Raw genomic sequence first — 69755 nt, 5'->3', positions numbered from 1 at the left:
TTGTTGGAGGAAAGAAAATCAGAGCTGCTCACCAGGGGCAATCCCAGTTTGAGGAGCAGGTCAGCTTCATCCAGTCTCCTGTTGCTTTTCCTTGAAGCTGCAGACACTCACAAGTTAGTTGGCTGTAGAGCTAGAGGCCACTCTCCTAATCCCCACAGGATACAAAAACAGTGCAAATTTCCACTTGGCTGTCCTGGTACGAGTACAACGGGACCTAGCATTCAGGTTTCAGCCATCCAAATCCTTCCCGAGACATGCTGTTTGCTATCTCTGTGTTGTCAGCTCTAGTGTGAGCCACAGCTGTTGAGGAACCCAAATCCACTGACTGGATTCAAGAATGGTGCATGATTTCATGGTGTATGCCAACAAAACGGGACTGTAGTTATTTAAATGACAGAGTTCTGCACCCTGGCAGTAGAGACTGTGTAGAAATCTGAGGTTTTGTTGACTACATTTCTCCCAGGGGGGCAGCTAAAAGCATAAAGAAGCTGATGACATGTGAGTTATAAGACCACCTGCAGGGGTTGATTGTGTTTGCCATTTGGGTTGACATCTGGCTCAGTGGGACACCTGTAGCAGTGAGAAAAATTAGGAACCCAGGCCAGCAGAGAGGCCAATGCAAATCAGGGACCTCTCAGCAAGCAGGAGAGGCTAGGAAATGGCACTTCATTGCATTTGAGTGTGTTATTGAAGTCCTATATTTTCAATTTAATACAGCCATGGAGAAGCATATTAACAGGGTTCTTTCGTCATTATAATGTTCAAGAGACTACTGGAAAACAATATTTTTGTGAAAACAAAAATCTGCCATTCCATGTTTTAGAGCTTCCATACATTGGCTTAAATATACAGTACATATTAACAAAAGTACATTTTGTTTAGGTCACTTCTCCAATCAACACCAACAGTCAAAACCATTGATATCTGTATCTGGCTGGAGGAAAATATCAGAAGTGGTGCACATTATTTCACAATTTCCACATTATACTGTCATCACTGAGTCCAGAAATGTGATCATGGCAGAGCATTTTGTCTGTGCGGCCCTTGGACAGTCTGCTGAGCTGGAACTTTTCCTTTTCTATCCTCCCTTCAAAACTATACTATCACACTAGTCTGGCTATCACCAGACCAAGCCAAACTCAATAGATTCGAGATTGAGCATTGGTCTCGGGGGTCTTCTCTGTATTTTCTCTAAACAAGAGGCTTGACCAATGGGCATAGTTCAAATGACTCTGTATGCAATTGGCAATCTGTATGAAATCCCCCCCAACAGCAGCTCTGGTGCTCCACCTTGCTCAGTAAAAACATGTCTTCTTGGTCCTCTCTGCCTTCTGATGATGTCTAATCATCCCTGGTCTTATCTGACCTTGGACCTTACAGCTACTTTACCCACTATAAAAACAATTAATAATACTTAGTAAGATTAATTATTTATTTTCTAAAAAGGGTAAGTTTCTTAAGAAAATTAGCTGATATAGCCTAACTAATACAGATAGGGAATGTTTTGCTTACAACTTGCTGTGTGCTGGCCAGCTAAGTTTAACCCGTTAGGCACTACTTTAACTCTTCTTGTGTCCCTTAACCAGTTTCACACGTTACCATTTCCTCTTGTCCTTCACTTGGAATGTTTAGTACAAACGTACTGTATATCCGAGGCCAAGCAAATGTTATTCTCTAACAATAATTGTCTCTTCCGTTTCAACCGTCCCGAAACTTGATTTCAAGGACACTCACTGGATTTTTCAGGATTTACTGATAAGCTGGGCGTTTGTCATTGTCCGGTTGTTGCACTCAGCAGTCCTCCAGTGTGAGCGCTCAAACAAGCAAAACTGTCACTCAGGCCTAAATTCAGGGCATAAATTTGCTGTGTAATGTGAGCATACAGTCAGTGTAGCGCCTAACAGACACCTCAAAGCCAAGTATTTTCTGTGGCCGTGGTAGTAAATGGTTTAAAGCACAACTATTCTTTCCCTGAATAAAACGTACAGTGAAAAATAAACTGTAATGCCACATTCATTTTCTTGTGGTTTACAGTCAGTACATCTCTTCTGTCTTTCTAAATCTGTGCTGTCAGTTACTCTCACTTAACTCTTGCCTGTTATCTTCTCACTCTATCTTCCATGCTCGTAATGGCATTGGTGCCTAACAATACCCAGAATGCACTACCCCACAAAGGCTCCCTGCCCACGGCAATGGGCAGAGCCAGCTGAACTCTGGAGGCCTCATCTGTTTGTGTGTGTCAGGGAGAATAAGAGGTTGCACTTCTATCTTCTGCTAGTGTATTGCTTTTGTCGAGAGTTGTTCAACTGCACACACACACACACACACACACACACACACACACACACACACACACACACACACACACACACAGACAGACAAACAGGACACGCAGACAGCCATGCATGAAACATAGTTTGCATTAAATACTTGATGAGGTGTGTGAGGTTTGTGAGGCTGTCAGGCGCCATTCTGCAGCTCAGTGAGAATAGTTGTCACATCCAATGAACAATTTTGTCTTGTGTAAGGTCTCTTGAGCCTCGATGTGGGGATTCAGCCCTGAGAAACAAATTTCCAACAACCTGCTTATATACTGTGCTGTGCATGCACACATCACAGCCCACCACAGACTACATAAACAACATTCAGATGATTACAAAATGTTTCCTGCAGTTTAAAATATGAACACGCAGCGTACAAATGCTTAACGCTCTGTTTTTCCATTTTATTTCTTTCTTAGTGGCTTTAAATTGACTTAGTCCACTCCGCCTGACAGTACCACGCACTACTCTAATAAACTTATTCCTGCTGTTTACTGAAGCTGCTGTCCATATGTACACATTTTACCAACTTATAGATGTAGATAGTTTTTAACTTTAGAAACTTTGTGATCTCCAATAGTTTTAAAATAAAATTGCATGTGTTTTGAACAACGTCACAAGAGAAAACACTTTTTAACATGTTTGAAAAAGGTTTTGGTCAGTATTAAGGGTCAACATGTTAAATGACAAAATACAGTACATATTTTGCCCACGCCCTTGACAACAAAACGAAAGGCGCTTTCTTACGAGCTAAAGTTGGTGTGAATGCCGGATTACCGGTTTAAGAAAGCCTCACAAATGGTCGGACACAGACACCATGCTCCCACCCTCACCCCACATTCTGACATGGGAAAAGTTGGGGTTTCCAAAACTATTCACTAATTCACAAGCACTTCTGACACAGTATACTGGCACCTTTAGATTCGCAGTACTTACCCTGCTTACCTGACTATTCCAGCTTCCTTACCCTGTTGTTAGTCTCGCTTCAGTCAGTGATTCAGCTCCAAGTCCATTCATTAATACTGAAAAAAATAAGTCTTAAAATCCATCCATCCATCCATCTTCATCCGCTTATCCGGTATCGGGTCGCGGGGACAGCAGCTCCAGCAAGGGACCCCAAACTTTCCTTTCCCGAACCAAATCAACCAACTCTGACTGGGGGATCTCGAGGCGTTCCCAGGCCAGTTTGGAGATATAATCCCTCCACCTAGTCCTGGGTCTTCCCCAAAGCCTCCTTCCAGCTTGACGTACCTGGATCTCGTTCTTTCGGTCATGACCCAACCTTCAAGACCATAAGTAAGGGCAGGAAACAAAACTGACCGGTAGATCAAGAGTTTTGCCTTCTGCTTCAGCTGTCTTTTCGTCCCAACAGTTAGATAATGGAATGTAATATTGCACCCGCCATGCCGATTCTCCGACCAATCTCCTGCTTCATTGTCCCCTCACTCGCGAACAAGACCCCAAGATATTTAAACTCCCTCACTTGGGGTAAGGACTCATTCCCTACCTGAAGAAGGGACTCCTTCAGTTTCCTGCTGAGAACCATGGCCTCAGATTAGAGGTGCTGATCCTAATCCCAGCTGCTTCATACTCTGCTGCGAACCAATCCAGTGAGTGCTGAAGGTCACAGGCCGATGATGCCATCAGGACCACATCATCCGCAAAAAGCAGTGATGAGATCCCGAGCCCACCGAACCCTCACCTGAAACGAGTCTGACTTATTGCCGAGAACCCGGACACACCTCTCGCTTTGGTCGTACAGAGATTGCATGGCCCTGAGTAGGGACCCCTTCATCCTGTACTCCCGCAGCACCTCCCACAGTATCTCCTGGGGGGACCCGGTCACGCGCCTTCTCTAGATCCCCAAAACACATGTAGACCAGTTGGGCATACTCCCAGGCCCCCTTTAGGATCCTTGCCAAAGTGACGATCTGATCCGTTGATCATGACCAGGACAGAATCCGCATTGCTCCTCTTCAACCCGAGGTTCGACTATCGACCAAACCCTCCTTTCCAGTACCTTGGAGCAGGACTTCACCAGGGATGCTGAGAAGTGTGATACCCCTGTAATTGGCACACACCCAATATTGAAAATGATTTACAAATACATAGTTTCATTTTCTAAAACAACTGGGCGCTGTAGTGTATGGCAAACATCACCAACAGTAGAAAGCAGTGTGTGGTGACTATTTTCGCCATTGGATTAACACACATTTGTTGCACTTGTGAGTTCTAGTCAGGATGTACTGCAGCAGGATGGTATATGAGATCAAAATAAACTGCATGCTAAACTGCTCTTGTTCAGAAAATACACGTCATCCAGTACACCATTTAGGCTCATTTTAATCATTTTGATGTAGTCGTTTGGACAGAAATTGAGTTGTATGGCACAGAGGAATAGATTATACACTGGATTGCATTAAGGAATCAAGTCTTTGTAAGTTTTGGTCTTTTAGTGGGATTTGTTGACACTAAGAACAATAATGAATATGCCAGCTGTACCCTTTAAATAAGAAGTTACCGGTCCAATTGTGTGAGTAACATTTCCGGTTTTATTTCTTTAATTGAATATCATGAAATAGCGAGATAATAATAATAACTACACAACATACACAACTCTTTACATAAACACACATGTACACACCTTTAAAGTTTACAGACACACACATACACACACATTGCAAGTCTCTTGAGCTGCACCTTCAGGCCAGATTAGTTTGAGTGATTCAGAGGCAGCCCTCCTACTGTGTAATTGAACGCTACTACTGTACTCTTTTCTTCGCACACTTAAAAACACACACACACACACACACACACACACAAATTACACAGAGACACATATACATGCAAGGTGGTTGTGGCCTACTGTATTAAATCACACAGTATGAAGAAAAAGATAAGAAAGTTGGTGAAAGAGAAGTGAATACAGAATATTAAAGTGAGAATCAAATAGGGGAAAGGAGCAAACGAGAGCACAGAGAGATGTAAGACAGAGGGGTAAGAAAGAGAGAATAAAGCAGAGGAGCCTTGTCTTTCCTTAAATACTCCTGCTGAGATGCTGCTCCGCTGATCAAACGACAAGAGAAAAGAGGTGAGGGGGCGCGCGTAGGAGGAGAAGAGAGAAAGAAAGAGAGTTTGAGAGAGCAGAAGAAAGTGATAGAGAAGCTGCTGAACAGACAGAGAGAAAAAGCAGGTACAAATTAAGAGGGATAGTGAAATGTGGCAGACGTCAAATTAGAATTGTAAGAGGTGCGACAGCATGGACAAAGATTTGACTTCTAGTAGATATTAGTGCCCCCTCAGCACTCTAGCTGTCCACCTTCTTTTTTGTCTGTCAGGTTTCATTTCATCAAATAGAAGTCAGTCACATACCTGTAACCGCAGCAGAAACACTGTCCCCACCCCACTGGCACTCTGCTGACGTCAGTGACAGCCATCTTAGGGATCTACAGCAGGGAGACAGAGAGGGAGACACTGTTTAATAGTGTTCTATACCTGCATAAAGTGCACTCACACTGTGTGTAGTTGTGTGTTGTTTGTGTGCATATGACAGCTCTTAAAAAAGCCTAATAGAGTTTGTACCCCAGTGGACTCAGCATCCTATTTCCTCCATGCACACACACACACACACATTCATATACAGACTGGCCTGAAGTTCAGGCTTTCACTTAATCTGACAGTCAAAACACACTTGTCACACTCTGAAAGTAACATTAGGTGATATCACTGTGAAAACGCACACATTTTTAGCATCTTGTCATGAAAGCAGATTTTTGTCGAGAAAGAACACGGCGAAGGAGGGAAAACCTAGATGACTACATGAAACACTGTAGCACAGCTGCAACACAAGCAGCCATTTTTGGGAGCACTTTTAAAAGTAAATAACTTATCATCAGTGATAAATAATTAATAAATGCATGACAAAGCACGAATGACCAATTGGCCAATTGGTGTTCACTTTTCCTCTTTACCCATTTGGTACCACGGTCTGGTTTAAACTGTAAATCAGTTTTACTTTGACACAAAAAAGTTTTTGGTGACCAACTTTGTCTCATATTTCTTTATGCATTGGGATCATTTTGATGCGTTTTGTTGTTTCACTTTTGACATTTATTTGTCAACATTTCAGAACATGTGTGAGTCTCTCCATAACATAAATCTTACCAACAATGTTAAGGTTAAGGTATCCTTATTTAATTCATTTACACGTACATCACATACAGTGATTTTTTTTTTTTTTTTAAGTCACATGATTTTACCTATTAATTACCCCAGTGTTTTGTGTCCATTATTGTTGCTATTATTTACAGCTAAAACAGTTACAAATCACGTTTTACTTGTCAAGTCAAAATGCCAAATAATATTTTGTATCGGCCTGAATATTGAATATTGAGTATTGAATGTTTTTGGGGTTTAGTATCTGTTAGTGGGAAATGACACGCAATCTAAAAACTCCTGGGAACATTAGGCTTATGGACTTTTTTAATTATTGTCTTATATTTCAATTATTGTCTTACAGTACAGAGCCTAATCTATGTCTGTGTAAAAGGGACAGCCGGCGTGGCGTGACTACACGGACACACACACCCTAGATAGCAACACTATTGTGTTACATGTCATGCTACCATGCTCCAGTAATACACAATTGTGGCAGCATCACGCCGTCTTTGTTTGGTTTAGTGTAACAAAGCAACGCTAGTGTAATGAAGGGTCTTCTTAACAGCAGTATTGTGGGTTCACTGTAGAAAAGGGGCTTAAACCTTGAGCCAAACTCTAAAAAATAAGTGATTTATTCCTTACATGGGCTTGAGCTCATTTGACCCAACAGGCTAATGTAGGCTATCAGTTACATATGTTAATGATCTTAAGTTAGATTTTTTTGTGCTAAGTATGAAGTCAACTCATTATACGCCATAATTAGCATGGACCCTCATGAGTTCATGTGTCATGCATTTATTCATACATTAATTCATGCTGAGTCATGCATTTATTAATACATGAATTACAGATAAGTCACGTACACTTATATTAAAGTGTTACATTACTTTACGGATCGGTTTCAACAGAGCATGAAAGTCAAGTCAGTTCTTTTTCAATGAGGTCTGACTTTGAAGTCAGCTGTAAATAAGGAGGTCATCACTTTGTGATATTCACTTACGTGTTTGGAATTCATAATTCATTAACCAGCTCAGCACAAAAGTCTTTGTTTAACCATTAGAGACGGACCCCGCTGAGTAAATAAAGGTGGACTCCGACCAACAACACACTGAGAATGACGTCAGACATTGTCTTAACGCTGATCTGAAGGCTTTCCATGCAAGCATTTTATAAGTCTGACTTAGGTGAGGAGATGGCTGATAGATAATTAAAAAAACACCATTATGTGGCTGTAAAATAGATTTTCCATGCATCCCCCATCCACTTTATTCCGGTCAGGGCTGGCTACATGACTTCCTCCCAGCAACTTCCCCTGGAATCATCCAGCAACTTCTTCAGATGCCCCTGTTGGATTCCTGAGTTTAAGGTTGACTTAACGACAGGACAGTCAACACAGCTTTTTCTCTCTGAGGGTGAAAGGACTGGAGACTCATATCAGTGACCATGGCCCATCACACTCTCTGACAGGAAACCTCAGGGAAAACAGGGATAAGCTGTTTCTAAATCCACAAAACATATTTACACAGGATTATCATATTCCCTGGACTTCTCTGTTATCTGTGTGAGGAAAAAACTGTTGGCCCACTGCACTGCAGTCATAACCAATTTAATGGAGTTTCTCCTGAGTCTGAAGATCAACAGTCTTCTTTACAGACTTTCCCAGGGAGGCTCAAACCTACTGCAGAAAAGTGCTCGGGCAGTCTGAAAGAGGTGCAAAGCTCTTTTCAAATGTTCGGACAGGAGGGTCTGCATCACCCAATTTCTGTAACTTTCCAAAATGAACACAACAATCTTACCGCCACGGCTGCTTCTTGCTGTGATTATCCAGGTGTGCACCCAGGTGTGAAGATAGGCAGAGCTCGAAGTGTTTCCCAAACTCACACTTCCTGTCCATGTTCATGGCACCAATTTCCTCCAAAAAATACTTGTATTAGTAGTGATGGAAAGGAGGGATAGGTCTACTTCCAGAAAAAGATAATGTGTTATGGAATCTGCTCTATTTTACAGATGGACAGGCTTTTCCTACACATTCATTCACATTCAGTTCTTTGACTGCCTTTTCAATCAGTTGGTGGTTCTCATATTGCCCTGAGAAAGAGTTATCGAGAATAGCTGCTGACAAAAGAAAGTGTGTGCAACTTAACTTTTCCCATGTGGTGGGGGATTTGACTTGTTGTACACCGTTGTTATTTTTCTAATACACTGTATCAGCCCTCAGCAGTGTGAAACGGTGTGAAGTAGTTGGACTCCTCTACCCTTTTTGAAAATTAGGACCACCATCCATGTCTGCCAGACCAAAGGAAATGTTCCCAAATTCCTCTCAACATTGAGGAAACACGTTTGTTTCAGATTTTAAACACATGACCATATATATTGAAATAGTTATTGGTCACTGCTATCATCCATACTCACCATTGCAATCAAATGTGACTCTAATATGTTCAAAATGGGGGACAAAATCTCCAGTTCTTATTCTTTGTAAAAAATGCATTTTAAACTTGGATATCATCTAATCTTGGACATCATCTAAATTATGTTTAGTTCAAAATGACCACCACTCAATAACACCTCAGCAAGAAAGCCCTGTCTTTGAAAATGCACGATTGAAAGACTGTAACTTTAATAAATCCCCACCAACTCAAACTGCCAAAGCCTTGTTTCCAAATATAGGATGTAGATGTGCATCTCTTCTCTTACATTGGAGTCACGGTCGCTTCACAAGCCTCCGTGGAGAAGAGGAATGATTACAGTGACCAATAACTCAATATACATAAAGGCAAATTGTATTAAGATAAGCTAGAACAATTGCGATCTCATCCTTTAAGCACCACAGGATGTCAGGATAAATCTCATCCTCCCCCGCACCTTCCACTTACCACAGGTGTAATTTCATGAGGAGACTTGTCATCACTAATATTTCATATAAATCATGTATTACCCTCAATTAACTCTATAGAGTGTCCATGGCAATCATAACTCCCCTCAAACATATGAGAGAAAGAGAAACAGACAGAGACTGCCGGTGCAGCCTGTGGTTCATACATCATGGTTGTTGAAACAGCAGAGCAGTGAGATCATTAGAGAAAGTTTCACTTTGACATTTAGTTATCACAGTTAAGCAGTATCTGTAACTGAATACCTATCACAGTAGATACAATGTTCTAGCTGCAGCTACTTGCAGCTGATGTCTATGATGGGCCGTTTAAAAAAAAACAGGAGAGCGGACGGTTCTTACAAGTCTTGTAAATCTCTTTAAATGTTCTTGAATAGTTTATATTTCTGTATTTTCCTGTCTACATTTATTTATTTTACCCTTTTTATTTCCATTTATTATATTCAAATGAAGGGGGGCGTGGTAATCTCACCAATTCAGACGAATCAAGACGTGTTTCAAAGGCATATTTATTTATGTATTTAGTTATCTGATTAATATGAAATAAAATGACATTCTACAGAAGAGAAAAATAGAATTTTCTCTCTGGTAATCAATCCAATAAAGGCTAACCTTTTATCTTAAATGTGAATACAGCGCTTTCAGTCGATGACTTTACCTCCAGGACATTTTTATTTACTATCTCTCTGAACTTGGCCTAATTTTGGATCCAATTTCAACCTCTTTCTCCTGAAGCATTCTGAAGCTCACCCCTCATCAGGTTGATAGATTTATACATTTTGCCTCCCAAACTGCTCCGACTGTCATTATGTGTGTCCATTGCGAGTGAGTTGTTGTAATCGCTGGCTTGCCCACCATTAGCTGTGGTGTGTATTTGTCTTCAAACATCCATGGTACTAACGTAAGCTAATGTCATTTCTACTTTTCTGTCTTTGCCTTTTTTTTTTTTTGTCTGGTATGTTCAGACTCCGCTTCCTTCAGAAAGTTTCATTTTTAAATGCAGATACAATAAAATCGGGAGTTCATATGACTGCTTGAATTTGTTGATAAAAACCATGTGCAATATACAGTATAATAGTAATAAGGAGGGAACGCATTGTGATGCATCAGGATATCATGAGGATATCGAAATGGATCAAATCGTTGACAGGTAGTCGACTAGTGTAGCCAGAAAAGATATTCTAGATGTTCATCAGAAACGCTGGGTGGGTGTGCCACATTTATGGTCCCATTACAGCAATGTGCACTTACACAAATATATAGCACTACATATTGGAATAGGCCTTCATCTCAGCTGCCCGGTTGGCAAATGTAATTTAAAAGGCAAAACAGTTGGCCCGTCATTCCTGGCCCGACAAGACACAGTCCTAGGTTTGTTTGCATTTTGTGGACATATGATATATAGATATATGCATTCTTTTGAATTTGTATGCACCTATTTCTAACCTTTTCTGCATCAATTCACGTTAAAAATGTCTTTATTCACGTAAAGGAAAAGAAAGGTGACATTTAAAAATATAACACTATAATGGAATATAATTTGGTAAGGCTCTCAGGCAATTTGTATGTCTTTTCAAGTATTTATTCTCCTCTAGAACCTTTACCATTATCTCTGCTGAATGAGTCAGCGCACATTTGGGCATAATGTACTCTTTTCTTTTCTTTTGTGTTTTTTTTGTTGTAGAAGTAGCCTCTATAAATGTGCATGTGGCACTTATTCACCTTATGGATACAATAAACCCCTGGACTTTAACAGTTCAGATGTGTTTCACAATTTCTGTGCAGTCAAAATATAACTTATCCCAATTGTGTTTTCTGATATGCGGAAGAGTCTTGATTAGATGAGAAAAATAAAGTTTTATTACAAGAAACAAGTCACAATATTTCAGCAACGCATGCATCTGCCTGCCCTAATGTCTGCTGTGCATAGTTGATAGTAGCCTATCTCATTCAGAACCTCTGACAGGCAGACACAGAGCCCTATACGGGTTTCTGAATGAGACACACCCGTGGCTACGAGATTGGAATAATCGTAATCGAATCGTGAGACCAGTGAAGATTCACACCCCTATAATGCATAAGAGTCTGAAATGTGCCATTCTGAATCATGAGTACTGTAGGCTACTTTGACTTTTTGTACTTTAATATTTCGAATGCAGGGATATAACAGTATTTTACACTTTAGCATTGTCATGTTTCCTTAACTTAAAGATCTGAATACTGATTACCTGCAGTGGGTAACTATGAGTAAATCCAGCATAGAAGCTACACCTGGGTCTCAGTTAAAAAAAATGCTCAGGTCAGTAAATCACATTAAGTGCCAGATATGGATTGTGCAGTATTTTGCACATGAATAATATTCCATTAAGAGTATCACGCTCTTCTTGTTGAAGAATATAATTGCAGTGGCTTGTGCAGTTCCCAGTAGAGGTCTCTCTTAGAGCTGAAATGAAAATGATGTCCTTTTGACTAACAAGCTCTCTAACTGACCGCCACTGAGGAAATGGACCCAGACCTGTTTGATTCTTCGAGCATTACCTCCCAAATTAAACGTTCTAGCAGATTTAGAGTTCCTGAAAATGATCCTCCCCCCTTCTGGACAGTCCCATTGAACTTTTATGTCCACTAGCAGGTTAATAAATAAATAAATAAATAAATGACCACTTTGGGACAGCAGAACAAGCTAAAAAACACAACACTGACATATTTACACCTTATAAAGTTGTGGGGGAAGCAACGGTTGTCACGCATCGCCCTTCTCACAATTTAACCTACACTTTTAACTCGTAGTCATGTTTTTGGCCACATGATTATTGTGGATGTCCAGTATTCTATCTAGCGCTGTTTTGGTTTCCACCAACTCCTGAGGGAAATTTGGCTCTTTAGCTGCTAAATGCTCCACTGTGTTCACCAGCTAGTCCCTAATTCTGTTTGTCTCCCGGTTGGTGCTGAGCACATTAGGTTTTTAGAGCTTTTTTGCTGAAAAAATAGCTGCATGTTTCTGCTGCTGTGAATGAGGTTCATGAGAGCAGTGCAACTGGATAAAAACACTAAAGTTGTGAGCTGTGAAACCAGAGTTCTATAAAGCTCCGTGGAGCTTTGGGGAACTGCAGAGTTGGGTGAGGATTCTTTGCAGTTTTGCCACTACCAGTGACCCCTTTTAAATTGCACATATCAGCTTTAAAGATGTATACTTTGTAAATTGATAGATTTTTTATTTAATTGATTGATCATTTTATCTATAAAATGGAAAACAGAAAAATGGCCATCACTAGTTTTTAGAGCCCAGGGCGATGTCTTCAAACAGCTTGCCCTGTTAAACCAGCAGTAAAAACTGCAAAGATAATGAAATTACAATCATTTAACCATGATTTAGCCACAAGATGTACAGCTCCTATCATCTCTCTACTGTTGGCTATCCAATATAGGCCCTTGCCAACATAATTGAAATTCGACAATGGTGTAAAAAGAAGCAGCAAATCCCTAGCCTAGAAATCCAGATGCACACTAGCAGCAGCAAATGTAATTCGGTCTAGCAACTCTCGCTTGCGAGTTGGAAAAACCAAATTCTGGTTTGCCAATCACATTGTGTATAGAGTCAGTGGGTGGGCTTGACATGAGGACGGCAGAGTTGTGACAGGATTGTGTGATTTCCCTGCTACTTGAAAACAAAGAAGGCAGATGGCACACAAAGTCGCAACAGGTAAAGCCTGCTGAAAAATGTGAGATGTAACAAAATTAAATATATCACTTTGAACACAGAATATTGGAAAAACTTAGCTAGCTGAAGAGAGGGAAAGTGGGACTGTGTGTGTGTGTGTGTGTGTGTGTGTGTGTGTGTGTGTGTGTGTGTGTGTGTGTGTGTGTGTGTGCAAGTGTGTAGGTGTGTATGAATTGGTGAACATGTAGCAGAGCTGATCCTATCAGACTCTTGTCAGGCCCTGTTTGGGCTTTCTACATAAACCTCTGAGCAAAGAGACTTGTGTTGCACTTACACTTTCCTGTCTATATGTCTTTAACTCATATACACACACACACACTGCCAGTCTCTTCCTGTTTTCCTCTGTCTTTCTACATTTCCCCTTTTCTCACATCATTAGTCTCCCCATGTCTGTACTTGCTTTCTCCCTCGAGCTCAGTGAGGATTTAGGCCTCTTCTCCTCCTAGACTCACCTACATCCTTTCATCCTGTTCCCTCCTCTCACCCTCCTCTTTTTCTTCTCTCTCTCTCTCTCTCTCCCCCACCTCCTTGCTTAACCTGCTTCCTGAGCCCAAAAAATAAACCCACACACACAGACATGCACAAACTGACACATTACACACTGTGCACACCCGCATACAGAATCAAGCCCAAACTCATCTGCAGCAAGCAGCACAACATCTAATCCTTATGCTTGGGGAGGAGGGGGACCTTGCAATCATTCCTGCTCTTTTTTTGACCACCATTCATTCTCTTTTCTCTTCTCTTATTCAATCATTTATTCCACCCTTTAATGCGTGCCCAGCCTCCCACTGCTGTTGCTTTTGAGGGCGGGAATCGAACTGCTACCTCTTTTTGGACCTGGCTTGTCTAGTCTAGTGGTTGTCACGCGTGTACCTCGAAAATGCACGCAGACTGACTTGAAACCACAAAAGACAATTTCACTAATGGGCACACCTTCTCCTGAAAGAGGGAAATAAAGTGGTGTATCTGGTCGGGATAAAAACCTAATGCCTGTAAGCTGTGTGTGACACATGACTGAATGCCACTGGTCTTAAAGTGATGATAGCCGGTGATGCTGCTGTCCTGCTGCGCTGGACGCTGCTGCCGCCCTGTGGCCACCCACCTGAACCGCAACCTCTCTTCTATAATGACCATCAGATTATTATTTTTTTTGATGAATTGCATCACGACCCTCCCTTACACACCATCACCACCTCTACCTCCTCTTTCCATCCACCCCCACCACCACCACCACCATCACCACCATCACTACCACAACCCCTCCTCCCTGGATTGGATAAATATTGCTGGAAGATATATAACGTGTTGCTATGGTGATCAGCTCATGTTTTTTTTTTTTTCATGGCATTTGTGGAAGACAGGGACATGCTGGTGCGCAGGGAGTTCTGAAAATCTGAAAACGTGTGTGTGTGTGTGTGTGTGTGTGTGTGTGTGTGTGTGCACGCAAGCTTGTTTATGTTTGAGAGAAAAGGATAGAGGGTGAGAGAGAGGGGAGGGGATCTCCATTTGAAGAGGAGGAACATTCACAAAAACATAGCAGACCCAAAAATAGGAGACAATCTCTCAGACCTTGGGTTTTCATGCACACCACGCACCGCTCACCTACCGTAGCCTATGTGCACCAAACTAAGAGCCCTGACTAGCAGCCTTCTCTGGGGAAGGTTTAACCTCTCTTCCTCCTCCTCTTCTCTTTCCCTGTCTCCTCCATCACCTCTCCATTTCCCACCCCTGCTCTCCGGCTGCTCCATCTCTCTGGGGACAAATTCTCAGTCTGCCTGATTGGCTTCTGTTTATGTGCATGTGCTAATGTGTTTGTGTGTGTGTGTGTGAGTGTATAAGCATGCTGTCCTCTATCAATTAGCGCAAGCTGGTGCAGCAATTAACATTCCCCATTGTGTTTATGCTGTGTACGGCATCGCACATGCACACAAGGGATAACTAGTGCATCATTGATCGCCAGCTGTCTGCCATTGAAGACTCCCTAATGGTCAAGCCCACACAGACAATTGCTATGATGAAACGGACGTTTATGTATGTGTGTGTTAGTAATGGTTCACAAGACACACCACCAACTCTCTTTCAGAGCAGACGGCATCCTAGACACCTATCTGTGTGTGTGTTTATGAGGACATGTGTAAGCTGATACCAGTGCAGCCCAGATGGCCATCTTCGAGGGGTTTTCTGGAACATTCAGACACTTGTTGCTTCTCGTCATGTCTCTTTCTCTCCCTGTCTCTCTCTCTCTTTCTCTCTCTCTCACACACACAAACACACATGCACAGTGCTTCTTTTGAAGTGTGAAACAGCTTGCGGTCAGCTCTGCTTCTCTTCCATAGTTCCATCAAATAGCAGGCTTTAGAGCCTTCAGACACATGATGAAACAAAAACAACCGTGCAGTGTTAGCTGAGAAAAGTAAGAGCAGATATTCTCTCTGGATGTTGGGGATGGACAGCGCAGGTCTTTATCGTCCTCTGTGGTAATTGAGTGGTAGAGTCAGGGGATCAAATAGTGGCATACACTTGGGCAAGTCTAAAAAGTTGACTCAAAAGTGCTGTTGACCTGGTAGCTTTCCTCCAGCAAATCAAAGGCTGTGTCACATCATTTGTTACGGTCGTGGTGTTTCTTTGGCAGTGATTTAATGGAGATAGACAGCTGTGCTTAGTTTCCCAGAGCTTTTATGTGTGGGCTGGCACTGAGGTCAACCTGGCTGTCAGATCCAAGATAGACATGGAACTAAATACCTGCAAAGATTTTTGCTATGAAAGGGAAAACACAATTTTTGGCTTACTTAAGCAGTCCCTCGAGGATTTCACGGCCTTTCTTTAAGATTGTTGAGGCCCAAAATGCCAGATTTTAAGGCAGCTTTTGTAAAGAATTGCAACATAAGTTTCGATGTCTCTTGTTTTTTTGTTGCCGTTAAGTTGCAAGAGACAGTGAAAATTGCAACAACAAAAAAGTTGCGATATTTGTTGTTGTATTCTTCTTAAAAAAAAAAAGGAATCTTGTTTTGGGGAGAAAAAAATTACTCTGGGCTGAGATTTCCTAGTAACTTTACCCAAAAGGCTCAGGATGCTGAAAATGTTGGTATAATATAAAAAAGGCTGGCAGATTTACAACAAAAAATTATTTGTTGAACAATCCAATGTAAACGTATCTGTCAGTGGCTTGTTAATCTTTTCATTGTTAGTTAACTTCCTTTCTTGGCCTGGGACACGTTCACACGGTTTGATAAAGGACATTAGGACTTTAATTTAACATTGCACTTACATTAACAAGCAAAGCTGTCCTCAATTTAGGTCATCCTACATGTCTCATCTCTGGGTTTTCCTGCATCCACCGTGTGTGTTTGTGTGTGTGTGCGCATCAGTTGCGGGGGAACTGAGCAGCAGTCCCACCGGCTGCAGAGAGCAAACTGGATTGAGACAGCAGCAGCTGTCAGCAACTTTAGAATGAAAAATCCTTACAGGATACATTGATGAATTGTCAAAATGTATACAGGTTGGCATGAAGATCTGAAATGTTTTGCACGATTTTTGGTGTGCATTTTGTTGGTCATTGTGTGATGTTCGAGTCAGACACATCTTGTCTTTGCGTTATTATGGTCACACGTGATTTCTAGGCAAGTCTCACCCTATAAAGCAGCCTGATTGGTTGTGGTTAGGCATTGACCTCGAGTGGTTATGGTTAGGATAGATGATTGTTTAGGGGATAGGACCTGAAGAAATGGGGTTACATTACCTTTTGTAAGCATGGATGCCTGGTCAATAGTAGTGTGTGAATGCTACTGCCCTAGAAGTTGCAGGTTGCATAATAACAGGAACAAAAAAATAAATTTGGCGCACCAACCTGGTCTCTCTCCCGCTTGGTAATTGGCTCTCATCATCACATACTGATGCAAAGTCTGGCATGTGAGACTGCTGTGATTGGTTGAAGTTGCGGGGAACTCCAGTTATTGGTCAAATTTGTGGTAAAGTTGCAGTGATTGGTCGAAATTGCGAGTCGCACTGAATTCACGGTGATTGGTTGAATTGGGGTGAATTGGTGTGATCGTGACATCGCAATGTCCTTGATAAAGGAACCGCACGAAAGTTGACTGAGGGCAAGGAGGGGTCCGAAAAGGGACAGGTAGGCCTGTTATATTTTTTCTTTTGGCTGAAGGGGGGTATTCTGAATTTCTAGGGAGAGCAGGATAGGGTCTTATTATATTCTCACCTTAGACATGTGGCATGCTCAGTTCATTATCCCAAATTTCCAATCACACTTCTGCTGTTCATCAATGGCAAACTTTTTGTTCCATTAAGATACCGAGGCTAAAAGTTGAGTAACGTTATTTTCTTGTATTAAAGGGGCGCTATGCAGTTTGGGCCATTTCTTTGTTTTTTGCTCGCAAGAGATTATTACAGATTCTGAACAGATATTCGACAGCTCCTATGTTTATTTGTGTCTGACTCCTCACTTGATCAGTCTGCCGTTTTTGCCCGACAATGCTTTCTGCTTCTTTTTTGCGGGCTCAACCATGACTATAATGTGGAAAAACTCCATCACTACTTTGTTCCTGAATGGGCATGTGTGCAGTGCCGTGAAGTAATCTGTTACGTCGCGAGACCTGATGCTTCGGCAGGCGACTCGCAAGCCCAAAGTTGCAAGGTTTTTTTTCTTCTCACAGGCGCTAAGGGAGAGCAAGACGACCACCATTCAACCCAAAAAAAGTCATATAATCTTTTCAATGACTCCGAAGCTGTTCAGTTAAGGTAAATTAAGTTATAAAAACTGCATTGTTCCCCTTTAAATAGAGGGCTTTCTGAAGGCCTAAGAGAAAACAGGTTCAGCTCCCCTCCCCAATCCAATAATTTTCATACAGTCCCACATAAATCACAAAATTGCTTTCCATCAAGAACCATAAAACAAGAAAGCACTCCACCATGATTGCTTCAAATTTAATAATAGCTTAATTTGATATTTTTATTGTAAAAAAACATTTAATTTCTAATCAGCATTGGGAACCAGATCTACATGTAATGACAGACATGCTGGTGGCTTTTTGGAAAATTCCTAAATCAAAGGAGGAATTTGCTGAACTGTAGTGTCAGACTGTCAACTGCTAAGTAATGATTAGTGTAAACGGTCATGTTGCCATTGTGTATTGAGATTTAGCATTTGCTGTGAGATGAGGTGTGCGTGCATCGTCAACATTTTGACAAATAGAACTTGCAAACATTTTGGCAACACAGTTATAGGAAAACGGCTTTGGGTATCGACTTTTTATATATTGATTATGTAGGCTTTATTTTCCAAATCAGGTAAAGACTGAAGGAAATGTTATGAAAAAAAATTGTGTGAGAATATCTGTGTAACTGTTACACAAAAAGATAATTTTGCTTCAAGGCCTTGTGGTTGGGAGAGTTTTTTTGCTAACCTTAGCCACAGTTGGGAACTTTTTGACAGTGTATGTATGGTTCTATTTCATGTCACTGCTTCCAAATTTGATATAAAAGGTTTACAGCGAATTGTTTAGTTTTGAACACTACTGATCAAAATCTCGTTTTCATGTTCAATATTTTATTATCTATCTATAAACACGTAATTGTAGGGCCCCTGTCAATGTGTTTAGCAGCACAAGATTCCTTCTTCAAAGAAAGTAGTCTGCATCGCCCCCATGTGGATACAAGGTTGAACTACACACTAGACTCAGACAAGGCGTTTGTTGACAACCTGTTTACACAAAACACTAAGATATTTCAATCAGGGGAGACTTTGTTGCAGATATGCAAAGATTTAGTAGTACATGCATACATTTGGTACATGCATAATATGAAATGTACAGTCTTTGGAGATTAGACTCGTTACGAAATTATATTTCTTAAAGGGTTAGAATGCCAAAACATAATCCCCCGATGGAGTCTAGACCCTTATGGAGGTGTGAGGAGCCCAAGACCAAACTCTGAGCAGGCACAGGGATAGATAATAGCTAAAACTGAGGGTTTTCAACTAATTAGCACCTTTTTATCCTTTCATTTTTGAGACTGGCCTAGGGGTAATTCATAGAAATGTGGGAGTAACGATTATCCTGCACTGAAATAAGACCTTACCAAGCAGATGGTGTACAGTAAAACACCAAATACAACATGAAGTAAAATCAGACTACTTAGACAAAAGCTTGTTTGTTTTTTTAATGTCAGAATTGTTATTGTACATGGACATCCCAATGGACTTGCACTTCTTTTTACAATATGTACCACATATAACTGCACCTACATGTTATTTACACACATTAGACAAGATTGTATCACAAAGCAGTGTGCGAAATAAGCAAAACAAGTGCCCAAAGCCTTGCTGAACCTTCACACTGAATAGTCCATATGTTGGCTAAGCGAAGTAGAATACTACAGCTAACTGCCCCATGTAATTTAATAATTTTTTCAAATGAAATCACAAGTGTGAAAGTGTTGGAACTCTTAAATACCAGAGACAAAATGACAATACACCAGTTTGTTCTTATTGAAGGGCCAAATGTGAACAAAGTAGGTAAAACACAGGCTTTGTCAAATGTATTTTGATGCAGACAGGAAAACGGTGTATATTTGGATTATTTGTAAACATGACAATAGTTATGAGCAACAGTGTGAGTTGAAACTTGCAAATAATAATGCAGGATATGGGTACTTAAGCAACTCTTTCTTGGAAAGCATTTTACTTATCTCAATACTCAAATTGTCAGCTACGTCTGACAGGAATGGTAGTCACCATTATCGTGTTGTAGTGTGGTCAAGTAGACTGACCTGCTTTGTGATAAAACCTTGGTGTGGCTGCAAAGAGCAACTAAAAAGAAATAGGATGAAAGTTAAACAGGAACATCATTCGGTCATGTGGGTGCTGACACACACACACACACACACACACACACACACACACACACACACACACACACACACACACACACACACACACACACACACACACACACACACACACGGCAACGATAAGTACAACACAGTAAGTGGCAGTTCTGAAGTCATATACGCAAACACACCGAGCAGCAGCAGAATGAAATACACACGCTTGCAAGCATTTTGAGTTGGGCCACACGGCGAGGAGGTGGTTCAGCCTCACGGGGACCCAGGTTTCAATCCAGTCTGGTTTGGCCAGCACTCCACAGATGAGGAGAAAAAGTATGCACAAGCAATGAAGGGAACAGAACTGCAAACAGTAGGCAACAGCCCGGTTCATCTGATTATTGGATATGAACAACAAAAGGAGCCTGGCCAAATAAACTGTCTAACTCAACATCTGCCATTTAAGGATTCCAAATGTGATGTGTGCTTGCTTCTTTGTGTTGCTCTACTGGGGGCAATCAAACAGGAAAGAACATCTGAAAAAACAACATAGCTATAGAAAGGATGTGTGAGACAACAGGGGGGTTGAAAGAAAAATAAAAGTGAATAAATGTGTGGATTGGTAATTGTTAAGTTTATTTGTAGCATTGCAACTAAGGTGAAAAGGAGGAAGATTTCAATGGTTGGCCAAGGCATCAGTCCTCATCAGCTGTCCAGTCGGCCACCAAGGAGAGGACAACGGAGGGATAAGTGGTGTAGGAAAAGTTCAGAGCATCCTGTTACGTTTATGAGTAGGTGAGTCTGTGATGACATCACTACAGGGGGCAGGGCCTCGTTTACGATTGGCTGTTGAATCCAAATGGAGCGCCATCTCCTCGGCAATGAAGGTGTTGAGGTCCACATCATGAAGACCATTCCTACGACGACTAAGAGGTTGGGCAGGGTGAGTTGGTGAACCAGGAGGACCCGAACGCACAGAAATGCTTGCCATGGCACCACTAAGGCCTGGAATGAAAAGAACAAAAAATGAAACCATTGCAAACTGTATAAACTCTTGCGTCTGATTCTTATATTGCAACTGCTTTCTCCTGAACATGGCATCTTGACCTACCATGCAGTGCTATGGCCTCTCTGAAAGGCTGCAGGTCAGTCTCCACAGAGCTACCTGTCTCTGAGGGTGATGGTCGGCTTCCAGACACCATAGCAACCCTTGGAGGGGCGCGAGCTGTCCGTGGAGGGGGAACTTTGCCACACAGGAAGCTGATGAGGTCCTCGCGCCTGATAGTTCTCCTGCGTTTCGTAACCCATGCGATCACATCCTTATTCCTGCGCTGGTGGCCTAAGTGGATGCCCAGATCATAGCTCCGTTGGCGGGCTTCCGTACTCTCTGAAGACACAAGTGTTTTTTAGTAAACCTGGACACCACCACCAAATACCATCTACACATCTCATTTACGTGTTATTATGAATCCCATCACTCCTTTTGGCAAAATGCACCCTGCATAGCAGCTGAGGGGTTAGGCATTGACCTCAAGTGCTTAGGCTAGCCCATTGGTCCGGAGATAGGAACTGAACGTGTGAACTGCACAATACTAGCGCTTGAATGCTACCCAGGGCATCTTGCCAAGAAAAGTAGTGGGATTCATAATAATGCCTGGTAATAATGTAATGGTAATAATTTACATACAGTACTTCCTGGACCTTGTATAAAATGCAACTAAAACAGACAGTAAACCACAAGATGGTTAATAGTCAAAGTTACTTGCCTTTATACAGGTTAGTGACAGCTGTGGCTGCATTCTGGAAGGGCACCCAGAGAGAGAGGCCTTGCTGCTGACATACTCTATCTGTTAATTAAATTCAAAAAGTTAGTCAGATTGTCATAACTTTGTCATTGGTATTATATAAACCCCCACTCCACTTCAAGCTTAAATTTCTTCTTTAGAGAAGTTCAAGTCTAAACAGTCATAAATTGGCTGTTAAAATACAACTGCGCTTGTGTAAACTAACAGGGGATGGTATTTTTTAGAGGAGAGCATTTTCAAACTCAGACTTAATCGTATAACTTCCTTAACACATCCAAGGCCTCATTATACCTACCTATATCTAAAAATGAATTCCAATGGTGGTATGAAGAGTATTGATAAAGAACAGAGCTGTTAACAAAACACAGCTATACAAAGAACTGCTAAGTTTAGCTAAGAATTGGGTTTACCCAAACATACAGAGTAATTCTCCACTAATGATTATTTCATAATATTTACTGCATGTCCTTGCATCTAATCTGCAGGAGCTGTGTAATAATAAACTTTATTTTATTTCAGACCCAGGGGGATCCATATCAAAATAAGAACATATACAAACACAAAAATACAAAATACAAAAATACAAAAAAACAAAAAAAAACAAAACAAAGCCTTCCACAATGTTCAGTGTCTAGTATACAGACATGTCCGCCAATGGTTCCACAATCTGGAGGAGAATCTGATAGAACTACGTACAGGGTTAGCCAAGACAGTGATTATGTCATTTTCTGACTCAGATACCCTACACATAAATCTATACGTAAATCTATATGTGTATGGGGTTTCCTCTACAAATGACTAGCTGGTGTTCCATTTTCTGAAAATACAGCCATGTTACGGTGTGAACGTAGGCTTACATTAAGAGGAGCATGGAAGCAGAAGCATTTTGACAAGCAGGATTTACAAAGTATGTTTAACAATTGGGGAACAAAGCCATGTGAGTCATTCTACACCCAGAAAATATAACTTAAGCTAATGGTCAAATCTAAACAACCATGATGTCACCATTTTAAATATAGACTATTCAAATGGATGGCCACGTTTATTTCCGTTTCAGTATGAACTGATAGCAGAAGTTGACAGGAAACGAAGTTATTTCTAAACAACACAATGTCAGTGTTATGTATGTGTAACACTCAGCATGGCTGAACGAGTCTTGAACAAAAAAAGGTTTACTTTAACCCTATCGCCATTTTGTTCTGGATTGTAACAACAATGCAGTCATCTGCAAAAGTCCATAGGACAGTTTTGGAATCAAAATGTTTTCGTGTCGTTACTTATCAAAACCCACCACACCACTGCGACAATAAACTATCGCTGCGTTTTAGATCGTCAACAAACGAGTTGTTTTCAGTCCGCAAACTCCTCCCTGTGTATCGCCATTTTGACGAGATATGTAACTGTTAACGGGTGGACAAAAAAAACATATTAGTGCCATGTTAGGTCCAAACACGACGAATGTATGTGCAGTGATGAGGCACACCGGTGATTTAGCCGGTAGTTTGAGATTAATTTATTAATGCGTCTAGTTCAGGAAGACTTGACAGCTCAGGCCACTGTGAGCCAGATTCAGCCCCGTTGTCTCACACTCTGACACGGTGACCGGCTGCTCGAGTTAGCAGTGGGCTAACGTTAGCTTCCATCGGCAACGAAACAGGGTTACGCAGAACCATCTATTGTATACACAATTTAAGAGAATACACATCGTGGTGTCACCTAACAACCACGGAAACAAACACCGCTAGTTATGCTGTGTAGAAACAGCTGTGCGTAGCTAACACTGTTAGCCTCGCCAGTGCCCTTTGTGTCTCTTTCGGCTAGCAAGATTAGCTTTCATAAGATCTGACAGTTAACGTTAGCTTGCTGTGACTTTAACTTCTGTATCTTTGGTACAGACCTTTGTAGAGCTGAGCCACAGCAGTGGCCGAGTTCTGAAAGAGGTGCCACAGTTTCTGTTGGCTTTGTTCCGTCTCCTCTTCGTTTGGATCTTCCCGTTCGGCCTCTGCTAAGCACTGCCGTTCCCATTTGGAGAACCAGTGTTCGGGGCCGTGCTCTTGGATCTCCGCTTCTCTCTCCTCCTTCTTCTCCTCCATGGCTAACGTTAGGCGTTAGCTAGTAGATTATAAGCTAAAGTTAGCTTTCGTGTGAAATGTAGTTAGGATTGTTGGTTTCCCGAATATACCTAATGGTCTTTCTTCAGTTTACTATAGGATAAATACGTTACACAACTCCAACAATCTATAGAAAAGAAAAAACTACTGCTGCTAAAGTAGCATTATAACGTCTTAAACTGCGCCTGCACGCCCAGTGTAAAACACACCAAACTAAAGGAACACGATGACAACACCTAAGAATTTCTGGTGCTAGTCACGCCCATTTTCTCTCTGTGCTGAAACGCAATTGGCTGCAGGAAGTTTCTAGGCCGTACTTGGTGCTAAACACGAAGCCTGATTGGACAACCGCAAAAAAGAGAAAAGGTCAGAGAAAAACAAAGTTGATCCCACCCACAATGTTCTCTCCAGCATGCCATACGGCATTCTGTACAGCAGGGGCCAGCCTGTTCATGAAAATGTAGGCCATGGTCAAAACAAAGTATAGAAGGACACCAAGGCAACAGCAACATTACGGTTGATAGGTTTAACACCCTCGACCAAAACACCTTCATCAAAAAACTACTTTATTCTAAGAACAGTAATGCAAATTAAATAGAAATATACAGACATGATAGTAGAACAGAAACTATTTGGTTACTTCATGAAAACTCTTCAAAAGTATACCTGATTAAGTAACGCCCCTAAACGAGCCATGTCAGTCTGAGGCTGCTTTTCATTGTTAAAGCAATCCTTAGTTTCAAGACTATAGAACTTGCCACCGGGGCCAAGGGACAAATATGGGATCATGCTGAATGCCCACTGTAACCCAGAAATCTGAAAAATCACATTTTGTGTTGTGGCATATACAACAAATGTGTCTCCTGTTTATGTGCATTACAATAAATACAGTGCAGAAGTCAAAAGTCATAAAATAATATTTGCAATAGTAAAACATGAAAAGATATTCAAGATACATATACCTGTTTTTAAGGAAGAACTGTACAGTACAGAGCTACTGCAGTATTTCAAGAGGAAAAGAGTCATAAAGTTAGAAATCTAATTCAGTAATGTCCATAATGCTGAAATATTTACCAAAAGTTACCCATAATTAACCATCACAAGCTGCACAGCAGACCAATTGAGGCTGTAGAAACCAAACCCCTGAGCAGATAGAACAAGTCATTGCTTATTAATTCAGTGTTTAATTTTTAAGGTTAGTGTTAACTTCTTTTCAAAAGGCACATTGTGTTGTGCATTCTTAATGATAAAAGACATGCTTTTAACTTTGTTGTAACAGTTAGTAGCCTTTCAGTAGCAAAGGCCCTTTACTGTTTTCAATGTGACAAAACCAGGCCCATAAGTAACTGGACTGGCCTGCAGAAACCCTTGACCTTAACCCCATCTTCCCCCAACCCCATCGTTTCACCTTTGGGATGAATTGTTGTGTGAGCCAGTCCTTATTGCCAAACAATAATGCTCCTCATGCTCCACCATGACCCTGAATACAGATGAACTGGAAATGACAATGGATATGAGGATAAAACTTTTCAACTGTCAACTGTTATCATCAATTATTATAACATGGCTTGTGGTGCTTCTTATGTGCAGTTTTTGAGGGGAAAGTTCAATGCCAGAGTATCTTTTTGTGAACAATCACAAGTCAATGGGCTAAGGAGTCAGGGAGTCCAAAGACCAGAGGAGTTTATAACAGAAACTGATTGATTACATGCTCTCTCACCTGTCTCTCTGTCTGACTACGCAGGACTCTGTGTAAGACTTTACTTCTCTCTTTCTTCAAACTCATCTTTCTGACTCATTTTACCTCTCTAGTAGTAACACTGCTGTTTTTGAAGATGTCTAAAGGGGAGCAGATTGTTTGCAGTGTTGACGAGTATTTCCAAGAACGAGGGCCAACTGTCACATTCAGCAACTTGCACTACTGTTTTCATGAGACGAGGTTCTGCCGCAAGAGAGGTCCTGAAAAATACATCCTCAACGATGTGAGGTAGGACATGACACTTACCTGTGAGTGTGTTGTGTGTATGTGTATACCTGTGTGTATACACATACACACATTCAGCATTATATGTAATTGGCTGCATTGTTACTCGGTTGTGACTGTGTGTTAAAGTGCCAGGGCTACCTGTAAGACGTAACACTCCAGGTGCTTCTTTTAAAGCTTTAAAGAAAATCAAAAGGCACCACATTTTACAACATTAGAGATTTCGGTTTCAGTGCAACTTTTCAAGGCTACTGTACTTTGTGTTGTGCAGTTATTGTCAAAACAAACTGTAACAATGAAGATTTTTTTATGAACTATATTGACATCTACTTAAGCACATTTCTGGATTACCCAATGGTAACGCTGAAGTAGAAATAAAAATGAAATATTTATAAACAATAATGCCGCCATGGTTTCATGAATTAAATGCTCTTAGACAGTTTTATATAATCATTGTTAATGATATTAACTAATAATACTATTAAATTGCATCTTATAACTCACACCATACACTATATCATACTATAGTACGTTAATATGCTACACTGTCTAACCACATCATGTACTAGGTAACAGTATTTTGCTATTTTGCTATATTTTTACAGACAAAACTAAGTATCAGTAATTAATCACAGTATATATCATGTTGGTGTACACTGTCTACATTAGAGATCTTCAACAGGGGGTCCTTAGAATTACTACAGGGGGGCCCCCAAAGTTTGTATTATTTTTTTCAAAACTTAAAATGTGTCTGAAAATAAAAATTAACATAAATCTAACATATTACTTGCAAAGGTAAATCAGCCTGTCTATAAAAACAAAACAAAAAAAACATTAAATTTATACAACATTGATAATAGGTTTACTGGCCTACAGGTACAGGGCAGGTAGCCATCCCCAGCTACAGATCAGTCTATGGATTCACTATGCCTACCACATGTTTAACATTAAACATGATGTATAAATATATGAATATGTCAATAATTATTATTTAAATAGCTTAGTGTTGCATGCACCTTTAAAAAGGCATGTGTGGGCTTTAGGCCACCCAACACGTTATTGTAGATACTCAATAAAAAAAACAAAAAGAAGTAGTATAGGGTTGCTGCTCCATCTCTTATTCAGCTAAGGGGTCATTGACCTAAAAAAGTTAAAGACCCCTGGTTTACATATATACTAGACTCGCTGCTATTAACTGTTACCTTTTGGAATACAGGCTCATCTTATCTTATCATAAATGTAAATCTTTAAAGCATAAACATGAGAATGTTGCCATTTAAAGGTTTATATTTGGCTTTTAAAGCTGCTGTATGTAATGGTAATTGGACAGAATGTAGTCTAGATTTTAAAGTGTTCTTTGTAAATAAATGACTTGATTTTATGTTTGGTTGTTGTAGTGGCATCATGAGACCTGGTATGAATGCCATCATGGGCGCCACCGGAAGTGGGAAAACATCGTAAGAAACATGTTCACGTACATGCAAATACACATGCACTGTCTCACACGCATAAACAACCCCAACCACATAACTAGTTTGTTTTTTTGTTTTTTTGTCAGACTCCTGGATGTAATTGCAGGAAGAAAAGACCCAGCTGGACTGAAGCAAGGAAAAATGTTGGTGGATGGCAAAGCCATCACGTCTGAGCTCAGGCTCAGCTCTGCCTATGTGGTCCAGGTACACAAATGCAAACATACAATACACACACATTCTTTGACATTATCATGCTTTGGATTTCTCTGAAAACTTTGTGCGTAAACAATCCATGTGCTTCCAGGATGATATCCTGATGGGCACTCTGTCTGTGAGAGAGAATCTTCTGTTCAGTGCCAATCTGCGTCTCAACCCTCGACATCACTCCTCCTCAGATAAAAAAAACAAAGTAGATGCCATTTTACAAGACCTGGGCCTGACAGACTGTGCAGACACTAAGGTACAGTGACACACACATGCTTATAGCTGAATCAGTCACTGTATATATATCAGTCACTCAGTCGCTAGATCAGTCACTGTAGAGCAGTGTTGGAAAGAGTGCTGCGACATCTTACTCAATCTTAAAGACTGTTACTACCTCATCTTACTTACTCAGTTACAAGCAGAAGTACTTATTTAAAGGTCTACTTGAGCAAATGTATACAGTCACAATAACTGACTTCACTAACCTGACCATAAGACAAAGATAAAGTAAATTGCAGAAATGGCAAAAACAGAACCATTTTATTCTTTTCCTCTAAATTGACAAACTGTGAATGGCTCTTTGGCTGTCCAATGTCCAAAATGTATGGGCGGCAGACATTTTTTTGTACTCTGTAATGATGAACTGCATTTCAACTGTAGCAACGTCCAAAATACTGACATTAAAATAGCCTAAAAACTACATGCACAAAAACAAGTTACTCCTGTACATTAATGGGAGTATTTAGTACTTTCACCCTTGCTGTTCAGCTTAGCTCTTTGTTTGTGTGCGTGCGTGCGTGCATGCATGCATGCATGTGTGTGTGTGTGTGCAGATAGGGACAGAGTTTCTGCGTGGCGTATCTGGAGGTGAAAGGAAGAGGTGCAGCATTGGGATGGAGCTCATCACTTCTCCCTCTCTGCTGTTTCTGGATGAACCGACCACCGGCTTGGATTCTAACACTGCGAATTGTATCATCAATCTACTGCACAGGTACAACACAAGTACACACACAAGATGTATACACAAGATGTAAATAACAACTGAAACATACAATGCTTCTGAAGATGGCGGGGTCAAACACGTACTGTTAACTGTGAGCTTTTTTGCTGATGCCTTGCCTATCAGTAACATTTTTACCCTTTACTGCTGCCTTTATGATGTTTTCTGTAACTATGGATGAAAAACACATGTTACGTTTGTCCAGGCTGTCCAGAAAAGGTAAGACTGTGATCTTCTCCATCCACCAGCCACGCTACTCCATCTTTAGACAATTTGACCATCTGACTCTGATGCATAAAGGGGAGGTGGTGTACGCAGGAGCAGCAGACCATGCACTGGAATACTTTACAAACCTTGGTATGTGTGTGTGTGTGTGTGTGTGTGTGTGTGTGTCTGTCTGTCTATGTGTGTGTCCGGCTATGTGTGTGTTTGTCTATGTGTGTGTGTCCTCGCAAGCATGTTTATGTTTCAGAGAAAAGGATAGAGGGTGAGAGAGAAGGGATTACATTGTATTACCACATGAAGTCCTGATCCTTACATTTAGCTAATTTCTTTTAGAATATTCTACTAATTTTATATAAAATGAAAAATAAACAGATTTTCCATATGGTGAGCTAGTGTTCAATTCAAATTCTTAATTTACCCTCCTTCTTTTTAGGATATTATTTGCTTTATAGAGGCATTTATTACAGTGTTGCGTGTGTGTGTGTGTGTGTGTGTGTGTGTGTGTGTGTGTGTGTGTGTGTGTGTGTGTGTGTGTGTGTGTGTGTGTGTGTGTGTGTGTGTGTGTGTGTGTGTGTGTGTGTGTGTGTGTGTGTGTGTGTGTGAGTGTGTGTGGTTTTGTACAGGCTACCAAATTCAGTCCTTCGACAACCCTGCTGATTTCTTCATGGACATCACAAATGGAGAGGCAAAATCAACATTAAAATCCATTACTGCTGGTAATTGGTAAAAGAATATATGTACAGTATAGAAGGTGTCCAAGTTGAATTGAGTTTAAATTTGTTGTAATGTTAAAAGTTTGAAATGTAGAATGAAACACTAGATGACTAAAATAAATTGTCTTGTTTTCTTTCTGACTAAATCTCATGTTTGTGGAGTTAGTAGGAAGTTAGAGTTGGGAGGCGTTTAGTTTAACTTAGCATGACAACTGGGAGGAGAGGAACCTTAGCTGACCATGTTGAATTTCTGGAATCTGCTTGTTGCCTGGCTCCGCACAGTAATGACAACACTGACAGGGAGTGACTGTTCTCCAAGAAATAGTCACAGCATTTACAATCTTTCTCAAAACGTCAAACTGTTCCTTTAATCAGACTTAGCTTTAAGCTTAGACGCCTGGATCATGTTTTTTACTTGCAAATCACCAAGCCATGAGAAGAGTAAATGCCTGTTAAAATGTTTATCATACTGTCCTTCTCTGCAACATGGCGATGTATAATGGACTCTCTGTCTTTTCACAGTAGAGTGTAAAAACTCATTGGCAACCAAGTACCGACAGTCCCAACTGTGCCAGAATGTGCTTGAGGAGTTGGCCCATGTGGACCAGCACATTGCTGAAGGGGCCAAAGGTCGTGACAAGGCCACAGAATATGTTACCTCCTTCTTCTATCAGGTCAGCCAACTCCGTAATTCAGAAACACATTAAAATGTTAGAGAAAGCATGTTTCTTCCATTTAAAAAACAATATAAAATGATTATCCATTTGAGAAAATCAAAACCTCAGTTGTGATTCATTTTGTGGGTTACCAAAATTGAAGTGAGTTTATGATTTTATGTCACAGAATTTAATGACTGACTGGCAGCCAGGCTGCCCGCTTGTTGAACCCTGTTTATAACTGCCATCATGCTCATAAAAACGTTTTCTGTGTGTGTGCTGTGTGTGTGTGTGTGTGTGTGTGTGTGTGTGTGTGTGTGTGTGTGACAGATGCGTGTGGTGTGTGGCAGGACAGTGCAGAACACTCTGAGAAACCCTCAGACCTCTTATGCCCAGTTGGCTCTCAACATCATCTTTGCAATTCTGGTGGGACTCATTTATTACCAAATGCCCTTAACACTGCCCGAGGCTTTACAGAACAGGTACTGCATGCATAACCTGCAACATAACAGCCAGCCACATTTAAAATAAGTGTATTTTCTCTAAATTCCCCTATGCACACTCTTCCTACTGTAAATGTGTCCTCTTTCCTTAGTGGCATGACAACCGAACAACTTAATCAATAATAGAAGATAGTATCAAAGGTTTTTTCTTTATGGTTTTGAAGATTTTCCTTGTACATTATTGCATGTCGTAGACAGGAACATGTGGTGATGTGGGATCTCCATTTCAGAAAAGGCTGCATAAATAATTGCTTGGGCTGACATTGCAAGAATGACAGAAATGTCAAAAAAAGAATATATATCTTGGCTGAATTCAATTTGAAATATAATAAATTATGTAAGAAGCCTATATAAGAAGCCACAATGTCAAGATGAGGAAACAATTTTTTTGGTGCCGTTATACTCAGAAGTTTATGGGGATAAAACCCAGGTCTGGGTGACCTTTGTTGCCTATGAATTGATAATACAATCTCTCTCTCTCTCTCTCTCTCTCTCTCTCTCTTTCCTGACTACAGGAGTGGAGCGTTCTTCTTCCTTATCATCAACATGGTGTTTGGGAATCTCTCTGCTGTTGAACTCTTTATCAATGAAAGGGCAATCTTCATGTGAGTGAAAGATAAAAGTGTTGTGTGCACAAGGTCCATGGCTACAAATATATTTTGTGCCTGGATACATTTATGAAAATCCTATTTCTCTTTTTAATGCTATTTGAAGGATGAGAGATTCTATATTTTTGTTATGATAAACAAAGATGAAAAGACCAAAACTAACAATTTTTGTCTGTCTCAGTTTTAATTTAAAGGGTAACTACTATTTTTTTCAACCCTATTTTCCTATGTTTTTGTGTCGAAGTGACTGATGGGAACAACAACCTTTGACATTGGTGCAGCAAGACCGATGCAGTTGAGAGCGACAAAACAAGCTACAATGTAAGTTAAGAGGGCAATTGTCCAGCTTGAATTCACCTTTTACAAAACTGCTCGTTTTTCCACTGTCAGACTCAGATTAATATTCAAATTTTCTGACAACATTATGGATAGGTTCCCTTCAGAGATAGGCCTTAAAATCCTCTCTGAGACATTTCTGTATAACCAGAAATTGCTCTGAAGTTGCTAGTGTTAAACCCAGCCGACTCCATTAAAAAAAGCAATACTTTTAGCATGTATAGAGTAAACATATTTTCACATGTTCAGTACCTATACATCTACTAAATAGATGTCTAAAGACTAAAGAGATGTCAGATTAAGTGGCCCGCCCATGGAAAGGCGACCCAAGCAGTTGGGGGTTTGGTGCATCTTGGCAGTGCCCAGGAGGTGAAATGGCACCTCTCCAGCTACCGGTCCACCACCATATTTTGGTCCGCATGTGAACCAGCAACCCTTCAGTTCAAAACCCAACTCCCTATGGACTGAGATACTGCCACTTACATGGAGTATGGTGGGTTTAGAGAATGTAATTTTACATATATTTTAACAAAGGATCATACTCTTTAACAGAAAGGTTGATCTACTTAGAAATCATATACATATTGTTGTCAGACACTTAGAATAATAATCTAAACCTGTCAGTGGCAAAACGAGCATTTTTGTAAAGATGAATACAAGCCGGATAATTTCCCCATTAACTTACATTGTAGCTTGTTTCACAGTTGCTGACTGCAGCGATCTCGCTTAAAACTGGACCAATTCCAAAGATTGTGGTTCCCATCAGTCACTTGGTAGTTACCATTTAAGTACTTTCCTGCTTCCCTTTTCTGTCTGTGGCACTCAGCCTGAGTTGATCCGTCCCTAGAGATTATATGAACCTTTGAAAACAGGCCATGTAGTTTTTGATTTTAAGTAAAAAAGTGAATAAGTTGGAAAACTTTTTTCAGCTCCGGATTAAAAGACATTTAGATGGTGGGATTGAGTCAAAATAAACTACAGTGCGTGTGTTCATTGTATTGAAGGAACATGTCAGCCCATGCAACAGTGTGACTGATTGTGTGTTTTTAACAGTTTATGGAAAACCTTTTACTTTAACATACAGTGTTGTATATTAAAAATGTGATATAAATTGTATCTCTTTGTCAGCAAATAATGTAAATCCTTTACAATCTCCTGTTTTTAACTCTGTCACAATGTATTAATGAGATTCTTTTGTTAATATTTGTTGCAGTCATGAGAACTCCAGTGGCTATTACCGTACTTCGGTCTACTTCTTGTCCAAGATCTTTGCTGATCTCATCCCCAACCGTATCATCCCCATCTTTGTGTTTTCAGCCATAGCCTACTATATGATGGGTAATTCTCACACATACAAGCACATACATACTAATAATACACCCCATATTGGATCATGCAGATGAGGAGACTACCCTGATGCAGAGAACAACAGGTGCTGTTTCATTTGAGTCCTTGAGAGGACTATTGTACCTGATCAGCTGACTTTAGAACTGCATAGATCTCCAAATCCAAGACGTTTCTTTGTCATTTTCTCCAGTTGACTTAGAGTGTGAAAGCAACACATTATGTAATGAATGAGGACGAAACAGTCCAGAATTCTTTCAGCACAGGCTTGGCTGTACCCCAAGGGTCTGGAGAGAGAATATATGGATGACAGAGAGCTGCCTGATTCCACTTTTGTACGTCTTCCTAATTTATTTTCCTACTGTTGATTGCTTTTTGTCAGGAACCTCTCATCTGATCTTGCTGCTATCACCTGACCCCACCAGGGAAACCTGCTCAAAGCAAAAATCCATTCTCATAGTCAATGCTGTCTTCTTGACCAAATGTATTTATCACTCCTTCAGGATTGAAGCCTGCCTTCGAGGCCTTTATCTGTTTTACCCTGACCATGTCTATGGTCAGTCTGGCAGGAGTCAGTTTGGCCTTCCTCGTCTCAGCGAGTGTGTCTTCCTTTGCCATGGCTAACATCCTCATTGCTCTGCCCTTTGTCTTCATGATGGTGAGATGTTGACACAACACACACAAAAAATATACATGATTGGGTTCATAAGGTGTACTATTGAAGATATATAGTTGAATTTTTTTTAAACGTGAGTGTTATTCCCTCTTTTACTTCTTCATCCTCCCATTTTAGGTCTTTGGTGGTTTTCTTGTCAATCTCAATGCTATGCTGATCTGGCTTTCCTGGCTGAAATGGATCAGTATCTTCAGATATGGACTAAATGTAAGATATGGAAAATAAGCAGAGCATGAGCAGAAGGCTGTGGTTGCGAAAAAAAGGGGTCTGTGGGGGTTTGTCTTTATCTGTAGCGAGTAGGGCTGGGTACCGAATTTAATACTTTTTAGGCACAGACCAAACGGCCTCTAAAATGCCTCATTATTCAATACGCAATTTCAATACCTCAGGAGTAAATCATCAGCATCAGTGAGCCAATAAGCATGCAGCATGCTTCTACCAAGATCTAATAATGTTTTTGATTGGATATCTAACGTTACAAAACTATTTTTTTTCTATAAAATTGGTATCGACAGAGCTATTGTTTAGGAACCGGTATTGTTCAGGAACAGGTATTGATGTTACAGTATTGGTATTAGTACCGGTATTGAAGATTTTTTAACCATACCCTGCCCTAGAATCGAGTAAGTTGTTCCACCCAATCTTTGTCTCTCTCAGGCTGCATTCATCAACGAGATGTCAGGACAGTTGTTCTACAGCAACACGACCATGTGAGTGCTGAGCAATAACCTATCCGCTCCTTAAAACACAACAACCTGCACACACACTCATGCGTAAACACTGAACCTTTGTCTGTGCTGCAGTATCCCAGGGGAGCTGTTCCTTAAAAGTCAGGACATCGACTACTCTGTGTGGGGCTTCTGGCAGAACCAGGTGGCTCTGCTGGGAATCATATTGATCTGCATGTTCCTGGCCTACGTACAGCTGCGGCGAATCAACCGCTGGAAATGATGCCCATCTCTTTATGTATCCATAAAACATGCACTGTGTCTTTATCTTGTTTGTTAAACAGGCCTCAGATTAAACACATATAGAAATTACTTTGGTGGGAAAAGGTCCCAAAGGAAAGTGTGATGAAATAAGATTTCAAATGTGATTAATTTATTTCAAATTATTGTTAAACATTACACATGGAATCTCTTGCTCACACACTTGCTTATTAACAAACACACATGTTGTAATACTTGACTCCCAGCGCTAGAGTATGTTGGCTGAATTCAATTTGAAATAAAGTAAATTATATAAGAAGCCATGACGTCCAGATAAGGAAACAACGTATTTGTTGCCGTTATACCCAGGTCTGGGTGACCTTTGCTGCCTATGAATTGATAATCATCTCTCTTTCTCTGTCACACACACACATAAACAAACAAACGTGTTGTAACACTTGACTCCCAGGTGGATAAGCTGCAACTAAGCACACTTGTGTAGACGAGGGAATTACAGTAACCACCAGGCCGACCAAGCTAAGTCCTTACAAAGCTATTTACAGGGAGTGAGACATTAGCCACCCGAAAGGAAAGATGTACAGAATATATGTATTATGGGGAATCTTTTCTGTAAAAAAACTCAGATTTCTCAGTTCTGCAGGTAAAAAACAGTCAATGCAAAAAGTTATTCCCTTTGTGATAATGCCTGGCAGAAACAAGCGTACATTACATTATCAACATAAAAGTATGGGTGTAAAGCCATCAGATGCCTGCTGTAAAACTTAATTACAGGGCATAGACAAAGATTCATAATTTTTTCTTTTTTTTTTAAATAAACCTCAATTTTCCTAGCTTTAAGGTTGAAAAATAATCTTATTCCATTCACACACTGTAAAATATCCAATATCAAGACTGCATGATTTGTATGGCTGCACCATTGCATTAAAAGGAAATACTCGTCTTGTGCATCATTTCTGTGCAAATTTGAATGTCTTAAGTTTTACATCCCCTCCGTCTCTGGGGATGAATCAAACAAAGCAGCAGGAACAGAACATCTCATGATGTCCTCAATACATTTAACAAAAACTGTCACAATGGATGAATATCTTGGCATGACTAGGCCCAGCAAAAGAGAAACATGGAGCAAGGGAGCAAGGATCAGAAGATACATGACACATCTTCTAAGAACATCTTCAAATAGCAACTAGCACAAACAGAAACTGCAGCTCATTCTCAGGTTGGAAAATGACACCTCATTTAAGCAACACTTCTCATTTTATCTTTAGAAACTTTTTCACACCACGTGGACCCTTAGTCAGGCTGTGTCCCACTGTTGTCGGTGTGTTTTCCAACCCACGGAGCCACTCTGTACATTTTAGCATCACCCACTCATCCACACCATGGTCCTCCTCCTCATACTCTACATCATCATACTTATGTTGCTCATTCAGAAGGGAGATTTTCACAATTGAGCTTATGTCTCCCAGTTCAGCATCACAGTTGTTTTTAGCAGTGACTCTGCTGTTTGGAGTGCTGCGTCTCTTTGTTTCTGGTGTATGGCATTTATAGATGTTTTCCCTCCTGCTTCTGGAGTCTGAGGTGCTTCCGGAAACGCCTCCACCACGTCCAGCATTTCTGGATGCTGAATGTTGATTTCTTTCATTGTTCCTCCGCTGCAGCAGCAGGACAGCCTCAGGTGTGAGAGTGAGTGTGAAACTGACCTCCTTGTGATGCCTGCCCCTCGTCTTCATCTCTGACTCAGTCTTCACAGAGCTCTGGCTCACATGTTTGTTCTTCTGCATTTTAGACAGGGACGCAGCCGAGCTGAAAGCTACAAAGCTGTCTGTTTGAAATGAATGCAGCAATTTCTCCCTTCTCTTTGCAAGCAACTCTGTCCCTGACACCCCTTTGGCGGTTGGCAGATGACTTCTGGGTTGGCTCTTCTTCCCCAGCTGTTTGAGGTTCAAAGCTTGTTGCTCCTTCACTGAGCTGCTGGCTTTGTCTTCTCTTCGGACCTTGGTCAAAGTAGTTGTAGAGGAAGTGTTGTTGATAGGTCTTTCCTTCCCGGTCAGTCCTGACACAGAGCCTGAAATGGACACCGGTGGAATGAATGGCATTTTTGCAACACAGGATCAAATAAGAGAGGAGTTCAGTTTTGCGGTTTAAGTGCTGGAAAAAAGAAGAGGCCACTAAGGAGGAAACTGATTGACTGGGGAAGGTGAGATCCTCTGGTGCATCCTCGGCCATGCAGGACTCAGCAGTCAGCGTGTCGGTGCTGGGATCCACCAGTGTTCATCTACCCTGGAAGAGCAGACAGGCTGACAGGGTCTTGTACCGGCGCACCAGGAGGGTGTGGCATGGTATGCTAAAAAAGGCGTGTATAAAGGGTTTTGCTGCATCTCAAGTGCTTATCACTCAGAGGCTCAGGGATCTAAAATAAACCTAATCCTCTGGTGTCAAGTCAGTGAGGGCACGTTTACTACAGGTACACATGTAGGCTTAATCCACACATGATGTATTGATGACTAGAGTAGAAGTAAAGTGGAAATCTGTGTTGATTAGATAATTCTTTATTCATCCCACAATGGGGGAATTCACTTGTTACAACAGTTTTTCCACAAGAAAAAATTACCAGCAAACAAGCAAACATCAGGCAACAATGTGCAAAAAGTACTGAATGCGTGTAAAGTGGCATTTTATAAATGGTATTGTAAAGTGAGGTGTCCATAGTACAAAAATATTGCAATGTAAGTAAGCGACGCAAAATTAAATTGAATAATATGTAATTAAATATAGCAAAAGTAAGTAACCATAATGTAAATGATATTGAAGTGTGACCATAATATGAATAATGTTGAAAACGTAAGTACTCATAATGGGAAAAATATAAACAGATAATAAAAATATACAGAGAGCCATGGTGTGTGGTGGGTAATTGAAAACAGGTACAGAAAGTACAACATTATCAGGTGTTGTAGAGTCTGACAGCGGCTGGGATGAACGCCCTGGTACCTCTCCTTCTCACACCGTGGGTGTATCAGTCTGCTGCTGAAGGAGCTGCTCAGGGACCCACAGTGTCATATAGGGGGTGAGAGGTGTTGTTGCATCCCATCATGGGATGGCTGTCAGCTTAGCTAACATCCTTCTCTCCCCCACTTTCTCTATGAAGTCCAGAGAACAGTCCAGGACAGAGCTCGCTCTCCTGATCAGTCCATTAAGTCTGCTCCTGTCCCTGTCCAAGCTGCCCCCTCTCCAGTAGCATAAACAGCATAAAGAATGGCAGAGGCCACCACAGAGTCGGAAAAAGTCCCGAGGAGAGTCCTGCACACTCCAAAGGACCTAAGTCGGGCTGGTGGGCTGTTGGTCATTGAAAGTGGCAGGTTGAGGAGCGGAGTGGGAGGGGGAGCGTACTGGGCACTGCAGTTAAAACTGTAAAAACAAAAAACGTTGTTTTCGGACTCAAGAAGCTCGGGTCTGATGTGACAGCCAGCTGTTGGCAGCCAGTCTCTCAATAGAATCATGGACAAGTTTATTTCCTGAAATATGGTTTGTTTTCCGTTTGGACACATTGTCATCAGTATTAAAAAGGATAAAAAACATAAATTTTTCATGTTTGGATATTGTTTAAAACTGGGAAATTGAATAATTGAAAAAGTACATTGGCCCAATTACAGTAACTACATGAGAACCTTGAATGAAATGTAATTTGTGTTTGGCCGACATCATCAGTTTCTATCATGTAATGTCAAACAAGAGGCCAAGCAAGGGAGATTTTAAGCTTTGCATTTTAAATTTTACTATGGCATGATTTTTCCAAGTAGCATAGTAAAATAATGTTTTTAATTTGATCTTGCTTTGTTTTCTCTTTGGACTTTTAATTTGAATTATGATTAAATATATCTTCCATACTGGGGGACCACAGGCAGGTTGGGGGAAGGTATATTAATTTAAAAATAAACTCAAAGTGAAAGTTTCCTGTCATGGGACCTTTAAGCATGAAAGTTCATTCTTGAATATAGTATTTTGACAATTGAAAAATAATTCCAGGTCCAGCTTTTAACACAACATTGACCTTCATCTCCTGGTCATTATCAACAGTTGGAAAAGCTAAGAAGGGAATCCTAAAGTTTTCTCTTTCTTTTTTGTTAATATGAATCTGCAATTATTTTTTATTTGGAGCAAACGTTTGGCATTGATCTAGTGTGCTTTCTGTTATACAATAGAAAACGTGAAAAAGTGTGCCACAGAAAACATTTATTTGTTACAAAACATGATTAAATGTAGTCAAAAATATCTAAAGTCTACATAATACACGTAATATATAGGCCTATATACGGACAGGAACCAACATGTCTTATCCTCATATTCTAAACATTTAAACTTATAAATCTATATATTTTAAGTTATGCTGAGTGACCTTCAGACAGGTATACATATTTAGTATTGCAATTGAACTCCTGTTAAGACCAAAAAACGTATTAGCCATCACATTAGCCTGCTGGTAGTTGTAAGTGTTAGAAGCTGGTGTGTTCATGCACAGCATGTCCTTCTTTGTACATGGAGGACCCGTCGACAGTGGGGACAAGTGTGATAGGCATCTTTAAAATAGTTAACAAAAAATGGAATCAGGCAGCATCCAAGCACCAACCTGTGAGACAGAAATTCAACATTGGTCTGTGTCTTTTGAAGGTGTTATTGATGCTGGGTAAAAAATGACCAAATGTAGGTATTTTAATGAGTCCCTCCTCACCCGCACAACACAAACACAAGACACATGAGCCACGCCAGCCTCCCGACTTTGTAGGTGACGTGCGTGGTGACCCAAGTCTGACAAGAGGGGCATGTTGTCCGAGCTGGACAGCGATACAGTTCTGTTTCATAGCTCACAAAATTCAGCTTGGGAGTAGATTGAGGGAGAGCAGATACTAAAGAAAAGACATGGGGGGGGGACGAAAAGGAATGCTTATTTTCTCACAACTGAACTTAAAGACACACTACAAGTCTTTAACATTATCTGATCAGTGCTGTTTAACAGGTTGGATTAGCACATTATCATCCCAAAACAAAATGTGTGTAAATTTTACTTGGGCCTTGAATTGCAAAAGAAAAAGTGGTCCTTAAAATGTTCCTGCATAATTGTTGCATGTCATCCTATTTCATGTCAAAAACAAAACTAATGGAATTAAGTAAGTGAATTTACTCTCATGATTCACACACTTGTCATAGTTTTGGACAAAACAATTTTTAGTTATTTATCAATTAAAAGACAGACTCTACAATCAACACTTTCCAACTTAACTGAATCTAAAAAGAGAACATCACTACTCTACACATTCAAAATGGAGGCAGATGTTAGGTGACCATGTACCTGTTAGAGATGAGAGTGTTTGGGTGGAGCCAAGTCCAGGAGAAAAGGAGAATTGAGGGGGTGGTGGAGGGCTGGAAGGTGAGTACAAATGGTAGATCCTCCCAACTTTCCCAGTTTGACTTTCATCTGAACAAAGACATACACACAAGTTGTTTTCAACCATAAACTGAACTGAACTGAACTGTAAATTGAGAGGGTATTTTACCTTGTAAGAAGTACGGTGAAGGTGAAGGCAACTGCTCATCTACTTTTAATGATTCCATTTAACAATTTGATGATGCGCCACAGAAAATGAAAGAGAGAATCTGAATCTGCATGTGTTTTGGTGTTTGCAACCAGCAGCAGTCAACCTGGAGGTCTACCAGGTGCAGCGGAGAGGTACTAATTAAAAACTCCTCTGATTGGTTTACGAACCTTTTACCCACAAGGCAATAGCAGGATAACTTTAAAATGAATCTGAAGCAATTTGGAGGATGTGGTTTTTTATAGGTTGCACAATACAGCTATGATTTCTGTTCACTGCAGAAATAATGGAGATTTCTTGCCTGTAATTTAGAGGCCTCAAAAAAAACTTCACTTCCTTGGATATTAAAAGGTTTAGAGTGTTAAGTCAACACTACTCTTAAAATGTTCTTCCTATAAAAATCCTTACCCCAGTATGATTATTAGTGTTTGACTACACTGCATGATTACTATGAAAAAACTGGCCACACAATGAGCTGGTTGGGAGATGACATAAGTTTAAAACACAATTTGTCCATGGATTTAGTTTGTGAAAAACTGATCATGATGAACTCTTAAGCAGAAATAAGTGACATTATTGTCAGAATGATGCAGAGATCGTACTCTTATTTGCAGTTTATTAAAAATGTTTTTGATCATTGGTGTTTTATACAGGCCTATATATACCAATTTCCTCTTGTGTACACAATATTTCTGTCTATTCCCTACATTTAATTGTTTAGCTTTTTTGTCCTCGTTAGCTGCTATGTATATTTCTGTGTAAGTATTTTGAGGGAAATGCAAGAACAAGAGTCAAATTACAGTACTTGTATGTGCACAACTGTTTGGCCATTTGGGCTGATTCTGAGTATTTCAAAGTTAAAATATTACATAAATCTATTTTATTAATTTTGACGTATTGCTCAATGTAAGCACAAATGCAGTATCACCTTAAAACTAGACTAGACTGGGACCTTTTTCAAAAAAGGACCTGAAGATCAAGTGGCCTAATGCATATTCTCAATATGGGGCCTTCATTGTTCCTGGGAATTTGGAATTATTTTATTTAACTCAGTTCATAAAAGACTGAAACTGTCTCACTGTGGGTCAGCCATATAGCCACTTTCCGGTTGAATTGTGTGGGAGAGTTGTCCACATGCACTGGATGGTGGAGTTCTGTTTTGTAACCGGTTAGGCCACTTTGGATGTTTCCATGTGAACCACTAGAGGAGCTCTTTTGCACTCGTCTCAGTTTGTGTGTGAGCCCTCAATGTGAACGAGGTTTTTCAGTTGAATGTAACACAGCTAACGTGATGAGGCTAAGCTAGCTGTCAGCCAGGCATCCACAGGTTTTGCTGCAGAGTTACCGGATGCTCCCGGTGTCGTATCCTACTGACCGTCTTGACATTCCGTCAACATTCCTGGACGAATTCGTGTCGACTGACCAGAGTCCGCGAATTCAGGTCCACTCCCAATTTAACCTTTCCCCGCTAGCGTAACGTAGCTTGCCGGCTAACTGAGAGTGCACACCCGAAGAACCGGACTTACGAGGTAACGTTAAGTTAGCAGGTGGACTACGGCTAATGGTGTAGCTATCATCGGGAGGAAAGGCATCTCCTCCCAAGAAAAACCGGGGTCCGACATAGAAAAGGGAGGCCGTCTGGTAAACGTGTGGATACACGTTTAAATATTTCTCAAAATCGCCAACCTGGCTGCTAACATTAGGCCTATTTAACACCGGTGAAAAGTAAGCTAACAGTTAGCAATTGTATTAACTTGCTAGTAATGTTTTGCTGTTAACGATTTACCGAGTGAGGCAACTAAGCTAGCTAACGTTAACAATAGCTAGCTAGTCATGGCAATTTAAAGTATCTAGATAAGCAACTTTTGTTCATAAAAGGGTTTAACTTGGCATGCCATAGTAAATCAAATTGAGGCTATGGTAAAAGTTAGCTGGCTATCTTTAGCTTGGTAGTATTATTTTAGCTAATATTGGCCAGTCTTTCAATGTTTTGACTGATTGGGCTTAACATTAGCTACCCAAGCTAACGAATGGAATCCAAGGAACCTTGTAATAAAGTTAACAGTTGTTCGACTTGAGAAGTCATCAAACAGAATTTGTTTACACTCTGTCATAAGTGAGCTTTAAAGTCGGTAGAAGTAAAGTTCAGCTGTTGGCTCAGGATTTGTTTGATGGCAAACGTTAGTGGCAAAACTAAGTTTTGCTGTGTGACTTCGCAGAGTTCCACTTAAGGACCACACCCAGACAAGATGTCCCTTCATCAGTTTCTGTTGGAACCCATCACCTGCCATGCGTGGAACCGCGACAGGACACGTAAGACTCAACTATTTCCTCTTTTGTTTTGAGTGTATCACTAACATTACCAACTTGTACACTGCATATCTGTTATGGGTGAAGGCATTGAAAACAAATGACAATAGCATATTTTTATTTCAAAAGGAATGCAACGCCAGGCAAAAATATATCATTGTCTCACTGTTTGTTTTCAGGATTTGGGAACTTTTACATTGATTAGTCCAGCGTGGTATATGGCAGATACCAGACACTGGCTTAGCTTGTTTGTTATCTGTACTTTATGTTAACCTGCTGGTTTTTCCCTTGCAGAAATAGCCATCAGTCCAAATAACCATGAAGTCCATATTTACAAGAAGAGTGGCAACCAGTGGGTTAAGACCCATGAGCTGAAGGAGCACAATGGACACATAACAGGTATTTAATCAGACTGCATTAGACTTGTATTCCTGTGAGTAACCCACAAACCAGTGTTTCTATAACTATCATTAACACGAGCTGGCACATGTCTGATTCAGAATAATTTATGTATAGGAGATGCTGTCATAAATTACCTCACTATTTGCTGCAAAAATCAGTCTGTAATTACATAATCTGTCATTGTTGTTGTGTAGGTATTGACTGGGCTCCCAAAAGTGACCGTATAGTGACATGTGGAGCAGACCGTAATGCCTATGTGTGGTCCCAGAAGGAAGGGGTATGGAAGCCAACACTGGTCATCCTCAGGATCAACCGAGCTGCCACATTCGTCAAGTGGTCTCCACTGGAGAACAAGTTTGCAGTTGGAAGTGGTGCTCGACTCATCTCTGTCTGCTACTTTGAGTCTGAGAATGACTGGTAAGACAGTTTGTATAATCGTAACATTTTACTAAAATTAAATACAAAAATAGACACAAGATTATGGCCAAATTGATATTTTGGATACTTAATGTTGTGATTGGGAGAATTAATCAGTTATTTTTGCAATTTAACATATAGCGTTTTGTCACTTCCAGCCACATGAACTAAAAATGTATTACTTTGGGACACGGCAATAAGCCTAAGGCAGATGTATTGCTGAATCTATACCTCACCTGGTTTTAAACCAAAGCACTACATTTCCAAATGACTGATAAAGAGCCACTCCGACGCTTGAAAGGTTCTCCTTTCCAGCACTGCGTCAGTCAGTTGTGATTCAGTTTTTCCAAGTGTCTCACCGTCTGTCAAACCATGGCTGCCTGTTTCTTCATCTTCATTTTTTGTTTTGGTCACAAGGATGGTTGTATTAATTTGACAGTAGACAATGACACTAAAAGTTTTGCAGAACTAAATTCACAATGTATTGCTGTCTCCCATTTGAAACATAACATTGGTATATCAGAGTTGCTGAAGTCTTTTCACGTTCCATATTCAAGATGTCTGTGCTTTTTCAAATGCTTCAGGTGGGTGAGCAAGCACATCAAAAAGCCAGTACGTTCCACCATCCTCAGTCTGGACTGGCATCCCAACAACATCCTGCTGGCTGCTGGATCCTGTGACTTCAAATGCAGGTGAATGTCGTAAATAGTGAAAAAATCTTATGGGACGAAATGAGGATGAAATTATTGGAAACCAGGTTTTTGCTTGTATTCTCCCAACCCCTCCCTCTCTGGTCTCTAGAGTATTCTCAGCCTACATTAAGGAGGTGGAAGAGAAACCAGGCCCCACACCCTGGGGCAGCAAGATGCCATTTGGCGCTGTGCTAGCAGAATTTGGAGGAGCGGGTCTGTATCTGTTTTTATAAAAAAGAAGTCGTCTTATGACTTGCAGTAACCCTTTGAACTAAACCAGATCTGCATTTTTTACCCACATTGTCAGGTGGAGGGGGTTGGGTCCACTCCGTCTCTTTCTCAGCCTCTGGTAATCGCCTGGCCTGGGTCAGCCATGATAGCACTGTCACTGTGGTGGACAGCTCCAAGACTGCCAGGTATATTCATTTCCACCCATCGAGTGGTCTTGTTTATGTTTTTGTAACCAGGAGGTTTCTCAAATTAAACATGCCCTGTGGAGTTTTCATGTAAACAGACAAATGTCATGTTTACATTCAGTTATACTCAACAAAACACATTGTGTGTATGCTTGAGGCCTTGCAAGTGTGTTGAGTGGAGTAGTAGAGAGTAGCTTGCAGTCTTCTTTCCCACTGCCTTTGATGGTGCATTGCTGCATTTCCCTTTGTGTGTTGCCGCCACCTTTTGATCAGCGCAAAAGTGTAAAACTATCTGCAGGACTGTGCTTCGTTGAGTCTACAATTAGGTACAATTTGCCATGTTTTGTTAAATGTTTCAATGGGTGAAAATGCCAAAATGATGGACATGAGTCAAGACTGAGTGAGAAGTTTCAGCTACTAATGCAAGAGCAAGTAGATGATTTAGAACTGTACCTGTTACCTTTTTGTTTCATTTTTACAGCTGTTAAAAACAGAAAAGCAGATCAAAAGTTCATCCTCTAAACCAAAAAGTGAGATGGGATGGAGAGCTTTCTCTTTCCAAACAACAGATGTGTATCAATGGGGAGATGTATGCATACTATTAAAATCTCCCACACATTCATCATGTCTAAAAAGCAATCAGTCACATATAACATTTACAAAATGAATGTGCTGTTATTTCTCTCGCTACATGAGCATACATTTTGGTATATTCTCTATTATTGGCCACGGTGCGTGTACCATGATTTTTGGTTCTCAGGACCAATAAGGTGAGAAACATAAACAACCACTTACATAATGACAAGGCAATGAATTGCAGGTAGAGCTGGACGATATAGAGAAAATCAAATGTCACGATATTCTTGACCAAATACCTCAATGTAGATATTGCGACGATAATGTATGGTTTGTGATAAATATTCTCCAGAAATGATTTAATGACTTGGTGGGTAAAAGTAAATAACAGAACAGCTAGAACAGTCTGGTAAGTTCAGAAAATTACATCCCTTTACTGTAATGCAGCCTGTAAAGACCAGACCTACTATGTTACGATATATCCAAAATCTAAGATGAACATCGATACATTGCCCAGCCCTAATTGGAGGTGACATAAATTGAGAGGGCTGTGATTGCAACATGACATCATGACTTTGCGTAAGCATCCATGCTGGCTTTCATAAGGCAAGTGGCTTTTCTGTACGCATTTTAAGTTATATGCGTGTTTATGTACGCTGTATACAGCGGGTGTAAACATACACTTGCCTTGTTCTTGTGAGAAGAAAGCGACGGTTGAGTTTTGGAAACTTGACATACGGGTTGGGTTTAGGAAACAAAGAATGGTTGGCTTTAGTAAAGAAACAAACAAAAAAAGTGTAAGTCAATGGAGGCCAAACAACGATGATAAACTTGCTGAAAGCGAGTATGCGTCTTGATAACATGCCAAGAATGGCATACGAATTTACTTGTCATACATATGCCGTTTCATGAGATCAGTCTGGTGATTGAGACTGTGTGCAAATAATGTCAACACCCTCTGTCTGGAAACAGACTGCAGCCATCAAAGCCCAGTTTTTGTTTTTTTAATCACTAATCCGCAATTTCTGTGACAGCATAACAAACGTGTTTTTAGTTTGCTGTTTAATGTTTTTTAAGTACAATAAAACCAATTGGCTCTCAAGATGATAATTATCTGCGTGTGTTTAGTCCCTCACAGCTGAAGACGGAGTTCCTTCCTCTCCTCAGTGTCATTTTTGTTTCAGAGAACAGTCTAGTAGCCGCGGTAAGAATAAATATACACATGACATACTGTATTTCCATGCATTAACATACAGTAAAGAATGCCATTTTCAATCTGTTGTCTGTGTCTTCAGGGCCACGATTGTTGCCCCATGCTGTTCCGTTGCGACGATGGTGGAGCGCTGACATTTGTGTCCAAGCTTGACCTTCCCAAGCAGAGTATCCAGAGGAACATCTCTGCCATGGAGCGCTTCAGGAACATGGACAAAAGAGCCACCACAGAGGACCGCAACACTGCCCTGGACACACTGCACCAGAACAGCATCACGTAAGTCAAGCTCACTGGGATTAATAAAGGCCACGCCGTAGAATTTACCTTAAAACACTTTCACAACATTTATCATTTTTAGGTTTAGACACTCTCAGATGTCAAAAATGTTCAATATAAGTAATTCAAAGATGGAGTTTTTAGTTTCCCGGGTTTTCACAATTGAATCGGTGTGTTTTCTTTTCCATCAAGGATCAGTACTTTGTCCAAACATCACACTCTTATCTTGGCAATACAAGGAAATCCATCATTATGTTATTCTGTCTTATAACTTCTTTACCCCTTTAAAAATGTAATTATGTATCTACACGTCTGGTCCTCAGCCAAGTGTCCATCTATGAAGGAGATAAAAGGGATTGTCGCAAGTTCTGCACCACAGGCATCGATGGAGCAATGACCATTTGGGACTTCAAGGTACAAAACATACTCACACACATTTCAGAGATTAATTTTCTCAAATCTCCCAGCTCTAACTCTCTCTTGTTTTTCTGTGTTTACCTCCACAGAGTCTAGAAGCTTCTATCCAGGGTCTCCGTATCATGTGAAGAAATCTTATAAATGAATGAAGAAACGCAGCAGGCCTCACTTCTCCCCCTCCTCCCCCTTCTTCTCCTCTTTCCACCTCACCCCCTCTCTGCTCCCGCAACACAGCCAGTAACACATAACTGACCGCCTAATCGAGGGTCTGCTGAAGCACTGATCAGACCATAACACACTCTTGTGGGTGTGTGCAAACACTCTCTTTCTCTCACACACACACACACACACACACACTAAAGTACATGCATACACTACACACGCACACATTGAGCTGACGTATGACATCACTGTTGATTTTTTTTTTCTTCTTCTTTTTTTTTTTTAAATGAAGGTTAACCAGGTGTCAAAGTGGGAAGCTCCTCTGACACGTATTGTGACGTGAAAAGTGTGTTTTTATGTTCTCTAACCTCCTGTACCAAAAGTTGAACTTGGAAAAAGGTGCGTTTTATCCCAAAGTCAGACTGTATGTTACCAGATCAACCTTAACATGATCTCTGAATATTAATGTTTAGTAGAACGGAGGACGTGATGCTTTACTTCCTGGAGTCAAGTTAATATTCTCCAGTAGGTGGAGTCATTGTTCAGATTAGGCCCCGGGTTATTGATATTCTGAGGTCATGTTGCTGGTTGGCTGTACAGAATCTGATAGTGGAAAGAGAAAGCAGTTGTCTGACCTCTGTGTGGAGTCATGGCTGGCCAGCACTAGGCTCTGTAGCTACTACACTAAAACCACACAAGATGGAGGATTTCTATGTAACTGATCATGAGGTAGGCATGAAATAAAGATGTACATACAGTACACAACTCACTCGACTGTTCTCTTCCTTTGTCTTTGTATCTCACAGACCAGATCAATTTAGAGGATCTGCACTACTAGTTTTGTTTTCATTTTTTAACATCTGTATTACATGTTTGTGCTTGTTGGCTTAAACACTTAAAACACTGCAATAGCAGTAAGTGCAGGATATACGATGGTTCCATAAGTGAAGGACATGGATAAGTACTGAATAAATATAGAAATGAATACTATTATAAAAAGAATTTTACGGATAGATTTGTCCTATGAATATAATATATAGACAACTAGTATTGTGAACAAGGTTTAAAGCTGGATATGTGCTGAATATAATATACAGGTGGATATTACTATAAATAGAATTTTTACAGATACGTACAATGAACATAAACAGATGGTTGTTACTGTAACAGAGTTTACAGGTGAATATATATGTATGTATATGTATATATATATATATATATATATATATATATATATATATATATATATATATATATATATATATATATGTATATGTACATACGTACGTACGTATGTATGTATACACACACATGTCACGTCTTATGAACAATAATTTAAGAGTGAGACACATTGAGGACGCTGGCCTACGTGCGTTCATGGGTCACGTCACTTCATGTGGAAATCAGAGGTGGGGAAACTATGGCAAGCCCGTTGAACATTTAAAAGCTGGACTGGATATGTGGGGCTAGATCTTGCGGATCTTAACAGTCTCCGAGTTGTTGACGCGTTGTCCAAAACTGAAGTACAGGAACACGGCCGACCATCGTTCAAATGGGAGTCGTTAGAAACCTTTTCTGATTATAGAAAATTCACGCATCGCATGCATCTAATATATTTTGCCAACGTCCTCAACGTGCTATTCATTTCGGTTGAAGTCCATTGGTTTCTACAGAGTAACTTATGTTGATTATAAAAGTTGTGCTTGTGAGCCAGTAACAACTAAAAAAAAATCCAAGTCAATGTGGCCAATGCTTTGAGCTCTTGTACGAACTAGAGGACAGTAATGCGTATTGAAGGGCTAGGGGTGTACTTTGTGGCCTCCATTTCCTAGAGGAGTAAAGTTGTTGATGCTTTCGTAGAGAGCAGAAGCGATGCCACAGTGACAGAATGTATCGTGTTCATTTTACTAATACCCAGAGGCAAATATTACGCTTGTTAAACATAACGGAAAAATACTGGTTTGTAGAGTATTTATTTGTTGTGTTTTCAATAAATCATGCCTGGAAAAAAAAAAAAAAAAAAAAACTTTGTGGCCTCCATGTTTCCACACACCTGATGCTCTACGCCCAACAGTTGGTGGCAGTAATGCTAATATAACATAAAAGAAGAACACGTATCCCGACCATAACTTATTTAACTGTCTATGATCCCGACCATAGACTATTATTAATTAATATTAACAGTCTATGACCCCAGCCATAAACTGGCTGTCAGTCAGGCAAACAACGTAATCACGGGGGCGGCCCCTGATGTTCCCATATCCCCAGGTGGCAGGAAGAAGTACAAAGGGGATGACAGGCTGCGGCTGGAACTCGGCATGAGGCATTTTGTGTCAATGGAAATCGTAAGAAGAACTGGAAATTGTTTTAACATGACTTTAAAATCCACGCCCACCAAGCCAAAGTGCTTATGTTAACATTATAGCTCGTTCATGTTTTCTAATTGTGTCGCGAGGTAGCTGGGAGCTTCATGGGAAAAGCTAAAGTTTAATATCAGATCTGCCTTACAGCTGTCAGTTAGCTTGGACTTCATATATTAGCAACTAGCTCCATTACAACAGATGTGTTCTCAGTAACGTGACAATCTGCAAGAAACAAGTTGCTTTCAATTAAATAGTGACTTTGGCTTTAACACAGTTCGCATCGTTTACCTAGTTTATGACAAATTGTTTCCGCTGTGCTTTGTCATTGTGCTAACCGAGCACCGTTAGCCTTTCAATAATGCCGCTTCACTACACTTGTTGTGTAACGCTAATGTTTCATTAAAGATTTCTCTGTTGATTTGTGTTTGTCGCTGTGTGCTCTTATAGTGGGAGATGAGTGTAAACGAAGTTGCGTGCAGGACGCCTTCAAGGCTAGGCTAATGGTATTAGTCCCTCTAGTGGACAGAACCAGTCTCATGACAGTTGGTAACATGGTCACGTTAACGGGTATTGGAAAGCCGAAAATTCCTCTTCAGTTGAATTTGGAATGGTATTATAGATGAAGATTGACAGCTACATGCTGGTGGGAGGCTCTGTGAGGCTGTGCCTAAAACTAAATGCTAACATCAGCACTTTGCAGGTTATTTGGTCCATAAACCAAAGAATTGGTGGTGTTTCAATTTTAACTTCATGGTGGTGCAAGATGGATATGTGTCATGAATGTGACAAAAGTTCATGGTAATCCATCTGATCTTGGTTGAGATATTTCAGTTCGGACCAAAGTGGGTGACCAACGTTGCCATCCCTCCTAAAGTCATGTAGCTGGCATAGAAACAAAACAACAATTAGACAGAGTAACAGAGCAGACTTTTAACAAGTACAACACAAACAAAATCAAAAGATGTTTGTTGTTGCTTCTTCTCAGATAGATATGCAGTCTAAATTAATTAATACACATTAAGGCCCCATTGTAGGTCCTCATATACAAAATATAATTCCACTGTGACAAACAATATAGAATTTAGTTTGAAACGATAGTAAGTTTTTACCAATTGTCAGTTCTATAATCATCCTCTTAACCCCCAAATGGAAATTATGTAGTAAGTAAGGGAAATTGGACAGGAAAAAGGAAAAAAGGTCCTGAGTCAAAGTGAGGGGATCTTTCAGGTAAAGCTTGAAAAGTCAAACTACATGAAACACCAGGATCAAATATATTCTATATTCTAAGTCAACAACTCTTCTTCTCCTGACATCACCCTTTCCTCCACCCTTTTGCTGTTTACTTTAAGTCCCTCCCCTTCTTCTTGTTCCTCTTTTTTTATGCAGAATTGAGCATGCCGTACCTCCCCCTTCTTTTCTGTTTTTCACGCTTCTTTTCGCTTCCCCCTCAGTCTCTACTACTTCCTCTTGTTTGTAGAACATTGCATTGTGTTCATGCTCCTCCTCTCTTCCTTGTTTTACTGAAGCCAAAAACGTTTTTGTCCCTTCTGTTCCTGCTAAAAATGAAGTTTGCTCACATTTTTGAACTGTGAAACTTGTGATCTTTTCTGCCTCAAGCATAAGCCTGCATAAACTTCCTGTATGTCTCCCCTTCTGAGTTTCCCTGTACCCTCCTCCACTTCCTCCTCGGACCTCTCCTCCCTCTCTTCAGCTCAGTTTCTCTCTCCCTGAGCTCACTCTCTTGTTGGCGTTCGCGTTGACTGGCCAGAGTCCGCGAGCTGAACACCCTCATCTTTATTTGATCCACCACCTTCCTCTGCATCGCTCTTCTTTTCTCTCTCTCTTTCTCTGCAGTTATTCGCCCATTTTGTCCGGCCCTTGGGGTAAGTAGCCTAGAAAATTTTTAACAGTTGACTGAGTATGTTTAGACATGTCAGTAACGCAACACACACATCCACCCACACACTTTGTAAGTGTAATGCATTTCAGGAATAAGCTAAAAGTATCCAAGAGTCTCTCCAACCTACACAAACTCACTCAACGTGGATGCTACTATGTTGAATTTGTTTTCTAAAGTTGGTGCTTGTAAAATAACCTGTGATGGAGAGGTTTGTCTTGATTTCCTGGTTGTGTGCTCTCACTGTGAAGTGTAATGTTTGTTTGGGGGATGTGTGTTACCCTTGAACTGCATCATTCCTCTCATGCCTCTGAGTGTCTGGATTTCATTAACACAATCTGAGTGAGATAAGTTCAGTGTGTTTTTCTATGCACAGAGGGTTACAATCAGCTGATAGTGTGAATTTTTACTCCTCAAAGTACCTGAAATAGTCTGGACCAACTCTTCTCAATGTATCTTGATAAATAGTTCTGTAAATTGAATTATTTATTATAGTTTATGGTGTAACTTTGTTGTGTGTTTTCTATCCCTTTCAGCTTCTTCCTCATAATAATCTTAACTTCTGTTTTTCTAGACTTGACTGTTATCTCCCAGCTAACCAGCCGCTGGTTCCACACACCCGTTCCTGTTCTGTTTCTGACATCTGATTGGTCATGGCGTACCATAGTTTCCTACTGGAACCCATTAGCTGCCATGCCTGGAACAAAGATCGTACCCGTAAGTCTGCTTGCCCTCTCTGATTGGTCATTTGGGGTTAGTATTCTAGAGGCTCTGAGTTGTCTCCTCTCTGAACTGCACACAGTTTTAATCAGACATCATGGAACATCTTGCTTCAACTAGAGTCTGCGCCAAAGGACAAATAGTGTAATAGTCAGTGGTTTGTGATTGGCTCCCAGGTGGGAGAAGGTATTTCCTGTTTCCAGTAACAGTAAGGGCGGCGTCTGGTGGCCTTTCTGAGAGACTCTTGTGCTCTGTTAGCTGCAGGAAACTAACGCCAAATTTGGCTGTTTTGATCCGAGTTTGGTTTCTGGGCAAAGCGGATGTAACAGCAACTGTGGCTGAGTCATTGAGTCATACATTTGTAGTTTCGCTCAACTTGTAAGCTTAACACTACAGAATTTCCCTTCGGGGAACAATAAAGTATTTCTGATTCTGTTTCTGACTTCAGTTTGCTCAACTTGCAGGCTGAACACTCAAAAAAACTAAAATGCACACTAAAGCACAGATACTGCTGCTCTCAGACAAACTGCTTCTGACTCATCTGCTGACTTAAACATGTGCAGCGTTTGCTACAACATAATGGGAAGGAAGGCTGCAGTTCTCGCACATTGTTCATGTAAAGATACCATGTGTCTGTGTTGCCTGCCGGCAGATACATACTGTATTATTCTAGTTTTCTCTGTTCTCATGCACCCAGTCAGCTGTTCGGTGTTTTCCGCTTCACTGATCAGCCCCACAAACTCCTACCGTCGATCACTCTGTACTTTGTCCTCACACTGGTGAATTTATTTCTATGTTTCAATGATTTGCAGTGCTTTCTCTGTGGATGCACAGTGCAATTAAATGTGTTTTTATGCTTCAGAGATCGCCCTGTGCCCCAACAACCATGAGGTCCACATCTTCAAGAAGGATGGGACCAAGTGGACCAAGATCCATGAGCTGAAGGAGCACAACGGGGAGGTGACAGGTGAGACACAGTCACACACACACACAGACACAGTTATTTACTTTCATCATTTTTGTATGTTGCCCACAAAGTTTAGAGACGTTCAGGCAAATATACAAAATTAAGTAAAGTTCTTGGGGGGGCTGTGTGATGTAAGGATACTTGTCAAGTAGCAAATAGTTTAATAGCTCAATACACTATTTCATTTTTAGTGACTGGTAATACATTGCCCTGCTGCAAATTTAGCTAAAAAACTCTCCTCTCCACTGGTACTTTATAAACAAAATTAAGATTTTCTTTTTGGCATTGTACGTCTTTATTTGTATGGGACAGCTTAGACTTGAAAGGGGAAAGGGGGGGCATGAAGCAAAGGGCCGCAGACCGGAGTTGTACTCGCGGCCGCTGCGTTTAGGAGTAAACCTCTATTTATGGGCACAAGCTCTACCAAGTGAGCTATGTCAAGCACCCAAAGTGGAGCATTTAAGTAACATTTTGACATTTTGGGAAATACACTTATTTTTCTGCTAATTGATGGTTAGACAAGAAGATCTGTACCGCTTTGCACAGTGCAAAAATACAACAGCACTTTTTGCACTCGGCACTTTAATTATTACAGTTTTACTGTTTAAGATCTTGTCTGTACAGTCATATGTGTCCTTCTTTTATGTCCTAAGATTTTTTTGTTGATTCTCTGTTCATGTTTTTGAGTTGATTATAAGATGATTTTCTTGTTACGTGTGTATGAAGCAACAAATTAACTCAAGTTAACTTAAGTCAACTTTTTCATTTAAATAGATATGATGAATGGACAGAGATAAGATAAGAATCAGAGTTTCTTTCTCCTGCAGGTATCGACTGGGCTACAGACAGTAACCGTATAGTGACTTGCGGAGCGGACCGTAACGCCTACGTGTGGACCCTAAAAGAGGGCGCATGGAAGCCCACCCTGGTCATCCTCAGGATTAACCGTGCTGCTCGCTGTGTGAAGTGGTCGCCAAGAGAGAACAAGTTTGCTGTAGGCAGCGGCTCACGCCTCATCTCCATCTGCTACTTTGAGCAGGAAAACGACTGGTAAGGTTTTACAGGACTGCTTCCTTATAGCTTTCGGCGCCTAATGTACATGAAAGGGTGAATTTCATTATTATGAACCGTACGCTTTTTGCATGCTGTGCTGTTACCTACAGGTGGGTGTGTAAGCACATCAAGAAGCCAATCCGCTCCACCATCCTCAGTCTGGACTGGCATCCCAACAATGTCCTGCTGGCTGCCGGATCCTGTGACTTCAAATGCAGGTATCAGTGAATCAAAAGAGGAACACATGGTGTAACTATATTTAATACCTGCAACCACTACTTCTGTCTACTCTGTCCTTCATGGAAGAGAGCTCCCTCCTTTTTGATTCTTTCTCCCATCTTTTGTGGAGATTTTACTTATTAAAATCGAGGCTCTTTGGTATAAATTCTATCATGTGCCACTCAGTTTGTAAAAACCTCTGAGAAAAATGTTGAGTTTTTTGCTAAATATATAAATGAAATTGACTTAGACCCTTATTGTAACTTTAGAAATCAAGGTCTTAAATATAAACTAGGCTTACAGCCTAGCCTAATCTAAATTCCTATCCTATTCTTTCTTGATCATTCCACAAAATGTCACCACTTCATATGCCATTAGCTCATTTTCATAGCAAACAAAGACAGAACAGAATAAATAATGGATCAAATTGCCTGGACTTCTGAGTATTGATCGTCCATTGTTTCCATCTCCTTTCCCCCTTCTCTCTTCCTTGTATCTTGTTAACATCCTGAACCGACTCGCCCTCGCCCACAGGGTGTTTTCAGCCTACATTAAGGAGGTGGAGGAGAAGCCCGGCCCCACTCCCTGGGGAAACAAGATGCCGTTCGGAGAGATGTTGTTTGAGTCTGGCGGGGGTGAAGCAGCGGGTCAGACCCTAGCTGGAGGTGGTGGTTGGGTGCACAGCGTTTGCTTCTCACACTCCGGCAACCGCCTGGCCTGGACCTCCCATGACTCCACTGTGTCTGTCGCTGAGGGAGGAAAGACCGGCACGTAAGAGAAGGCGGGGCAGCATGCCAGACTGTCTGTGTGTTTGAGTGTGTGTTGTGCGTGTGCACGCTGACCTTTTTTTACGACTCCATAGGGTGAACAGTTTGAGCTCTGAGACACTTCCACTGCTGTGTGTCACCTTCATCACTGAGAACAGCTTAGTAGCAGCTGTGAGTATTCAATCCATTCTGTTGTTAATTAATCCGTTTTTTCTATCCACATTTACTGATTTTGGGGGCTTCTGTGGAGCTTGAGAATATTTAAAAATTTATTCTGCAAGAGAGCAAAATGTGAAACACAAATGCAATGTTAAGTGACTTATTACAACCAGTTATAACCAAAATCACAAGCGCTACCTGCATTGCATCCTCATGTGTTTCTGTTCCTCCAGGGCCACGACTGTTACCCTGTGCTGTTTGTGTACGACAGTGCCAAAGCCAGCTTGACATTTGGTGGCAAACTGGACGTTCCTAAGCAGACGGCCCAGAAGGGCATCAGTGCTAGGGAACGTTTCCAGAACCTGGACCGTCGGGCCTCAGAGACCCAGAGCACTGACAATGACCTGAACTCCCTGCACAAGAACAGCATCAAGTGAGGAGAGAAAATAGATATAACATTGTTTTGAAGGCGTGCATCATCATCTGTTAAACAAGAGTGTGTTTTTTTTTTGCAACATTTTATGTTTGTTTTAATTGTCTTAAACTAAATTTCAGTCAAATCTCAGTGCTGGAAGGTGGACGAAACCAGTGCACCAAGTTTTGCACCACCGGCATGGATGGTGGGATGGTCATCTGGGATGTCAAGGTAACAAACGCACACATTGCACAGTTTACACAATAATACACCAATGTGGTCCAATCTTAATTTTGGTGATAGCCTGTTAACATGTTTTCCCAGATATAACGTTAACATTTTTCATAAATATTTATTTTTTTCAGACTCTGGAGTCTGCAATGAAGAACTTAAAGATAGTGTGAACTGAAGTTTACATCGCTCCACCTAAAGTGTATTAGCTTCTGGAGATATGAAGAAAATCTGCTGCCTTACTTAAAGCTTCTTGGCCTTTTTTTAATCAGGTATTTTTTTTTTTTTTATATGCAAGTTAAACAATCAGACTTGGATCTAACAGTGATTGTAATCCCTTTGAATATCACTGCAGAGCTTGTTAAACTCAACACTGTACACAGAGGGACAGACCACGGGTCTGCAAACGGTACTCAATGAGTTAGATTAGTAAAATCAGAGAGCTCAGTCTGAGCTAAATGCTTAAAGCAGGCATTTTATATTAATCACTATGAAAGCTTATGCTGGTCATAATATGCATTTAATAAATGATTGCTGTTACAGTGCTTAACAATGTTTGGTTTATTACCGGTGTGTCACATAGCTTATTGTTTTTGGAAATCTGCGGGTTTCAACAGCATGAGGATGTTGAGGTCGCATTTCCTAAAACCTCTTCCTCTTGAAGGGATTTAGTGAAACACTTCCATACCTTTGAGATGTATTCTTACCTTCAACCTCTAGTATGATTCTACATCTACTGCAACTAATGCAACTTGCCACTATCTTGCTATAGAGCCTAACTGACTAGTATAAAAACTCCACTGCACACCTCGAGTTTGTAACGACTTAAAAATGTGTAGCCTCTCCATCAAACCATCGATGACCCATCTTTAATCGATATCCCAGATGACATCACTATGACATCATAAGGAGTTATTTCTATCAAGACTTGACAAAGCGCCTCCCCGGACACACAATATAGGTCTTGCAGCTGTTTTAGTAAACTGACTGGAAGCAGTTTCTTGCTAAATGGACACAATAAAACAGTTAACGTTCATCATCATATTATATCATCAACCAGCCTCAAACTCCGTGCCTGCATTGCCACCTAGAGGTAGAACCAGGAAACGTGCTTCCAATAACAAATCGGCACAATTTCCCCGGCCATGAATCGGTCCCTCAGAAAATGATGTGGCAGCCTTCAGTGAGGAAAAACACTCCTCTGCTCGAGTCGTGATGAGGTGAACCGGCGGAGCTCCGAGAGAGAGAGAGAGAGAGAAAGAGACCACCAACATCACCGTGCAGGAGAAAACGGAAAAACGGCTCTCCCCTCAGTGACCATCCCCGACGCCCACACCTCCAGACTGGAGCCTCAAGAGGCAGCTGGGTCGGGATCATTGAATGTAAGAAGAAGCTCGGGATGCATCCATGTCCCGGTGCTGCTTGACATGAGGATAAGACGACGACGTGTTCTCCGGTGACACGGCGATGTTCGTTGCGTTCCATTCAGACCGGCCCGTTACAATCTGAGAACAACCGAGCCAAATCGCGGCGGTCATTCGCCCACCACTCACAGGGGATCCAGGCTTTAGCCATACTGTCTGTCTGCTGTCAACTGTTGCCTAATTCCACTGTAAATGAATCTTATAAGGTAGGTGCAGTCATTGTGTGAACCGCTGAGAAATTAGAAATCTTCATCATAATGCTGCCTGACAGAGATCTTAATGATAATGAGCAGGATGCTGAAGATGATGGAAGGGGTTGGGAACGAGCCAACATTTACATTTCAACATATCTTATAACTGATGTAATAACAGTAGGCTATAGCTCAGGATTTATTTGCCTGACGAGCATATTCATTAACACACACACACACACAGACCTGTCACTTCCATCCTCATCATCGTTGTCTTGCTTGTGTCTTTTTCCCTTTCTGTGTGCACAGTATTTCTTGAAACACACAGTAGGCCACACAAACACACATGCTCTGTTACATCTGGTCCTACACATGACAGTCCACAGGGTCTGGGTCCAGGCTGTCATGGGGGTTTGAATGGATTTTACAGAAGGTAAAGGTCAAACAAAGCAGACCAGGGCTGCAACTATATGTATGTATGTTTATTACCAGTTAATGTGCCATTTCTGATTGTTTTTGGATTAATTTATTGTTTTCTGTGTAAAAAATCTGAAATAGTGCAAGTTTCCGGAGCTCAGGTGACTTCAAATGTCTTGGTTTTTCCCCCCAACAGTCCAAACTCCAAATATATTTAGTTTAATGATTAGTTCTGATAATAAAACAGAGAACAGTGGCAAATCCTCATGATAATAAGCTGGTATTTTTGCTTGATTAACAACATTAATTGATTAACAAAATAGTTTCATGTCAAGAGCAGACCACAATGATCAAATGTTTTCTGCTTCTCCCAAGCTTCTACATTAGATCAGATATGGAAAACTCTTTCATGTCTGAGTTCAATGTGTTGTCATGCTATAGACTGAGGCTGTAGGCAAATGGTCAATATTGCATAAAATGTAAGTTGTCATGCATGAGTGCTCAGTTGCCATATTTTAAGACTTTAAGAATACAAGATACAGTAAATTGGGATTATGATTTATTTGTCTTCATTCAGACTCTTACAAGAGAATTTAAACAATGAACTCTGTAAATGGTCAGAAAATGAATCAACAATTTTGATAATTGTTAAAGTTGTTAATTCAAGAGCAAAAGGGCAAAAAATTCTCTGGTTTACATTTTTCAAATGTGAATATTTGCTGCTTTTCTGTGTTTTATGTGATTTTAAACTGAATATTTTGGTCACCCCAAACATGCCCCTTTCAAAACTTGAGGGGCGTTTTTTTGTTAGTCTATTTATTTTGACATTATACAAAACAATCTTTTCATTTATAATGATAAGATTAATCATTGCTTATACAAAGCAATGATGTTCACTGGATTATATGGCTAATTTCACTATTGATCAATTCATTGTCTTTAAAACATCAGCCAATGATAATTCCCTTTCACAATCTCACAGAGCACAAGGGGACACCTTTAGATTGCTTGTTTTCTCAGACCAACTGCGTCTAAAACCCAAATATTTAAAAAACATATTTTATTTATAGCAATGTAAGAAATAGAAAACAGCAAATCAGGAAGCTGGAACCAGACCGTATTTAATAATAATCATTTAAATTATTATTAAAATTGTTACGGACTAATTTTCTGTTTGTTGACTAATTTATTTTACTAGCATTGTTTAAGCTCTACTAGAGTTGTTTTTCTCCATTTAAAAAAAATAAATAACTGTATGTAGTCTACTTGAGCAGTATTAGCGTGACCATAAAACTATAAGAGTAATTCATATTCACCATTAACTGGGCTAGGGTTTTGGTCTTTACGGTTCAATAAGACAATAAAAGCGTTCCATCTGTCTGTCCTGCTGTCGTATTACAAGAGTTATGATGTTTCCGCAACTCTGCTCCTCTGTCCACTTAGTGTGTCTCTCTGTTTGGCCTCTGGCCTGGTAATTATCAGCCAGCTTGATGAAGTCATTAATGACCCGGCCAAGCCTGCTGGGCTTGGCACAAACACACACACACAAGCACACCCACCCACACACACACACACACACACACATACACAGACACACACACACACACACACAGAAGATCCAGCACGGGACAGGACGGTGTTTTTTTTTTTTTGCCTGGGTCAGTTAGTATTAATAACTCTGAATTAGTGTCTCTCTAAAAACAGATGCCTAAGAAACAGCATGTTTGCTAACATATGTTTCCATCATTGTCATTACATTTGAAGTGAATTTTTTTATCCTTATATCGCCATTTCTTCAGTTTTACCTCCTGGTCATCTGCAGGAGGATCAGGAGTTGATATATACAGTATATATATATATAAATATATACAGTATATATACATATATATATATATATATATATATATATATATATATATATATATGATCTTCTATGTTTGGCGTTTGGCTGAAACATCTCAATGTTTACAAGAATTAATTGAATGTCCTAGGCTAAAAAATTCAATTATACAGTATATACTGTATATACAGTATATACTGTATATACCTATATATATACAGTACATACTATAAATATACTGTATATACTGTATATACATATGATATTTTAATTTGAGTGGTATTCCCTTTGATGGCTGCCTGTTTGTTATTTTGAGTCCCACCAATCTTAGAACTGTGTGTGTGTGTTTGTGTGTGTGTGTGTGTGTGTGTTTTGAAAGAGAAAAAGAGATCTCTTAATCTAGGTCTCTTATAAAATCTGGTCCTGCAACATGCAGTGTTTAAATAGGCAGTGTGTCTGTGTGTGTGTGTGTGTGTGTGCGTGTGTGTTTGCATGGATGTCTTTGTCCATTTGCCTTCCTGCATGTTAATTTAATCATCGAGAAGCAGAGAGAAGTCATGGTCGGGGAGATGGGAGACATGAGCAGAGAATGATGAAAGAAACAAGGAGTTTTCTAGTGTGGAGGGAGGAAAAGAAAGACAATCCCTGCTCGGTGGTTTCCTTGACAACAATGACATCACTGATGGAGTGCTACCTATGCTACCTCCTCATACCTCCTAAACAGTTGCGTGTTAGTTTTTGTTTCTGTTTAAAGCAACACATTTGAGTTTATATTTATCTGCATGTTTGTGTATGTGCCAATATTCAGGCATATCTGTAGAGGTCAATTGTTTATGAAAGAGATCATCAGGGCTAACCCTTTATTGGTTCAGTTGGTTCATGGTTACCCACTGTTGCCAGGCAACCGCAGTCATGGCAACAAGTTGAAGCATGATCTACCGTTGCTAAGCAAAAGGACAGGATGGGGTGAAATTATATGAGCACCACTGAGATACAAATGGACACAAATATTTAAGCTGTTCCACGTGGTATAGGAAAAACATTATATGCAGCCCTTTAATACACAAACATTCTGCTTTTAAGGGTATATATATATATATATATATATATATATATATATATACACAATATATTATTTTGTATTTTGAGCTCTGCGAGTGTGCGAGTGTGTAGTGAATGATTCATTGTTTTCAATGATTCAGAATTTAGTTCAGATATTAAATTTTCATTCTGAAAATATCAACTTAAATCTGTTAATTTTCTGACGATTCCAGGTTTATGAACAACCGTGTTCCTCCTAACAAGAGATACCAGCCCACAGAATATGAGCATGCTGCCAACTGTGCCACGCATGCGGTGAATACACACACACACACACACACACACACACATACACACAGAAGAATCCAGCACGATTACATAACAGACAAATGAGAAACGCCTCCAGATTCTTTTTAAAACTAGTCTTCACCTACATTATGCACCGGATTTCAGTTTATCTTGCATGTTTGTCCGCTTGTCTATCCGTATCTCATGTTTCATTTATGTTATGAATTCATTTAGCTATGGATAATTCCCAGCCTGCTGGGCAGCTCAGTGTTGCACTTCCAGTCAGAAGACCAATGGGAGCGGCTGTCTGCCTGGGTGTATGGGGCGGGGCTCAGCTCGCTCTTCATCATCTCCACCCTGTTCCACACTGTGGCCTGGAAGAAGAGCCACCTACGGTACAAGCAAACAAAAACACACACATTTACAACACTTGAACTGGATTGTAATATTGCAGATAATGAATATGGTTAACGGATAGAAGAGGACACTGAAATAAAGAAGTCTGCATGGCCTCTTCTTTTACTGCAGAGACACACTAGAATAAATATGTATATCCCCACACCCCAGAATTGTTTCTGAGAGCTGAAACACACTGATGCTACATGTATAAACAGTGTCACTCAGTTGTCATGAGGCTGTTTGGTCTCTCTCTTCAGGTCTGTGGAGCACTGTTTCCACATGTGTGACAGGATGGTGATCTATTTCTTCATTGCAGCCTCCTACGCCCCTTGGTAAACAAACTAGTCTCCTAAATGTAAATATGTATTTTTATTTGTATATACAGTATTTGTAGTTATGTGTTCCTGTTCATGCCTCAACAGGCTTAACCTGCGGGAGCTGGGTCCCTGGGGGTGTCACATGCGTTGGATGGTGTGGGTCATGGCCTCTTTTGGAACCACCTACGTCTTCTTCTTCCATGAGAGGTCAGTTCATGCACTCATTGATATACTTTAAAGGTCCTATGAATTGCTGCTTTTTAGGATGCTTTTATATAGGCCTTAGTGGTCCCCTAGGACTGTATCTCTTTCCCAAAATTCAGCCTTGGTGGAAAATTAGAGACACCAGAGGCAGTCCCACAATGAGCTTTCCTTAGGACGTGGCATTTCTGTGTCTGTAGCTTTAAATGGAAAAGTGGAGGGTGGTGGTATGGTCTTGACCAACTGCCATGATTTGCTTTTTTGCAAGCCATGATGTCTCTCTCTTTCTCATGGGCAGGCCAAATTCTCAGGGCAGGCAAAGCAGAGAAAGGTGAGGTAACCTTGCACCTTATGATGTCATATGGGGAAGAGTCCACATTGGCCCATCTGAGCTTTAATTTCCCAATAACAGAGCAGTATACCCAGGGCTTGGTTTAAATCTATCACCATTTGTAGCCACTGGGGGTCCATAGGCAGGCAAGGTCAACTCATATTAATGTTAAAAACAACTCATGAAGTGACATGTGACCTTTAATCAATTTTGGACTGTCTGTTTTTGAAAGTGCTTCTATTATGCTTTTTTGGCTTTTCCCCTTTCCTTCATTGTGTCAAATATTTTTTGTGTGCATATTATAGGTTTACAAAGTGAAAAAGCCCAAAGTCCACCCCAAAGGGACTTACCCTCTCCAAGAGAAAACACTGTTCACAAACTGCTCCAAAGAGCTCCGTTGTAGTCCAGCCTTTACTTCCGTGACAAACGTGCGTCACTTTGTAACACATGTTACAATGCTCGCCTAGATGTTAGCATTACACGCCCTCTGACTCTCCCTCTGACTGGGTAGTAGTCCTTACCTAGCTACTGCTCATGTGTCACTCCCAACAAAGATGGAACAGAAGTGAGATGCCTCACTCTGTAGCTAAAACAGAGAGCTCAACACAGGGTGAAAAGAAGAGCTGCAGCAACGTGCAGTACAACAAAAATATGGTGTTTTCTGAAACTTAAACCATGGAAACTTATTCTAGTACAACCTCTAAATATAATTATGAACATGAAAATGAGCATAATATAAGCACTTTAAAGTAATCAATGTTCCTCCCGTCTGACATTCACATTCACAAATGGTTGGGATGTGTGTGAGGTGGCTGTAACTTTGCATCACTTTTAAACCGTAAGTGAACCGGTTCATACATCAACATCCTTTTTAGATTCAAGACTTCAGTTGTTATTGAGATGTAACATCAGTACTTGTTTCCTGAGCTACTTTACCTGATCAAGCATTGTTAAATATGTAATCAAATGCATTTTGTTTATAAAAAAATAAAAAATGCTCCAATATAAAGAGCCCATTTTTGGTAATGACTGTGAAAGTCATTGTTAAACACTTGTTTCCCATTACAGGTTCAGTAGGTAACATTTATACAAAAAACTTTCATACGTAATATTTGCTCATAAGTACATACTGACAGTGTACATGAGACAGATCATCTGTGAAAAAACTACGTTTCTCTGACTCCCCTTTGTGCTACTAATGGCATTTGCAAGATTCCACCACGCCTGAAGGAAAACAACCAATCAGAGCCAAGAAGTCTCTAACGCATTGTCAACCACTGCTTGTACAATGAGGTTAAACTGTCAAACTAGGCAAGGTTGAATAGCGAGTCAAAATTCTGTTACTGCATTGTCTATTTCTCATCTCAAATGTTCTCAGAAACGTATACGTAAACGTAAACTGTGTACCGTTTAGCTGTAAAATGAAAAAGGTTTGCTCCAGCCGGTGAGCTGTGTTAGGTTTTGGCTTTACTGTTTTCAACATGGTTGCCGGGTACAAACTTTCTCATTTTACAGCTAAACAGTAAAAAAATTGTTTCTGGTATCATTTAAGGCAAGAAATATGCAATGCAGTAATCTTGATTGAAATTTGATCGGGGATGCCTAGTTTGACACTTTGAACATTAGAGGATGATTGACCTAGAATGTGGCACAGTTGTGATAAATCTAGTAGGTGGACCATTGAGTTGACATTAATGTGTTGCAAGGTTTAGTCTTCCATGCTGAGATGTTCCTCCCTGTGTCAGGTATAAGATCACGGAGTTGATCTGCTATACGGTGATGGGAGTTTTTCCTGCCCTGGTGATCCTCTCAATGGTGAGCACACATACTGAGTAATCTTTGATGTTTTGTCATTTCCTCATTGTATTGTCTTTAAAAACTAAAATCTAATCAAATGTCTGCTTGTTTGCAGCCGGAGCAGTCAGGGTTATATGAGCTGCTGGTGGGCGGAGCCTGCTACTGTTTGGGGATGGTCTTTTTTAAAAGTGATGGCATTGTCCCATTTGCTCATGCCATTTGGCACCTGTTCGTAGCTATGGGAGCAGCGATACACTACTACGCCATCTGGAAGTACCTCTATGCCCAGCCATCCAGTCAGATCCAGACCTCCAGATGACATCAGCGCTGACCTCACAAGTGGCTCTTGTGTTTGAGCAACTTCAAGGGGTTAATGCGAGCTGCGTCCCAATTTAGGAGTTGCCTCCTTTAGAAAGCAAGTGAACTTCCTGCACAAATAAGACGGCGTAGCCTTAGAGTGGCAAAAACATGCTAACATGCACACAATGAAAATGTAACATGCTGATGTTTAGAAGGTATAATGTTTCTTAATAATTATATAATTATCCTCAATTTATCCTGAGAGGGCTCAGTGTCTGAACTGCACCTACTTTCATGGAAATCTATCCAGTCAAAACACTTCATTTAAAGCCACAATTACAAACATCATGATGACACTAGAAGCTTGGGGATCACCAAAGTTATTGAGATAGGCTAGATCTCATGGGGACCATAAATGTCTGTACAAAAGTTTGTGAAAACACTTTGGTGGCACAAAAGGAAAAGTCAAAAGTGGTGAACCGTCTAACTGATCAACTTTACCATCTGTAGGCTGGCCAGCATGGATAAAGAACCAGTAGTCAAACACAGGCAGGTTTAACGATAACTGAGTTTACAGTACCATTTGTGATGTTTCACCTTAACCCTTATGCCTGGCTGCTATTATTTACATAATTTCTATATCAGTTCATGAGGACATCTGAACGCATCATTAAGCAACTGCCCCACAAGCAATGGATTGTAGGTGGATACTGGAAATAATTCACAGGTTATTTGCCAAATGTGTCAAAAAAGAGGCTGCGTTTGGAGGACATTTACATGCATTTAGGCAGCCTTTTAGCCTGTTGTAAAAACTCTGGATTTCAAAGGAGGCAACCCGTCAATCAGGACACAGCTCTTTCTCTTTTTCTTCTTTTTTTTACCGGTCCAGTTCAGTTCAATCTTACAATATTTTGCAGGTACTTTGGTTTCATTCCAATGATCAGGGGTTTACTTACTATTCTTGGAGATTTCTCTCTATGTGGTGCATGTCCTGATTCAGTGTTCAGAATTGAAGGCATTGTCTTATTGTCTTATTGTCAAATGGAGGACAGTGTTTACAATTAGCTAACTTGACTATCATAATTAGTTTCAGGACATTATTTAAAGTATTATTATCATCAATGACAGAAGGTTATGGTTTGATTATATTTTGGAAGTTGCAACATCAGTGATTTATTATTCCAATTCAGAGCGCTAGATAGTATTATTACTATACTGTTAGTTGTGCTATCTACACTGTAGTATACTGTATGGTTTAACAGCAGTTGCTTCAGTCAGTGATTAACTGTGATTTCTAAATCAGGCATGACTGTAGAATAATATTTTCTTTAATGTCGAACATACAGATGTTTATGGTTTTGGTCTCGGAGACTTTACTTGTTAGCTTCCACCTTTACCTGGCTCGACACAGTAGATTACCAAGCATAATTCCTGAATTCTAATAGTTTCCTGTTGTTGATTAGGTTTAGTAAGTGGAGATGTCATCAGTACAATTTATACAGTATATATTTATTAATGACGTACAGTATATGTTGACTTTATCTATATTTTCTTCTAATGTACTTAAAGTATCAGCTGATTATCTTCGTCATCTTCAACTTAATGAATGGGACCCATTTGATAGAGTCAAAGTTACATGGTTGAACCTCAGAAAGGAAAACCACTGTCTGATTCAGCACTGCCAGAAGACTGACATACTGCCGTACCTGATAGCACACTACTACCATAAACGTTTCACTCTTGAAAGGAAACTCAAGCTATAGTATTGTTGAACAATCTGGCCCAATATCAAGGCATCTCAGGTGTGTGTGTGTGTGTGTGTGTGTGTGTGTGTGTGTGTGTGTGTGTGTGTGTGTGTGTGTGTGTGTGTGTGTGTGTGTGTGTGTGTGTGTGTCCTATACTGTCTGACTCCCATGAATCCAAAGCCTGTAATCGGCTGAGTCTATGTTTACATGTAAACGCATGTACCTTGAACACATAAAAAGTATATTTCAAATATGTATGTACTCTTAGTGTTAAGCTTTATGTGGTAGCACACGGTAGACTGGACGAGCTTGATAAATGTGGCTAGAGGACCAAAAGGTCACACCGTCTAATATTCATCGGTGGAAAAGAAAGTTATCTTGTTTAACATTTTTTTGCTGCTGTCTGTCTCTCAGGATATGAATCATTTGGGCTTAAAATCCTGTGAAGCCACATTCAAGGACCACTGAAGCTGCTCCGGTTGTTTGGGCGCTGTCTGTCTGAAATGATCAACTGTAAAGCTGCTTTCTTAAATGCTGGCACCACTCCATACAGCTTTGCTTGCTTACTCAAATCCCCAAGTAGGGCGGAAGCCCCAAATGTTTACTGAAAGTTTTAAATATGGGTAATATTTATAAAGTAATCAAACAGGAGAAAACTTTAAGGCAGACAGAAATTGAAAAAGAACCACTACAGGCAGCAGATGCGTTTTTAGATCATAACAAAGAACTAGAAAACATACATTCACCAAAGCTGCACAAGTCCCTAAATGTGCTGTAAAATCCACAAAATATGCATTAAGATTTGCATCAAACTACACTGTGATGAACATTTATGAGAGGCATTTTCCTCCGAATATGTGCAGTAGTTCTATAGAAAGTGAGGAAGGTAAAAAAAAGTCTTATCTGCGTTGTTAATAGGTCATAAAAAAAAAAGTACTGGCCAAACATTTTTAACAAAGGAGCAGCTGTGCAGGAGCAGTGTCCTTTGCTACATAACTGCCCCTAATCAGGTCTTGGGATATACTTTTAAAATGTAATTATGTTCATTCTTCAATATAACTATAGCTTTTGCAGATCTAATTTACTAACCAGCATATGAATGCATCATTAAACTGTAGGGTCCAAAAAGAAAATCATCTAGTGATGACAAAATCCACCAAAAATCAATCAAATGGATGCATTACTTTGAAATACTTTAAAAATAACCTGAAAGTAACACAAATATGTATTGCTGTGATTATACAATTTAGGTTATTAGGGAGTGGTAATTTATTGTCACAGGGAATTACATTTGTCACTCTGTGTATATCTCAGTTTGAAAATGAACTCTTTAGATATATTCCCAAATTTAAGAGTACCTTTTAGTATTTATACTCTAAATGTTTACTTGAGCCTCTTAGAAACACCAAATGATTGAGCATTTACTGTTTTGGAGTGATTGGGAGTATTAGAGCCTATTACAGCCAGTATTTTGACTTGCTCTACAGGCAGGTTTAGTGACTTGAATGTGAGGGTTTAATTTGTGTCTGTCTTGTCTTGGTTATACTATGTGTCTCATTCAGGCATGCAGTGCCTACCTTACTTTGTATAGAGTTTGTTAAACTCTCCATGAAGCCTACATGGACCCTCTGTACATGGTTATACACACTCTGTGATTGTGGAGCTGCTGTTAGTGCTGCTGGTATTTTCTTTCTGGTCTTACGAGACTGATTTTATTATCTCATATTAGTTCTCTCTAGTTTTCATATTGTTTTTTCTTGTGTCTGTGGTGCTTTTGTGCTGTGATGAGCCTATATGATGCCAACAATGCTTTTATATTTTCTAATTCTCTTGAAATAAAAAAAGCTTTTTCATGGAGTATATTCCTGGACTCAACATTTTATAATATTCCACCTCTTTGGAAAACAACTTCTTGTCTAGAAGTGTTGAAGGTAAGAAAGCAGCAATTTATTACATTTTATCATACAATGAAATATAAAGATGTGCTTTGAATTAACCAAACGATGCTAAAACAAATCCAACAGAAGGATTTCATAAGATTAAGGATCACATACCTCATTTGTTAGTGGTTAATAAAAAACAATGGTGTTATTAATATGAAACCACAAGATTATGGAGAGAACGATATCTATAGTTTAAGGTAGGGATTCTTGTACATTCACCCAAATTTATTTATTCTATTGCAGTTTGAAAATTCCTTCAATTGCAATTAATTGTTTAAAAATTACTGTGGAAACCAATACATTGTGGTCCAGAAAAATCAGGGCCCCTTTCTTTTTTCCTCCTTTATTCAAAACATAAATGAGTAATAGTAGCAAAGCTATAATAAGCACACAACAAGAATAATACAAGTAATTGAACACCGTTCCTTCTCCCTCTCACCAACTCCATATCGTCTTCTCAGAGATCCAAAGTGTTTAACATTGACTGTATGAAAAAGATATTATATAAACAATTATGAATAAATACGGACAAAACATAGGCCTACAACCATTAAATTGCGTTTTTAAAACAGCTGAATCAGATAAGGTGGCAATAGCTCAGTCCATTGGGAGCTGGGTTGGGTCCCAAAGGGTCGCCAGTCCAAGTCCCTGTACGGAATATGGACTAGTAGCTGGAGTGGTGCCAGTTCACCTTATGGGCACTGCCAGGGTGCTCTTGAGCAAGGCTCCAAACCCTCTAACCCCACAGGGCACCTGTTCTGTTGCAGTCTTAGTGTGTTTTAACAAAATGAAAAAAAGTGTAAGTATAAAATATTAATTATTGTTATGAGTTGTTTGGGATTTTGTAAGAACTGCTTTGGAAGAACTGAAATTAAGCTGTAATAAATTAAGTTGTTAAAATAAGTATTTGCAAATATAAGAAATAAATCACCTATAATAAAGACATATATAATTAACTGTAATACATAGGCTACATTTTCGCATTGAGGGATAGCATGCTTACTTTCCTTAAAAAAAAAGTGTAATAGTGAACACATTGAATTAGGCTACCACACAATTTCCTGGTTATACTTAATATTTTGTCAACTTATTTCATTATTATTTATTTCAAAAATGTCTTCCATTATTATTAAACAATCTGGATCCCCATTTTGCCACAGCCTCCAAGTTACGCTTGTGCCGCCGGTGTCCGCCAGGCGGCAGTGTCACCGTACACTCGGATGCCAGAGCAGGTGCGCCGAGGTGGGGCAGCGCGGAGAGCTCGGGTTTTTCCGGCGTGGCTCGGCAGTGAACCGTTGTGGATGTGGGAATGCGGTTGCCGGAGGCAGCGGGCATTGCTGGACACTCGGCGGAGGTGTGCGTACAGAAACAGGAGCCCTCAGCGGTTGATGGTTGTCCAAGTTAACGGGTTTTGGGGTATGTGTGTGGCCGCCCCGGACGGTTGGGTGTTGCTCGCCAGTGTTCCCCCCCTGTTTTTGCCGGGGATCTTAAGGGAGACGGAATGAGAGAGGAGCCACGAAGGATTCCCCAGCACTATGGAGCCACGCATTGCAGGCAGCGTGAGTACCAACGCAACAGACACCCAGGAGAGCCCTCATGGGACTGGGCTTGTCACTGCTGGAATAACACAACTTTTCCAGGATCTATTTTTTTACGGGCAGACGCGCCACATCTTTTACCGTCCTCATAAAACAACATTTTTTTATTTACATTGTTGTTCAGTGTCTTCACGTGTCAAAAC

The 69755-nt window shown here is 40.3% G+C and overlaps 8 protein-coding genes across 10 annotated transcripts in view; 5 read left to right on the top strand and 3 right to left on the bottom strand.

Moving 5' to 3' along the window:
• Positions 1 to 20543: 20543 nt before the first annotated feature.
• Positions 20544 to 24088, bottom strand: zgc:77849 (UPF0472 protein C16orf72 homolog). Its single transcript, XM_034885725.1, has 4 exons — positions 23633 to 24088; positions 21697 to 21777; positions 21042 to 21317; positions 20544 to 20935 (listed from the first exon to the last, which is right to left on the bottom strand). The coding sequence occupies exons 1-4, from the start codon at positions 23826 to 23828 to the stop codon at positions 20697 to 20699; spliced, it is 792 nt and encodes a 263-aa protein (XP_034741616.1). The 5' UTR covers positions 23829 to 24088; the 3' UTR covers positions 20544 to 20696.
• A 1483-nt stretch (positions 24089 to 25571) lies between these two features.
• On the top strand, positions 25572 to 34610 carry abcg2b (ATP-binding cassette, sub-family G (WHITE), member 2b). Its single transcript, XM_034885550.1, has 15 exons — positions 25572 to 25833; positions 27228 to 27287; positions 27389 to 27506; positions 27607 to 27762; positions 28340 to 28497; positions 28712 to 28863; positions 29355 to 29447; positions 29967 to 30118; positions 30431 to 30582; positions 31119 to 31208; positions 32761 to 32885; positions 33395 to 33549; positions 33685 to 33774; positions 34225 to 34277; positions 34371 to 34610. The coding sequence occupies exons 1-15, from the start codon at positions 25682 to 25684 to the stop codon at positions 34516 to 34518; spliced, it is 1854 nt and encodes a 617-aa protein (XP_034741441.1). The 5' UTR covers positions 25572 to 25681; the 3' UTR covers positions 34519 to 34610.
• Positions 34611 to 35402: 792 nt separating this feature from the next.
• On the bottom strand, positions 35403 to 36795 carry LOC117953013 (proline-rich protein 18-like). The gene has a single exon (XM_034885714.1). The coding sequence runs from the start codon at positions 36611 to 36613 to the stop codon at positions 35768 to 35770; it is 846 nt and encodes a 281-aa protein (XP_034741605.1). The 5' UTR covers positions 36614 to 36795; the 3' UTR covers positions 35403 to 35767.
• A 2044-nt stretch (positions 36796 to 38839) lies between these two features.
• On the bottom strand, positions 38840 to 40259 carry LOC117953052 (cell death-inducing p53-target protein 1-like). Its single transcript, XM_034885770.1, has 4 exons — positions 40070 to 40259; positions 39865 to 39990; positions 39247 to 39421; positions 38840 to 39144 (listed from the first exon to the last, which is right to left on the bottom strand). The coding sequence occupies exons 1-4, from the start codon at positions 40125 to 40127 to the stop codon at positions 39027 to 39029; spliced, it is 477 nt and encodes a 158-aa protein (XP_034741661.1). The 5' UTR covers positions 40128 to 40259; the 3' UTR covers positions 38840 to 39026.
• Positions 40260 to 41290: 1031 nt separating this feature from the next.
• arpc1a (actin related protein 2/3 complex, subunit 1A) lies at positions 41291 to 47758 on the top strand. Of its 2 annotated transcripts, none has more exons than XM_034885693.1 (11): positions 41291 to 41833; positions 42328 to 42421; positions 42713 to 42817; positions 43015 to 43237; positions 43822 to 43929; positions 44039 to 44142; positions 44237 to 44345; positions 46050 to 46125; positions 46217 to 46410; positions 46734 to 46824; positions 46917 to 47758. In XM_034885693.1, the coding sequence occupies exons 2-11, from the start codon at positions 42358 to 42360 to the stop codon at positions 46953 to 46955; spliced, it is 1113 nt and encodes a 370-aa protein (XP_034741584.1). In that variant the 5' UTR covers positions 41291 to 41833; positions 42328 to 42357; the 3' UTR covers positions 46956 to 47758. The 2 variants fall into 2 exon arrangements, with proteins under 2 accessions (XP_034741584.1, XP_034741576.1); XM_034885685.1 differs by having other exon boundaries at positions 41317 to 41637.
• Positions 47759 to 50955: 3197 nt separating this feature from the next.
• Positions 50956 to 56327, top strand: arpc1b (actin related protein 2/3 complex, subunit 1B). Its single transcript, XM_034885647.1, has 10 exons — positions 50956 to 51235; positions 51824 to 51966; positions 52832 to 52936; positions 53764 to 53986; positions 54100 to 54207; positions 54743 to 54979; positions 55071 to 55146; positions 55368 to 55567; positions 55690 to 55780; positions 55915 to 56327. The coding sequence occupies exons 2-10, from the start codon at positions 51903 to 51905 to the stop codon at positions 55951 to 55953; spliced, it is 1143 nt and encodes a 380-aa protein (XP_034741538.1). The 5' UTR covers positions 50956 to 51235; positions 51824 to 51902; the 3' UTR covers positions 55954 to 56327.
• A 276-nt stretch (positions 56328 to 56603) lies between these two features.
• LOC117953030 (monocyte to macrophage differentiation factor 2-like) lies at positions 56604 to 67215 on the top strand. 2 transcript variants are annotated; one of them, XM_034885739.1, is made up of 7 exons: positions 56606 to 57410; positions 60927 to 61008; positions 61216 to 61376; positions 61638 to 61712; positions 61803 to 61904; positions 63975 to 64044; positions 64142 to 67215. In XM_034885739.1, the coding sequence occupies exons 1-7, from the start codon at positions 57397 to 57399 to the stop codon at positions 64343 to 64345; spliced, it is 708 nt and encodes a 235-aa protein (XP_034741630.1). In that variant the 5' UTR covers positions 56606 to 57396; the 3' UTR covers positions 64346 to 67215. The 2 variants fall into 2 exon arrangements, with proteins under 2 accessions (XP_034741638.1, XP_034741630.1); XM_034885747.1 differs by lacking the exon at positions 61638 to 61712 and having other exon boundaries at positions 56604 to 57410.
• A 2031-nt stretch (positions 67216 to 69246) lies between these two features.
• The window catches only part of radil (Ras association and DIL domains), a 26033-nt gene continuing 25524 nt past the window's right edge, over positions 69247 to 69755 (top strand). The window contains exon 1 of the mRNA XM_034883818.1: positions 69247 to 69573. The gene's annotated coding sequence lies outside the window, so the exon portion shown is untranslated. The remainder of the gene's footprint in view (positions 69574 to 69755) is intronic.

This window comes from Etheostoma cragini, chromosome 2 (genome assembly GCF_013103735.1).
Source record: "Etheostoma cragini isolate CJK2018 chromosome 2, CSU_Ecrag_1.0, whole genome shotgun sequence".
NCBI lineage: Eukaryota > Metazoa > Chordata > Actinopteri > Perciformes > Percidae > Etheostoma > Etheostoma cragini.
The sequence above is the reverse complement of the archived record's forward strand: the minus strand, read 5'-3'. Positions and strand labels throughout refer to the sequence as shown.

Coding starts and splice junctions, on each gene's coding strand:
- zgc:77849 (XM_034885725.1), bottom strand. CDS start 23,828: ATGGAGGAGAAGAAGGAGGAGAGAGAAGCGGAGATCCAAGAGCACGGC. Junction 21,778..23,632: donor TGTGGCTCAGCTCTACAAAG/GTCTGTACCAAA, acceptor TTTAATTAACAG/ATAGAGTATGTCAGCAGCAA. Junction 20,936..21,041: donor AGAGGCCATAGCACTGCATG/GTAGGTCAAGAT, acceptor TTTTCATTCCAG/GCCTTAGTGGTGCCATGGCA.
- abcg2b (XM_034885550.1), top strand. CDS start 25,682: ATGTCTAAAGGGGAGCAGATTGTTTGCAGTGTTGACGAGTATTTCCAA. Junction 29,448..29,966: donor ATTAAAATCCATTACTGCTG/GTAATTGGTAAA, acceptor GTCTTTTCACAG/TAGAGTGTAAAAACTCATTG. Junction 33,775..34,224: donor TCTTCAGATATGGACTAAAT/GTAAGATATGGA, acceptor TGTCTCTCTCAG/GCTGCATTCATCAACGAGAT.
- LOC117953013 (XM_034885714.1), bottom strand. CDS start 36,613: ATGCCATTCATTCCACCGGTGTCCATTTCAGGCTCTGTGTCAGGACTG.
- LOC117953052 (XM_034885770.1), bottom strand. CDS start 40,127: ATGGAATCATTAAAAGTAGATGAGCAGTTGCCTTCACCTTCACCGTAC. Junction 39,991..40,069: donor TTCACCGTACTTCTTACAAG/GTAAAATACCCT, acceptor GTCTTTGTTCAG/ATGAAAGTCAAACTGGGAAA. Junction 39,422..39,864: donor AACACTCTCATCTCTAACAG/GTACATGGTCAC, acceptor TCTTTTCTTTAG/TATCTGCTCTCCCTCAATCT.
- arpc1a (XM_034885693.1), top strand. CDS start 42,358: ATGTCCCTTCATCAGTTTCTGTTGGAACCCATCACCTGCCATGCGTGG. Junction 42,818..43,014: donor GCACAATGGACACATAACAG/GTATTTAATCAG, acceptor GTTGTTGTGTAG/GTATTGACTGGGCTCCCAAA. Junction 43,930..44,038: donor TCCTGTGACTTCAAATGCAG/GTGAATGTCGTA, acceptor TCTGGTCTCTAG/AGTATTCTCAGCCTACATTA.
- arpc1b (XM_034885647.1), top strand. CDS start 51,903: ATGGCGTACCATAGTTTCCTACTGGAACCCATTAGCTGCCATGCCTGG. Junction 52,937..53,763: donor GCACAACGGGGAGGTGACAG/GTGAGACACAGT, acceptor TTTCTCCTGCAG/GTATCGACTGGGCTACAGAC. Junction 54,208..54,742: donor TCCTGTGACTTCAAATGCAG/GTATCAGTGAAT, acceptor CCTCGCCCACAG/GGTGTTTTCAGCCTACATTA.
- LOC117953030 (XM_034885739.1), top strand. Junction 61,713..61,802: donor GCAGCCTCCTACGCCCCTTG/GTAAACAAACTA, acceptor ATGCCTCAACAG/GCTTAACCTGCGGGAGCTGG. Junction 61,905..63,974: donor GTCTTCTTCTTCCATGAGAG/GTCAGTTCATGC, acceptor TCCCTGTGTCAG/GTATAAGATCACGGAGTTGA.